At 38.9% G+C, this 72,089-nt stretch overlaps 1 protein-coding gene and 1 non-coding gene across 2 annotated transcripts; one reads left to right on the top strand and one right to left on the bottom strand.

The window, feature by feature from the left end:
- Positions 1–12,118: 12,118 nt before the first annotated feature.
- ptchd4 (patched domain containing 4) lies at positions 12,119–61,125 on the top strand. Its single transcript, XM_075459595.1, has 3 exons — positions 12,119–13,043; positions 22,875–23,370; positions 56,287–61,125. The coding sequence occupies exons 1-3, from the start codon at positions 12,444–12,446 to the stop codon at positions 57,966–57,968; spliced, it is 2,778 nt and encodes a 925-aa protein (XP_075315710.1). The 5' UTR covers positions 12,119–12,443; the 3' UTR covers positions 57,969–61,125.
- Positions 50,306–50,377, bottom strand: trnac-gca (transfer RNA cysteine (anticodon GCA)). The gene has a single exon. It is a non-coding gene; the product is annotated as a tRNA-Cys (tRNA).
- Positions 61,126–72,089: the final 10,964 nt, after the last annotated feature.

Here is a 72,089-nt window from a genome sequence, read left to right as displayed (position 1 = left end):
AGCCTGGAAGTGATGAGGACATATCGTATCGCCGCTACAAAACGCTATTTTTATACCTCTTCTACAGCTCCAAACAACATAACACTTATGTGGTAGTGAGTAGAGGGTCCCTAAAGCCAAACCAAAGTGTCCCGAGGTCTTCATGTGGTCGGATATAGAGTCCAGAATGAATTTAATCAAGCCAGTACCTTTCCGTAAATGTTGCTGCTGCACCTGCCGCTGAAGACCGTGGTGAAGTTCTTTTGATATTGGATATTCGACAGAAATGAATATAAAATAGAGTGTGCATTCAATTGGTGTACAAAAAGGTGTGTGTGGTTGGTACTACACTCACTAGGTCACAAGGCTTGGGAGGTATTGGAAAAAAAAGACACCTTATTTCCTTATTGTGAATATCTGTCGAATATCCAATATCAAACCAACTTCACCACGGTTTTCAGCGGCAGGTGCAGCAGCAACATTTCCGTTTTACAAACATATCCCATCTGTTGGAGACCCAGGAAAGTTGGCCAAAGGGAAAAACGCGAGAAATTTTCATGCCCGCTGCGCAAAGTTTTCCAATTGCGCTGATTTCCATGAAAGCGGGCTCTATCGGGCAAGCTTATAACCTTTCCTGAGGCTCTTAACGTATCAAAATACTTTTTACTGAATTGTGACAGCTTCCGTGTTCCACAGGCGTGCGCACAAATTAATCAATAGCCGAAGTCATACACTATAGTATTCCAAAATTGTCTTTTTGTCCACCAAAAACGACCCTCGGGAACCGAACTACACATAGCCATGTTTGTTATTGTTTCCTATCGAACAACTGACTCGTTTCAACATCCATATTCGCCGTGATGTCATGACGTGTCACATGACTGCTTGAAAGAGCGCACCTTTGCCCATTATTCAGCTGCGGGAGATAAGAACCCTCAGGATTTTATTGGAAGCAATTTCGAGATGGATAGTTCGTCAGATTCTGATGTTGGAATGGAAGAGTTTGACGAGTTTGAACCAGAATACACTTGTTGGCACAAGATGCAGCGAGGATGGCTCAAAACGATGATCCAGAAACGGGAGCTGCTGCTAGGTCACGCATTGGGGAGACATGGTGGTGCAGATGGGGACATTATATTGCACTGACCACAGAGGAAGACAGTACTTTGGAATACTATAGTGTATGACTTCGGCGATCGATTAATTTGTGCGCACGCCTGTGGAACACGGAAGCTGAGAAAGGTAAGTACGCTGTTTTTGAAATCGCAAAATGTATAATGTCTGTGCTAGCTAATGGTATGGTTAGCCTCTGGGTTGAATTGTATTGCTACTGACACCACGGCCAATTCGGTAAAAAGTATTTTGATACACGTTAAGAGCCTCAGGAAAGGTTAAAAGCTTGCCCGATAGAGCCCGCTTTCATGGAAATCAGCACAATTGGAAAACTTTGCGCAGCGGGCATGAAAATTTCTCGCGTTTTTCCCTTTGGCCAACTTTAATGGGTCTCCAACAGATGGGATATGTTTGTAAAATATCCGTAATTCTCCTTTAACTTCGAAAAAAGTGTGTAAACGACTTGCGTAAATGATGATTGCCACCCGTGCGTATTTAAGTGCACGTGCTGCACGAGGATTGTAGATTTGCATATTCCACACCCAAAATTATACCATACAAGGCTGTGCTTCCTTGCTCCTGTGCCAGGAAGTGTTGAGTGTTGAGTCATAAGAATGGCATCAAGGCGCAAAAAGAACAACTTTGCGGGCTCTGAGATTGAAGTTCTGCTTTCAGAGATCCAGAAAGGAAAATCTGTCATTTTTAGCAGTGTCAGCAGTGGAATTACGGGACCTGCTAAAGCGAAGAAATGTGAAGCAATTACGAGTGCTGATAATTCCGTGTCACCTGTAGTTCGTAATGTCACCGAAATAAAAAAGAAAAGGTTTGATATGAAAATGGCTTAAAAAAAAAAAGAAAACGTCTTGCCATGGCCAGGCGCTTGATGACTGCAACTAAAGCCGTGCAATCAGTTGTTGCCTCATCATGATGGCACTTTGATGGGGCGGTCCATGAGGGGGGTCTTCTGGCACCACACCTTCTGGTCTGCTTGGGCTGGTTCAGGTGGAGAGCCTCGTTCATGGCAATATTGTGAAAATCTGGTACGCCTTCTCTGGGCTATAGTGCAACTCTGAGTCTATTCCTGATCTCTGAGTTGATCTACTCTGAGATAGAAAACCCTGAGTTTTCGGTTCCAGAAACGCTGATTTGAGTGAGGTTAATCAACTCTGAGTAAGTTCACCTTGAGTTTAGCGCGTGCACCACAACTTTAAAAAGCCAGCATCAATGGAGCCCCGAGTCGACGAGTCACCTTGGTAACGGGGAAGAGGAGGGGCTACGTTTTTCACCAATCTCGAATTGGAAATCTTAATGCGCTCATACGGCGAGTTTCAATACGTTTTTAGAAATAAGTGCAACACCGTTGCAGCAGCAAAAGTGTAAGTTTAAATGTAGTCCTTTGCAATCACAATAATATTACAGGGAAACTGCTTCAATGGTAGCCCATTCATTTATTTCATTTAGGTGCAATCTCGCGGGGGAGAAGCGCACTTGACAGCAGTTTAAGATGAAATATAAAAACATTGTTCAAACAGGTGAGACCTCGGCATGGAGGTACCTCATTTTGATCATGTTTTACACTGTAAAATTAATATTAAGTGGCTATTTGACTGTGCAGTTATTTTATTTCCAACATAATGCTGTCTTCACACACATAAACTATGTCTTCTCATCTATACCATCCATCCATCCATTATCTATACACCGCTGAATCCGTCAGTCGGGTCGCGGGGGGGCTGGAGCCTATCCCAGCGGTCAATGGGCAAGAGGTGGGGTACACCCTGGACAGGCCGCCAGTCCATCACAGGGCCACATAGAGACAAACGAGACAAACAACCATACACACTCACAGTCACTCCGAAGGACAATTTAGAGTCATCATCTATATCATGTTCTGTTAAATAATTAAGCCTATTTAAACTAACACAGACTTCTACTGAGCCAACAGAAAGAAGGCAGATGCCCGTAAAACGGGTGGTGGCCACCACCTCTAACGGGAGGGCAGTGGCTGAGGGAATCCCCGGAGGGTGTCCACCCCCAAGACACGAGTGCCTTTATAAAATATAATAGGCCTATATATGTCTTTTTTTAAGCCTATTCATACAAATATTTATTTGTCTTTTATGTCTTTTTTTTCTTTTGTCCCAACACATTCTGATGGTCCCGCTCAAAAAGATAATTGTCTGTAAATGCAAAAATCTATGCGCGGTCTGATAACCATCTCCGACAATATTTATTTCTCTGCGCAATAATGCTGCACCTTCATCCACGGGATCGTTGTCAAAAGGACATGTTCGTGAAAAAAGTCGCCTCCTACTGTGCCTAATGGACTTATAGAAGTAGAAGAACTCGCTCTGCTGACTGAATGAATGAGGAAATCAAATGGCGTGTGTGGCTGAAAGAGGGCGGAGACAGAAAGAAACTCAAGGTTTCTTGAATAAAACCTGGTCCCGACCAGGTTAGGTTCAGAGAGTCTGTTACTCCGGTAACTGACGATGAGGTTAAGTTACCTCTCTTTGTGAAACAGGCTAGAGTTACCCCTCTTTCTCGGGGTTGAGTTACCTCCCTTTGTGAAACGGAAAACTCAGGGTTTCCCTCATTTCAGGGTTAACCTACTCAGAGTTTTCACTAAACCTGCTACGTGAAACGGACCTCTGGATGTGTGGTGGAATTGGGTTTGATTGGCGTGTTTCTCTCTGGAGTTGTGGCTCTAGCAAGCTGCATATTTGCAGCAGCACAATCTTTGGCAATCTAAATCGCGATGTCAGCCATTCATCTGTCTCCACAGGATATCTACACAGTCTCTTCCAAGAGCCTGACGCACTAAGGCATCCAAAAGTAGCAAGTCAGCCGCTGGTTACGCTTCCCATTGACCTTGTTATATTTAGAGTCAAATTAACCTTCAATTAGTGCATACTTTAAGTCAAACAGAATAATGCCAGCATAATTATGTCAGGTCTGGATCACTTATAAAATACGAAAAGATTGGTGAATGCGCAAATTCTCTTAAATCACTCGTACGCACGATTTAAGAACCAATCTGTGTGTACGAACGGTTGTTGCATGAGGCCCATTGATTTGATCTTAGTTTATTCATGCATTATCTTCTTTATTTAAATATGTTTTTGTTGCCACTCAGATTAGGTAATTTGTCTTGCTGTAAAAGAGAAAAGATTGTTTTACACAAGATGATGCACAGTTGGTGCAGTTTTGTATCTGTATAATTGTAGAGGTACTTCCATACTGTAAATATATAGAAAATTGTATTTATTTGTGTGTGCATATGCATGCTTCTGTTAGTGTTTCTGTGGAATAAAACAGCATTTGAACATCGCGGTGTATGGGCTGTCTTGTGAGCAGTATGTGTGAGGCTTTGTGAAGGTGCTGATGAATAGCTCTGATTAGCAGTGAGGATGACACCAGCGCCTATGGAGGACCCTGAAGGATTACAGGACATTGCCAGCATTTGGGAAACAAGCACTCAAGCACAAAATCACTTTCATAAAGTGACACACACCCAAGATAAAACAGTGCGTAAACACACACACCAAAGCATACAGAAGAATGCATCTTTTGAGTGTGTAAAAATAAACACATAAAACCTACATTTGAAGAAGGAAGACATGCATTTGTGCACTTGATTAAGCCCTTACCAACCTCCCACACACATACTTCCCTTTACCTCAAACTCTGAAGCAATTAAATGCATAAATTAGCATATGTAATCCATCTGGAATTCTGTGATACATTTGGATTAGAATACATGAGGGATGGTCCTTTGAATAAACCTGCAAAACCTGATTCTTTTTGGGCAGCAGCAGCAGCAGCTGGTTATGACTATACCATTGTCTCCAATGACTGCCATAATGATATAGGTGTGTCAGGCACCTCATGAATTGTAAATCCAAAATAAGGGTAGCTTTGATTTAGCTGTTTTTTGTATCTCAGTGGAATATCATACTTAGTATTTCTTAAGTTTTTTTTTGAAAATAGAAAGTGTGCTAACAATTTTAAATCTATTACACCACATTGTATCTGAAATTTTAACCTTTTGACATCACATGTCTGCTAGCCCATCAGCTCTGTCATTGGTAGATCACAACCACCCAAAGATATACATGGTAATCTCCGGAAATGTCAACATCTCCCTTACCGTTTGTTAACTTCTCCACCAGAGAAAAAAACATCTATTTTATGCAAATGTAAGTGATATATACAGCTACACTGCCTGTCCTCTGTTAGGAAAACCCGACAACAATCTGGTACTCCCTAACCCTACCTATTCTGCAGAACAATTTCTGCAGAATTCTTTAATAAAAAAAAACTTCTCAAAGGAGAACGGTTTTCTCAAAAAGCTGAATAAACTTTGAAGGGTGCTTTGAAACCAGAGACTAAAATGCAGTATGGAGTCAAGTGGGGATGTGATCAATTACATGTTTGATTATAAAGTATTTTTTTATAAAGATTGTGGCATTTACGTATGTTTTCTCATTCAGAATTTTGTTGAACAAAATAAGCATTTGTGTTGTCTTCATTTGTGCAGTTCATTAAAATACAATACAATAATGAAAAAAAATTACAGTGATTACTTTTGTCAGATTTTTTAAATAACTTTTGGTAGTTTACAAAGCATTTTGTTATTTTTAAATAGATTAAGTACATCAACACTTTCATTTACATTAAGTTAATTGGAAACCATGCTGGGTGATGTGAAATTTCATCATCTACCTTAAACATCATCATTCATCATCTACTTGCTTCAGCCAGCCACTCTCATTTGGACAAAATAGGCAGTATTGTAAGGACTGTGTTATTTTGTTTCTCCAGTGGTTTTTATACAAACTGAACTTTGTGTGTCTGAGAAGGTGGTCAGCAGCACAGGAGCACCACAGGGGACTGTGGACAGGCCAACTGCTTCAGAGGAGTTGATAATTGAAAGAGGAATGTTGCAAAAGCTGCTCAACATAATGGACTCTACACCCTCTACAATGCAAGGAATCAAATGGGGAGATCATTTCTGCCAACAACAATAACTTTCACTTTCATATAGAGTTTATTTAGACGGTTGTGTCATGTATGCCATGACATGCCAAGCTGTGATTTGTCATTCTTTCTTTCTTTTTGTCTTTTTAACCGGAGAGCCACTGCCCTTCTCCAAACTTATGAAGTAATCCACATGGCATGCTGCAGAGTATTAGCCTAGCAAGCCAGACCCCTACAGCAAAAAGCTGTACAGGGGTCTAGTGAAGCTGGATAGCAGTGTGGGCGGGATAAACGGTTGTCTGTTAAGTTGCCTCTGCACTCAACGCCATGCAATAGGATGGCGCAACAACCAATCAGAGCGATGAAGAAGGATTACGTAGTCAGCGCGACGGAAAGTACATGGTGGAGTGTAGTCTAATGTCAGAGAGGAAACTCCGAAAACGTCCTTTTATTTTAAGAAAAACTTAAGTGCAGTTATCTGTTCGTCTCGCAAAGAAAAATGTATATTTAAATCTTCTAGAGTCGCTGCCAAAGCCAAATCGAAAGACTGTTCGCTGGGCGCAGCCATTGTTTACCTCTTTCTGGAACTACACACTGAAACGTCGCACCTCTGTCGTCACTAGGTAGCCCGGCCTCCGACCCCACTCCTCACGATTTCATTGGCCTGATTAATTAATTAAGTCTTACACACTTCTCTGCAGCTTCCCACCTGCTGCTACCCACCCAATCGATTAACACAAAAGGAGCAAATCCTCTTGTGCAAAAAGAAATTATTAAAACAAAAACTTTAACTGAACAAAAACATCAAACTATTAAATGGGGTTTGCTGAATATCAGATCTCTCCTTTCGAAGTCTCTGTTAGTGAATGAGTTGATTTGTGATCATCATATTGATATATTTTGTCTTACAGAAACCTGGCTGCAGCAGGAGGATCATGTTAGCATTAATGAAGCAACTCCCTCTGACTGTTTAAATGTTCACGTTCCTCGAACCACAGGCAGAGGAGGAGGAGTGGCAGCTATTTTCAGATCAGGGTTACTCATCAGTCCCAGACCCAAGATTAGTTTGAGCTCTTTTGAATCTCTGATTCTCAGTTTTTCCCACGCAAAGTGGAAATCCCAGAAACCTCTTGTGTTTGTTGTTGTGTATTGTCCACCTGGCCCTTATTCTGAGTTTCTGTCTGAATTCTCAGAGTTTTTATCCCAGTTAGTGCTGAGTACAGATAAAGTCATTGTAGTGGGTGACTTTAATATTCATGTAGATGTTGAAAATGACAACCTGAATATGAACTTTAATTCTATATTGGACTCTATTGGATTTTCTCAGAGTGTACACAGACCGACTCACTGCCTTAATCACACCCTTGATCTTGTTCTGACTTATGGCATTGAGAGTGAACAGTTAACAGTGTTCCCTCATAACTCTGTCTTATCTGACCATTTTCTGATAACCTTTGAGTTTACATTACTTGACTATACAGTTTCTGAGAAGAAATTTACGTATAGAAGGTGTCTATCAGAGGATGCTGTAACCAGATTTAAAGAATTAATTCCATCATCCTTTTCTTCACTGCCATGTGCAGATATGACAGAGGACGACTACCTAAACTTTACTCCAGCAGCACTTGACTCTCTTGTTGACAGCACTATAGTTTCAATGCGTACAGCACTGGACAATGTTGCCCCTCTGAAAAGGAAGGTAATCAGTCAGAAGAGGTTGGCTCCTTGTTATAATTCACAGCTGCGTGCTTTAAAGCAGACTGCAAGAAAGCTGGAGAGGCAGTGGCGTTCCTCTAATTTAGAAGAGTCTCAGATAGTCTGGAAAGATAGTTTAATAACGTATAAGAAAGCCCTTCGTAAAGCTAGAACTGCTTATTATTCATCATTGATAGAAGAGAATAAGAACAATCCCAGGTTTCTTTTCAGCACTGTAGCCAGTCTGACTAAGAGTCCAAGCTCTGTTGAGCCAGGTATTCCTTTAACTCTCAGCAGTGATGATTTCATGAGCTTCTTTATTAATAAAATTGTTTCTATCAGAGAGAAGATTGATGGAGTCCTTCCCACTATTATCAGTGATGTATCATCAAGTACAGCAGCTTTAGAAGTATCTTTAGAACCTGATTTGTATTTAGACGGCTTCTTCCCAGTTGATCTCTCTGAACTAACAACAGCAATAGTCTCTTCTAAACCATCAACTTGTGTTTTAGACCCAATCCCAACCAGACTGTTCAAGGAGGTTTTCCCATTAATTGACACTTCCATATTGGATTTGATCAATCTGTCTTTGTTGACAGGATATGTACCTCAGACCTTTAAGGTTGCTGTAATTAAACCTTTACTTAAAAAACCTACTCTTGATTCAGAGGTGTTGGCTCATTATAGACCTATATCCAATCTCCCTTTTATGTCTAAAGTTCTTGAAAAAATAGTTGCAGCTCAGCTTTGTGATCACTTACACAGAAATAATCTGTTTGAAGAGTTTCAGTCAGGATTCAGAGTGCATCATAGCACAGAAACTGCACTGCTGAAAGTTACCAATGATCTCCTCTTAGCCTCTGATAGCGGACTTGTGTCTGTGCTTGTCCTGTTGGATCGCAGTGCTGCATTTGATACGGTCGATCACAGTATCTTATTACACAGACTTGAACATGTTATTGGGATTAAAGGAACTGCATTAGGCTGGTTTAAGTCATATTTATCTGATAGATTTCAGTTTGTTCTTGTAAATGAAGAATCTTCCTCACACACCAGAGTAAGTCATGGAGTTCCCCAGGGTTCTGTGCTTGGACCGATTCTTTTTACTTTATACATGCTTCCATTAGGTAACATTATTAGACAGCATGGCATACATTTCCATTGCTATGCTGATGATACTCAGCTGTACTTATCTATAAAACCAGATGAACCCAATAGGTTGGTCAGGCTACAAGCATGTCTTAAAGACATAAAGACCTGGATGACTCAGAACTGTCTGCTTCTAAATTCAGACAAAACTGAAGTCGTTATCTTTGGACCTGAGCGTTTCAGGGAGAAATTGTCTAGCTATATAGTTACTCTAGATGGTATTTCCTTGGCTTCTAGTTCTACAGTGAGGAACCTTGGAGTTATTTTTGACCAGAACTTATCATTTGACTCGCATATAAAACAGGTTTCTAGGACTGCCTTCTTTCACCCTCGTAATATTGTTAAAATCAGGAACATCTTGTCTCAGAGTGATGCAGAAAAACTAATTCATGCATTTGTTACTTCAAGATTGGACTACTGTAATTCTTTATTAGTGGGCTGTCCCACATATTCTCTGAAAAGCCTTCAGTTGATCCAAAATGCTGCAGCCAGAGTTTTGACGAGAACTAACAGGAGAGATCATATTTCTCCAGTTTTAGCTTCTCTTCATTGGCTCCCTGTTAAATTCAGAATAGAATTTAAGATTCTTCTCCTTACATATAAAGCTCTTAATGACCGAGCTCCATCATATCTTAAAGATCTCATTATAAGATATTTTCCTAACAGAGCACTTCGTTCCCAAACTGCTACTTGAGGTTCCCAGAGTTTCTAAAAGTAGAATGGGAGGCAGAGCCTTCAGTTATCAGGCCCCTCTATTGTGGAATAAGCTGCCAGTAAATGTCCGGGAAGCAGACACCCTTTCCACTTTTAAGACCAGGCTTAAAACTTTCCTTTTTGATAAAGCTTATAGTTAGGGATGGCTCAGGTGATCCTGAAACATCCCATAGTTAAGCTGCTATAGGCACAGACTGCTGGGGAGCCTCATCTGTCACACCTTTCCTCACTTTACTCTCTTTATGTATATGTGATATTATTGTGGTCATTAACTCGTGTTTCCCTGTTCCAACAGATATCCTTTGAATGGTGTTACAGTGCCGCCGCCGCGGCCCCCTCCCCCCCTTTCTGTCTTCTCAAACCCCAGCTGGTCGAGGCGGATGGCCACCCTTCCTGAGTCTGGTTCTGCCAGAGGTTTTTTCATGTTCAAATGGAGTCGTTTCTCTCCACAGTCGCCTCAGGCACGCTCAGGCCGGGAGATTGGACCGAAAAACAAAAAGTTTTCAGTGCAATCTGTTGGTTTTCTTAGCTAGGAAATTGTTTTTGAATTGGCTCTATATGAACGAATTGGATTATTTTATGAATTATGATTATAACTAATTAATTGAATTCCAATTGGCTTGAATTGGACTTACTATCTAAGTGCCTTGAGATGACATTTGTTGTATTTGGCGCTATATAAATAAAAATGAATTGAATTGAATTGAATTAAGTTTCGATTTTCAGCCTCGCAAAACGACCACAACTGACTAGACTAGACCCGGGAGCAAATTCAATTTGCTATCATTTGATATCAATTTGACATCATATTGGGTGGTCCTTTTTGTTTCCCCACTCATTTATTAAATCCAAACAAGCCCCATTTGTGGTACCCGTTTGGAGCAGATGCTCACACTTTCATTAACGAGGGCCACTGTTTTCCCATGTGGGTCCTACTTGGTTTACTCAAGTGGACCAAAAGAAGATATCCATTTTGCACCCATGCCTGCTCAGTACCCATGTACCCAACTACCCAGCATAACTCCTGCGGGGCCTATGTGCAGATGTTGATTGGAATGAGATAGTGATGAGTCATGCTGGATATCATCAGCTGCATAACTGAATCATTCTCAAGAGCACAGTTGATTCCACAGGACTTAGAGAGATAACTCAAAGTAATTTGTGAGAAATTGAAGTCTCTGCACTTTTGAAAGTCAGTGTCGTCTGGATGACAGTAAAATGGTTATCAATCAATCAATCAATCAATCAATCAATCAATCAATCTTTATTTATATAGCGCATTTCATACCACAGGCAACTCAATGTGCTTTACATAAAGACATACAGAAATACAGAAAAAAAATACAACACAGAAATACAGGTAAATAAAAACATCAATCAGGTAATTTTAGCTAACAGTAAGATTGGTATAACTATAACAGAGCAAAAGTAAATTTAGCTAATAGTAGGATTGGTATAACTATAACAGGTAATTTGAGTAAACTAACAGAAGCTAACAAACATGGATAAGCTTTCCTCCAAGAGGAAGCATTTAAAAATATAGCTAATAACAGAACGGTTGATATAATGAATGATAAACATGGATAAGCTTTCCTCTGAGAGGGAGCTTTAAAAAGCCGTTCAATGGTCCATAAATTAAATTAAATTAAAGAGGACTGGGGTATCACTTAACAATGTCATCCTACTGTTTAGCATTTTTCTCCCAGGGATAAATTTGTAGGTCAGTTTAATTCAATTCAATTCAATTCATTTTTATTTATATAGCGCCAAATACAACAAATGTCATCTCAAGGCACTTAGATAGTAAGTCCAATTCAAGCCAATTGGAATTCAATTAATTAATAATAATCATAATTCATAAAATAATCCAATTCGTTCATATAGAGCCAATTCAAAAACAATTTCCTAGCTAAGAAAACCAACAGATTGCACTGAAAACTTTTTGTTTTTTCGGTCCAATCTTTAAGTTATATTAGAATAAACTTTAATGTAGGCTAATTGGTACAGCATTATGCTATAATGTGGATGATACATAGCCAGAAGTGCAAATTAGTATATAAATATAGTATAAGATGGAACAATTTTGTATAAATATGATAATATTCATGACAATAGTCGTAAAATTCACGAAGTAGGCAGTATAATATATATGACTTGCCTGATCCAGGATTGCCACCCCTGCCTGGCCTGTATAAACTACTCAGCATGCAGCACGGTGACGGCACAAGTTGGGTTTTCCCCATTCATGAAGCCAACACTGACTCATTCCTGCTAGTGCTGATGGTCACTCAGCCACCTGCAGGAACATTTTACAACTCTCATGTCGCATGTTGCCTCTTGTATTCTTACCATAACCAGACACGATCAAGACCTCCAAGCTTTATCCCCCCTCCTCAACCACGCTGCACGGTAACAGTTAAGTATATAAATTAGGCGCCACCGCTGGTGTGAGAGCTGTGCGGGCATCCAGGAGTCACACATGCACATCGCAGCGGCTCGTCGCTGCTATGCAGCCGGTGAAGCGAAGGAGAACTTGCGGCTTGCTCTCCATCACTCGGAGGAGGAATGGCGTGTGATCAGACAATACGAGCTCGTCTCAATTGCCTAATGCACGATGCTTTTCTGAATGCCTGTCTGTCTGTGTGCGTCCGCCCGTCTAGCCGCGGATTGCTGCAGTGCTGGTTTTCCAGGTGTTGAGTGTGAGAGTGGGTGTGCGTGCGTGTGTGCGAACGTGTGTGCATGCTGGTGCTGTCGTAGCCTAGTGTAATTCTCTTATGAATCGTACTAAGCCGGGAAACGGAGTTTGATGTCACATGTGCTTCATCGGAGGAGACGGGGCATCTGCAAGCTGGATGTTGTGGAGGATGCTGCGGCAAGTGATACACAGAGGGCTCAAGGCTTCGTTCTACTGGCTGGGCTTATTTGTTAGCAGGCACCCGGTTTTCTTCCTCACCGTGCCCGCAGTCCTCACCATCATTTTCGGATCTACAGTGCTGAGCCGATTCAAGCCGGAGAGGGACCTGGAGGTTTTGGTCGCCCCGACCCACAGCCTCGCTAAGATCGAGCGGAGTCTGGCCAACAGCCTGTTTCCCATCGACCAGTCAAAGCACAAGCTGTACTCGGATTTGCACACCCCGGGCAGATATGGCAGGTTGATCCTGCTGGCCAAGTCCGGGGGTAACGTCCTGGAGCTGGCCGACCAGGTTCTGGAGATCCACAAGCAGGTGTTGGATTTGCACGTCAATTACAAGGGATTCAATTACACGTTCGCGCACCTCTGCGTCCTGAGCCACAGGGACAAGCGCTGCCTTTTGGATGATATAATCACCATCTTCGAAGATATCAGACAGGCTGTGCTATCCAATAGCACTTTCCATAAGGTGCCCCTGAGCTATCCAAACACAACATTAAAGGTGAGATTTTATTGCATAATGCATGTCAGCCAGGCCACTGCACATTAGTGCCGTGGTGACAGTGCACCAACAGTCAGTGTGAATAGCTGTTGCAGGTTGGCTCTCGGAGCTTGCTATAATTTCTGAATGAAAGCAATAGGCTTGTCTTCGCTCAGGCTGTGATGTGGGGCGGCAGATTCCTACAGAATCCTCTCTGTAACACAGACAGACCGCTTTTTCGGTGCTCCGCTTCCCTTGTTTGTGCAGGTGAATTGATTGGCTACATATAGCCCCAGACTACTCTGCTCTGGTTTTCCACTTAAATATGTACCCAACACACGCGCACAGGGATATCCTTTTTTTTTTTTTTTTTTTTTTTTGTAATGCAGTGTCTCCCTCTTGCCTGTTCCTGGCTGCATTGTGGCACCGCCACATTATAGCTGTTTATCATATGCAGATGTATCATCCCCAACTAAATATATCCAGATTTTGCACAAAGACATACAGCTCAACAATGAGATTCAGAGGGCCAACACATACTTTAGGTGCAGATGTGCTATGCAGAGGGAATTTGATATGTTTAATCAGCTTAGATTTTAATTGAAAAAAAATAAATAAATCCCTTGCACACATACATGATAATTTTGGCAATTGAAATTAAATCTGCTTTAACTGTTGCTATACCATATGGGAATCACAGTCCAACTGTTCTGGGTTCTGGCTGCATAACATATGCCTTTTAGTAACAGAAAAATGCATCACAGCAGTTACATAAATGTTACAAAATATGAATATATGCAGTGTTATGAACCTACTTACTGAACTCAAGTTGATTAGATTATGAGGTATTATGGTACAGTTGCTCCATTTCTGTCTGCCACATCTTTAATGTGGCCTCAGGCTGATATAAACATAAATCCAGAGTATCACATGCTGGGTCTTCTGAATGGCAGGTTGTTACTTGCACTGAGATGCCACAGCAGTATGAGCTGCACACAGTATGCACTGTGTCAGTGTGTGAGCAGACCAGTGAGGACATCCAAACATGCTTTTGCAAAACTGATCGACTCCTGATATTGGGTTAGAGTTAAGAGTATTGGTAGTATATCAAATCCTTAATTTTTAAATCAGTTTCAAGATACTGAAAATGCAACCCAAATTCCAAACAAGCTTAGATACTGTCTAAAATATAACTAAAAATAGAACGCAATGATCAAAAAAAATCTCATAGAAAACATATAAGATATTGAAACATACTGAGACATTTTACACTTTCATGAAAAATTGTCAATTCAATGTTAGCAATATGACTAAAAGAATTGAGACGGGGCAATGATTACTGCCGTGTAACAACAATTTCTAAATGTCTGTGAACCCAGGCAACCAGTTTCTGCATTTCTGGATTATTTTCACATATATTTTCTTCTTTGCATGATAGAGCTTTGACCAGAATTTGTGGAGGGCACTAAACTGTGTCTATGAACACAGTTCATAGACAATGATTTCTTAAGGTGCTCCATCATAGAATCATGCCTTCCTTAATGCTGTGTCACCATAAGGCCCAAAGATCACAGGTTGGTTGAATATTATAAAATTCCTTGCAGTTTTACTGAAGCAAAGACGTATGCTGAGGAATGATATGGAGATATTTTTGTTCATTCCGTGCTACTACTTCCGTGCCGTGCTGTTGAATTTTATCATCATAAAGTGCAGGTGCCAGTAACAGTTTATTTTAGTCACCATGCTGTACAATATAGTTAGTCTGCTGTAAAATGTAGTCTCACTTATTTGTTTTTTTCATTCATTTGGGTGTTTTTTTTAAGTTTTGATAAATAACATGAATATTACTGCTTGATGATTGTAAATAGATTAAAATCACATGACAAATAAAGCTTTTGGATGGCATGCAGTAATCTAAAATCATCCAAACCTATTTTTTGTGATTTCTTTGAAAGTTACATTTTTATTTGGAACCTGATATCACATATTAAGCAGTATCTGGTAAAGATCAATACATCCCAAATGGCAGAGATCTGCAATTGACTAAGTGCTTTGCCATCAAGAGACAATCCATAAACAAGCCATAAATATCACTGCCAATCTAAAATTAGCATTTATAACTAGTGTGGTTGATCTTTGGTTGAGTGAGCTTTCAAGATGTGATAAATTTACAATTATGAATGGTGTACTGTATATACCAACAGTATCTTTTTAGAATGGCTAATCGACACATTGGCCCACAGCTCAAAAGTATCGGTTTGACAATTCATGCTCAAAAGTTGTAAAACTGGTAAACGTTCCAGGCTCCAAAATGCCTTCTAAAAGTTTTACATGCCTATATTTTGCATTAGATGAAAAGTTGCATCATGGTCATAATTGTACATCTAATATATTTTCAAAGCTCAAAAAACATTAGACACATAGGTTTCCTTTGCAAACTGTAACATGTCTATTGCAACCATAATCTGTTCAAAAATGCTTTGAAGGACTGCACAGTGGCCTATATAATGAATAGGACTGTTGAATGATTATAAAATTCTTGTAGATAATTATTTGTCATACAAATAGTATGATTAGTGATTTATCTTTTTCAATTCACTTTTATGCCCAATGATAGAATATGCCCACTAATAATCATATAATTTATCTAACCCTTACAAAGAACAATAGAAATTTATTGAAAATGAATATGGAGGTACATTTAAAGATATATCTCTGTTTGCCTTTTAGGATTTCTTAAAAAAAAAAGTACAACACATATGCCATGTCCACAGCAGAAGATGGGCCAACAAGATGATGTCATTTAAATGGTGTAAATTCTATCTATCAATCTGTCAGCTCTATTAAGTTGTAGACAACTATGTGTGAAATTTTGTCAGTTTTTGACAATTATGCAACCATGATCACAATTATCATGTAAAATGGCTGTTTATTAAAAACAAAGAAATGACGAATGATTTCCTGTGTGACAGTGTCATATTTTATGGACCCATTAAGGATGTGCATCTATTTCATATGAGATGATTTAGTAAGTATGCATATACATTGAGTAAGATATGATTCAGGGGTGAATTTTTTTTTTTATGAACAATTTGGTTCGATTTAATTCTATTTTATTCAGTTCAGTCTGAAACAATTCTTGAATTTTTTAGGCTTTCTATTCTCAATAAAAACAATCAATTTCTATAAATGTTGCATTGGTTATCAACCTTCAAACAGATACTATATTAGATAAATAACCAGAGGTTACAACTATTTATGGCCACTGTTTTTAGCCACAATCAAAAATATCATTGCAATGCTTTTATGTTGGAAATTTGCCATTTTGAACCACAAAGATTTGGACAGTGTATACTGGATCTAAGAGCCATCCGTCCACCCAGACCCTCTCTTTATGTTGATCTTGTGGAGCTACAACAACATCACATTATTTTCTCAATTTCTTGCGTCAATATTACTACGGCTACATAGATGACACTATTGCATAAAAGGTACAACAATGCTGAATGAGGCAATTTGTAGGAATAACATATGCTGCAACGAAAGTGCTGCATAACAAGTCTAAAAGCAGCATTACTGTTTTTCAAAAAGAAAACATTGTGTCACCTACAGTAACCACGTTGGTTTCTTTGCTTTTCACAAATATTGCTGATATGTAAAATATGTTTAAAAAAGTAAAAATTAGTAGTTATTCTCCCAGAGAACTCCAGGACTTGCTCCACTTGTTGCATATGTGACTATCATAATGCACTCTACCATTTGCACTGCTCACACTTTATCATGGACACACTTTGTTTTTGTTTTTGTTTTTGCATTATCCGCACATTCATCACAAGCATCCCACTCCTCTTCTGGTACATTTTTTGTTCATTCCTTGTTTTGTGTATGAACTGTGAGTTGTGATGTTAGTATGCTGTGTTGTCTGTGGTTGTGTGTTGTGTTGCACTTGTGTTGTTTTTTGTATTCTGATTCGTAATCAGTGTATTCCGTATAAGCTACTGGATCCTTAAATTTCCCCTCGGGATTAATAAAGTATCCATCTATCTATCTATCTATCTATCTATCTATCTATCTATCTATCTATCTATCTATCTATCTATCTATCTATCTATCTATCTATCTATCTAGGAGATCAGGCTTATCTGCTATCCTTTTTGCTATACACATTAATTGTCTTTTACGGCCTCTGTCTTTTGTTTATTGCCATATTGCTCTCTCATTAAGATTCTGGGCTCCTCAAAATACAAATCAATGCATTCTCCTGCACCTGTATAGTGCATATCTTGTCACCTTGAGACACTGCAGCGAATACTCCAATACAGTTCAAATCGATGTGATTTTGTAGATTTCATAGGGATGTGTTCCATAGCTTACATTGTATCAATCAGTCTCTATTAATTAATTCTTCTGCAAGCTCTTTGATTTGTTTTGTCATCTGGACTAATTTTTCCATATCTAGAAACATTTGCCAGAAGAGTTTGAAGTTTAATTTGAATTTTGATACTTAGTCAGAGGATTATAAGAAGTAGTTTAATAGAAAATTCTTCACACAGAGTACTGCGATTTGGAAAGTTTGACAGGGCATTGCACGTGTGATGATAGAAGTTGTTAAGTTTATGGTGAGTGTTGAGTGCTACTTTCTTCTTTGACATAAAATAATCCCTTTCAAAGAAGTCCCCATCTGCTCACCTGAACCATTTCAGTTTCAATCCTAAGACTTTTTAAGTCTGTTTATCCCAACTCTATTCAATATTACTCTTCAACAATGATACGTGTAATTCTTTGGGTCAAACTGCTGAATACCCATTGTTTTCAGAATTCCAGTTTCCAGTAGCTTGTGTTAAAGGGATAGTTAGCCTCTTTTGACATGAAGCTGTATGACATCCCATATTAGCAATATCATTTATGTACATTGACTTACCCCCTGCTGCGTCCTGTGAGCCGAGTTCCAGCCTCGTTTTGGCGTTGACGAAGGTAGTCCGGCTAGTTGGCTGGGGCTTAGAAAATAAAGCGTTTTGCTTCTCAAAACAATATTCGTATCACTACGGGCTGTGTAAACCTTGCAGACCAAAGTCCTGACCGAGCAGTCCCCTGCTTCTGAGCAGTAAACACCGTAACAGGTGCGGCTATCGGCAGGTGGCTGAACAAATTGATATGAAGGGAGGCAAAAATAGCGCCAAGCGATTGTGAGGTCTGACTTTTTCTGGATGGACGATTTTGTGATGCGAATGTATTACTCTTTTGAACGCATATTGTTTTGAGAAGCAAAGCGCTTTATTTTCGGGACCCTAGCCAACTAGCCGGACTACCTTCGTCAACACCAAAACGAGGCTGGAACTCGGCTCACAGGACGCAGCGGGGGGTAAGTCAATGTTCATAAATGATATTGCTGATATGGGATGTCATACAGCTTCATGTCAAAAGAGGCAAACTATCCCTTTAATTTGATCAACTAATAGATCTGACAGATCTGATTACATAGTAATGAAAATAATATATTTTTTCAATCAGTGTCCCCTTATTTTATTTTCTAATTTCTGGGAAATGTACAATTAGTGTCAATGTCTTTTAGATTTGTCAGCCTGGTCTTTATGTATGCAAATGTTGACTTGTATCTGTAAATAGACTGCTAGAAGATTAATTACCTACATGTTGTAGTTGTAATGTTTGCTGGTATGCTATACATATTATTTTACCTTTAGATCAGTAACTTCTGTCCAACATGAACCACAGTATTTCCCACGTGAATGTTGTTGGCACCTCCTTCCTGTCAAATCACTGCACTGTCCGTGTTCCCAAAACCCAATTTTCTCTGCCTCTCTGTCTGAGCTGTCTTGGCTAATTCATCTGACGTCTAAGGCCTCATCCTGCTCTTTGATGTCACAACTGGGATTTATTTCTGTGCTCGTTATAAAGGTGTAGACTCTGTATGAAAAAAATCAAACTTTTTGCTAAACTGAAGTGTAGCTCTGCACCAAGGTGAATACTGCTTAAGATATATACTGTAGTTGTACTCTGTGTACTGTATTTTCAGTTGTGTGATCTTTGATTATATTATGTCATTAAAATGACAGAATAGTCTTTGCAATTTTAAACAAACTTGTATACACACATACACATTTAAATATATATATATATATATACAGTATATATATATATATATGTATAGATTTTGGTTCAGCTGTTGTTGTTTTATTTGTGATTTATAAATAAATTGACTTGACTGGATGCCCTTGGAAAATGCAGCTCTTTATAAAAGAAAAAAAAAATTCTGCACATAACTCCTTGGACTTTGCCATACCTAAAACACCAATCAGCCATAACATTATGACCACCTGCCGAATATGGAGATTGCTGTCCTCATCCTGCCTAAAGAAGTTAGAGGTCTTGTCAAGTTAAAAGATATTTCAGAATCCCTGAAATAACTATTTAAATGCTTATAAGTATATTCTACACCTTGTGGGTGTAGTATGTATTATTTTCAGCCTGTGTTGATTTGAGAAAAAAAAATGCAACAGATGTTAAAACTTGCGCACGTTAATTTTTTCTATAAATTGTTAAATCATTATATCACATTGTCCTTGGACCACAATTATGTGAAAACCTCAGTCTCCAGGCACACAATATCTCTACCTCTTACCTTTGAAAATGAACCATGCTTTTGGAGAAAATGGGTATGTGTTCTGCTGTATCTTAAAATGTCTTAAAATGTCGTAATGCTCTGATTGACAGAATGATCGACAATTGTGCAATTATAATCAAGTCTAATCGTAACGTTGTGGGTTTAACTGCAATTTCAGTGTTTGCTTTTAAAATTGAGGAATACGTTGTATATCTTGTAGTCAAAGGAAAAAAGCTAGACATTTACATGTTAAATGGTTTGTGGGACTCTTTAAGCAAAGAATGTTCATATACAGAAAATATTTTTCTTAATTGCTTTTGTGTGGTGCCCCATTCTCCCAATTACCATCATATTTTCTCTATCTCTCGTAAACAATGAAAACTACATTTAGTTTTTTTTTATGAACAAGTACAGAAGATAAAGCAGAACTAAAGAGCTTTTTTTGCAGATAGAGACATTTTTGTTCTGATTTTGTCTCAATTTTTTAATCAAACCTATAAAAGCTTGTGTTTTAGTGCATAGTCAGAGCACTTTCTGGCTCAGTGTGGTGTGCAAATGTTTATACATGATCTTGTTAGAACTGTTGAGATTCATTTGAAATGCTTAAGGGCTTTTAGAAAATCAGCTCTCGAGTAATTTGAGCTTTGTGCTATTACATATTTGAAAGTTGAGCTAAAAAGCTTTCTGAGTAAACACTCATAAATACTCTTGTACTGTGATGGAATGAAAAATTTGTAGCACTAAGTAAAATTACTTTAGAGAGTAATGACATTATGTGGCAATAACATGCAGATCTGGTCATTTACATTTATTTATCTAGGACACTCAGTTACAAAGTCTCTTCCTCTGGCAGGACATGGCTGGTGATTTATGAATGGGCTTGGTCATGTTTCATCAGATTTTTCATGCAATAAATTGTTTTCAGAAACTAAGGCAAACAATCAGAGTGATTTAACCTACACAAGTGAGATTTACATCAAGCTTGACAGTACATTTGGACTTGATTGTTAAAGGAGAACTGCGGTATTTTCAACATTAAGCCTCATTTATGAGTTGTCTGCAATGTTTTAGAACCTCTCTCACCGCTTTTTTGATGTTTACTGCTGTCTCCGGTATTTGCCTAATTTTGATTCGTCTCAACCTGCTTCAGAATGGCAAGTACGGTGCATGTCCAAAAAGGTCCGTAAAAGCACCATAAACGTCCACTTTCAAAATCATCAACTCACCGGAGTGGTTACTGGTGTGCCCTGGTAATCCATATCAAATTTCGTTGCGAAAAGTTGCTTCTGTCATGTTTTATTTGGCAGCTCGTTCATGCTCGCACTATTTTCTTAGCGGTGGCGGAGTAATATCAACGAACATCCGGTACAAAATGTCAAATAAAACACAAGTGACAGGTTGTAGGAAACTTGCTTACAATCAATTAAATCTAAACTACTTTTAAAAACAATGGATATATGGTTGAAATATGTACCTACATTAAAACATAAAAGTAAAATATATATTGTAGATTTAGACAGAAATGCTTACCTATGGGGTAGTCAGTGGCATAGTGGGTTAAGCAGCCATCACATGTACAGAGGCAACAGTCCTCGCTGCAGCTGGCCCCGGTTCGAGTCCCACACCGAGCAGCCCTTTGCTGCATGTCTTTCCCCTCTCTCTGCCCCTTGCTTCCTGTCTCTCTCCAGCTGTCCTGTCATTAAAGGCATAAAAAGCCCCCCCCCCCCAAAAAAAAATGCTTACCTAAAGATTCAGAAAAAAAGCCATGGTTTTTTTTTGGAAAATGACAATCAGCTTACACTGATTGATGGCATTTGATAGACACCTAAAAGTGCTGAAAAAAGAGATATCGAGAACAGGATAGATAAGATAGCTATGCAATAAGAAAAGTTGGTGGCTTAGAGTGATGAAAAAATAGTTCACTCAGGTAATTAAAAGCAATAAATAGTTCAATAAATGTCTAGAAATATTGCAGAATAAATGTTAATTAGAAATGTGACATTGGCAGAAAAATTGCTGAGATTAGACGTAATGAGACAAGGCACTTTGATATTACAGCATTATTGTATGATTAGTTATATTCTTTTCAGAACACTGTGCATCACCAACGCACACAATATCAAAACAGGAATGACAAACTGGCAAATACAAGGTGCTGCACAACACCATTCACAGCCCAAAATACATTCAAACAAGCCGTGTGGGGTTTTTTTTTGTTAATGTAACTGCAACTGTAATGCATAATAATTATTGTTTTCATGTGTGATGCCCCGTTGTATTTTTCAAAAGATGTAATGACCTTGGTGCTGCATGGTGGTTAGCACCATCGCCTCACAGCATGAGGGTTCCTGGTTTGAATCCTGGTGACTCTAAATTGACCCTAGAAGTTAGAGTGAGGTCCTGGGTCTACCCTGACTCTTGCCCAAAGACAGACCAGTGACAGCTGGCTTTCCTCACTTAGTTGCACCTGTCAGTTTATTTTATTCAGTGCTAATAGGATCATTTCTGCAGCAAGTATGCTTTGGATATGTTTGCCTTGCCTGACATGTGCTCTTCACATCTTTTCTGACAGAGGCTAACTGATACACATACAGTTAAATGATGGATAAATAGCATTTCTTTCAAATATCCTCGTGGCTGAATTATCATAAAAAAAAATTATTTTCTTTTTTTCAGTTTGAAAAAATCTAAAACCTTATATAATTGTAAATATTTTATACATTTATATAAAATAATTGTATCATCTGATTCCTCAGATGGACTGAACTGCTGAACATAATGTTCATCTGTAATACTACCTTGGCAAGATTTTCTGCTTAAACATGAAAGACTGTACCAACAATAAATTTAAATGATTTCATTCTAATTTCTTCCAAACGAATCAGTGCTATTTATTTTTATTGTCCCAACTGCCTTACTAAACTCTAATCTGTTGCATGCATTGTATGTGACTAAAATACAAATGACCATAGACAAGCATATCAACAGATGTATCACCAGCTCTGTCTACAGCTGTAAGGTGCATTAATTGGTAAATTGTACTTTCAAACAGTTAAGAGAAAAATTAGAAAACTACAGCTGCACTACGTCCTGCTGCTCCCCGTTCATTGGTTTCAAAAGGAGAAATGTCAAGGGCAAAACACAAGTTTACTCTTGGGGTATTTGCACTTTTCATAGAAAAAAAAAATTGTCATTAGAGCTAATGCCAGATTTCTCTTAATTGTATGCAGGATGGCCGTGTGTCCTTCATTGGGCACCAACTGGGCGGCGTGTCCTTCTCGCCCAACAGTCGCGACCAGCAAGTCAAGTTTGCCCGTGCTGTCCAGATCACCTACTACCTCCGGAACCACGGACCTGTGGTGCAGGATGCCATTGCAGAGCGCTGGGAGAACGAGTTCTGCGCCCTGGTCAACAGGCTGTCCACAGCGGAGGCGCCACATGCGCCTGATCAGCTTCACATTCAGTCCCTCACTTCCTTCAGCTTGTGGCGGGACTTCCACCGAACTGGAGTGCTAGCCAAAGGGGAAGTGCTTGTAAGCCTGGTTTTGGTGCTCCTGGCTGCCACCATCTCCAGCTCCATGCGGGACTGCCTGAGGGGCAAGCCGTTCCTTGGCCTTTTGGGTGTGCTGACCATTTCTATCGCCAATGTGACAGCTGCAGGGATCTTCTTCATATCTGATGGGAAGTTCAATTCAACACTACTGGGAATCCCATTCTTTGCCATGGGTAAGTGGGACTGTGAGTTTAGTTTAAAGGGACACTGTGTAATATATTAAGTCATTTATTAGCTCAAATCAACATATTCATTCATAAATTAGTCCTCATTGGTGTAAAATTATCTCTGTCAAAAATCTCACTTATCGTCCTGAGCGAAGAATCACTTGTTTGTATCTACATAGAGCGGGCAAGCTCTATGGAGGCTGCCATGTCCTTCCGGTCTATGAAAAACGACGAAGTGCCGAGAGGGACATAAAGCACTTCGAATCGCGTTGTCCCCAACGCCAGACCTGCAAGCGGAAATGACGTCATTTTGACGTCACGTTTGCAAGTAGGTATAAACAGAGCCAGTCTACGCCATTAGACAAATTCTCTGGTATAAACCAGCCTGAACGGACTGCACTTTTGTTCGCAATGGAAGACCATAGTTATGCCACGTCACAGGAGAAGGGATCCTCGTCGCCAAAAAAGCGAAAAAGAGAATCTTGACACATACCGCCTGCCGTAGTTCAACAAGTTGCAATGCACATTTGAAAACGCGAGGCGCTAGAGAGCAAATTCATTCGACTTTGCAAAATAAAATTGCACCACTAGATGGGGGAAGAAATCACACGGTGTCCCTTTAAGGTTGCGTGTGGAATGGTGAGGTATCGGGCTTATCTTGGTTTGACACTCGCAGCAGCTTGATTTGGAAGGGAAGGCCTATGAGAAAAATTGTGATTGTTATATCAGCAGTTTATAGTGTTGCAAAATGACCACATGCGTGTGCATGTTGCATTTATGCAGCACATTCTTTTGTCATGCAATTGCAAAATCTTGCAATTCACTTTTTTCATTTAAAACTTATTCAGTTGCTCATATTTTTCACAATTTCAGTGAGATTCAGGCAATATTATCATTTGTGATCTGGATTTAACTACATATTGTATCCACAAACAAAATAAATATGCTAAAAAAAAATCCCCAGATCAACAAAATTCATAATTCCATTGTAGCACAACCGCAGCGGTAGCATGACTGAAATCAGGTAAGCAATGTAATATTTCCTGTTAAATGATAGCTTGGTTTTTTTGTACATTGTCTTTCTGAACATTTAAACTGTAGCATTTAATTTCCTGACATAAACAAATAACTAACCAGCTAACCTTTTTTTAACTGTCACTTTCTGGCAGCTGGTTAATAGTAAGCTGTGGATGTGGAGACTTGTTGAAAAACATGGTAATAATTAAAACAATTGTAAACATTATATTTGTTTACTTCTAAAAAAAACATAAAAAGGAACGAACGTTTTGCATTAACATTATAAAAAAAACTTGTTTGGAATGAATGAAATTCATAATATTTTAAGTGTAACCATCAAAAGAAAATACAATTTATCATATCGATTACAAAAAAATTACTTGTAAAGCATCAGGAAAAAGAAAAAAAAAAACAACAACGGACAGTCAGGCCACAACTGACTGGAACAAAAAGAACTGTTTGCTCCTGAACACCACCAAGACCAAAGAGCTGGTGGTGGACTTCAGGAGATCTAAAACTACATACCAGTCAGTCTGCATTGATGGAGGGGAGATAGAGACTGTTCAGACCTGCAAATACCCGGGGGTGGTGCTGGATAATAAACTGGAGTGGTCTGCCAACATAGAAGCAGTGTACAGGAGGGGCCAGAGCCGTCTCGTCTTCCTGAGACGGCTCAGGTCCTTCAATGTCTGCAGTGATATGATGTGCGTGTTCGATTCCCACTCTCACCACTCAAAAAAAAAGATTGGTGGAACTGATAGCTGGAGGGGTGTCAGTCCACCTCCTTGTCACGGCTGAGGTGCCCTTGAGCAAGGCACCGTACCCCCATGCTCCCCGGGCACTTCATGGCTGCCCACCGCTCCAGGTTGGCATCTGTCACTGAGTGTGTGACCCTGTGCATGTGTGTGTCCACTGGATGGGTTAAAAGCGGAGGACAAATTTTGTGTGTATGCATGTATGCATGACCAATAAATCGGATCTTAATCTTAATCTTAATCCTGGCAGGACAGAGGAGCAGCTGCAGTGAGAGCCTCATCTCTCTGCGCTGCAGGACTGAGAGGTTCAGGAGGTCCTTTGTCCCCACAGCCATAAGGCTTTTTAACAGTGACTGCTGTTAACAGAGTTCTTCTCAAATTGATTGATTGATTTTATTTACTTATTTATTTAGTCATTTCTTATTAGTAGTAGTTAGTAGTAGTATTTTATTAGAATTGGTATTGTTATTGTTGTTGTTAATATACAATCATTGTAAATATTAATAATTTTTTCTGAGCGACTTGACTAACTTGAATTTCCCCCATTGGGGGATGAATAAAGTGTTTTATATTCTCTTTCTATTCTATTCTAAGAATATATTAGTACCGTGATCCTGTATTTTCCCTTTTCTCATTCTGCACACTGCTGTCTTTGACTTTCCCTCCATGTCTTCTCTTGTTCTTTTCTCATCATCTCTGTACGTCTTCACCTTAACCATTGTCCATTTACTCTACAGTATATCTAGCATTTCCTCCCTGTGCGTTTCTAAGGTCACAGGATCCCTGGGGCTTTGGCACAGCTCTGCTGCAGGCAGGCTGACATAAGTGATGTTTAAATAAGACTCATGAACAGAAGGCTGGATCAGCTCCTTGTGACCTAGAGGCACAGGAAAAGGGAAGGAGGGAGAAGGGAGAGGTGGGATCAGGTGGTGAGGGAAACTAAAAAAGGAATGTCAAGGAGAAAAGAACAAAGAGAAAAATGCATGTGATGAAGAGGCTGATATTGGGCAGAAAGAAGTGCTGATGTAGGGGAAAGAGGAGAGGGAAAAATGAAGAAAAACACAAAGAGGGTGGAAGTGGAGAAGGCTGAGTGAGGTTGAGAAGACTTGATTAAGTCTGTAATTTCATACCACAGGACTTCAAAGGCAGCATATATGCATACACCCTCCTTTTAGGAGGTCCTGCCTGAGACAATCTTATCACTACAGGGCAGAGAATGAAGACTGAAATGGAAACTGATACCCAAGCTGTTATGACAATAAATGTCCATGTGCTGAGACATATAATTTTATATTCTAAATATGATTTCAAATTGGATTTTTATTTCAAGGTAATTATTTTTGTAAGCTAGAAAACTATACTCATTTTGAATTTGATCCCAGCAAGTATCTAAAAAAATTTCGCTTCGAAGAAGAAATGAGTAGTTAACTCTATCACCAACTAACAACAAAGGTGAATGGAAATTGTTCTCTATTTCCAGAAGATCACAGTATTTTGCCAAAAGCAAAGACAGATTGTGGATCCAGGCCAGTAAAAGGGCAGACTGTGGATCTGTGAGTTCCAAAGACCGCTAAAGTCTCTACAGTGCTCACTTTCTGCCTCAAAATGCAAACGTCTGATCCCAGGTCCTAAGACTTCATGTCTTGTAACCAGGGGCGTCTGTAGCTTGAGCAAACATTCGGGGCTGTAGCCCAGACATGAAAATAATTTTTAACGGGGGTCAGGGGGTTTTTCCCCCGGGATTTTTTTAAAAAAAAGGGGGTGTTAAAATGAAAATTTAACACAGTTCATGACCAGCTGCTTAACATGTTGAATTCCGAGCTGTGAATGTTGGCATTCATGTTTTGATAAAATGCTGAGATCCATATATCCAAATGCTGACATTGTGTCTTTGTTAGCCCGGTGCGTTCACACCAAACGCGATGCGAATATTCGCACCGCCTTCATCGCGCGATTGTTGCCGCAGGTGTAAATTAAATTCCATGCCTCAAACGCCTCTTTCGCGAGTAAAAAACGAGTGAATAGCTCAAGGGGCTATCCATGGCTGATCGCGTCCTTGTACCTGCTGTGGCAGTCCGAGATTCGTCTGAAACGCACACGCCGTCGTGTCTGGGTCAGTGACATCATCCGGTGGTGCATTCAGCTCGGATAATTTCATCGCCTTCTCCAGGAGTTGCGTCTGGATGACGGCCGCCTCCAGCGGCACCCCAGGCCCACCAGGACCCAGCCCGACGACCCGCTTGGGAGGACCGGCGCCTGCAGCCGGCGTCCCGCCGAGAGATCACGGCACCGATCCTCCCGAGCAGGCCAACAAACTGGGTCCCCGCGAGCCCGAAACACCGCTGGAAGCGGGCGCCACGGGAGGATCGGTGCCGTGATCTCTCGGCGGGACGCCGGCTGCAGGCGCTCCGCAGCTGGGCCGAGAGATCGCGGCGCCGGTCCTCCCGAGCGGGTCGTCGGGCTGGGTCCTGGTGGGCCTGGGGTGCCGCTGGAGGCGGCCGTCATCCAGACGGAACTCCTGGAGAAGGCGGTGATTTAATTTTTTTATTTTATTTTGTCAGGGACCATGTGCAAAGTACATTAATTACAAAGTAAAGAGATGACCTGCACCAGATTGTAGCTTAGAAGCAAATTTCCATGTGCAGTCCCATCTGCATGTCACAGACAGCGCCTGTCCATCTGTCTCCACGTCACTGTCGTCCAGAATCTCAACGCTGATAGGCTGTCTGGCGCGAATATTTCGCCAAAGTTGGATTTTTTTAACTCGCGCGGCGGCCACCGCATCACCGCTCCTCACCGCGCCTCAGAATCCTGCGGTCTGAGCTGGTAACAAAGTTGCATGATGACAGCAGCGCCGCGGTAGTCTATCACCGCTCAAAGTGTGGTCCCGTGACGGAGCTCTCCTTCTTTTTCTTCTTCTTCGTTCTTCTTCTTCTTATTATACATATTTTTCTTTATGTCAGTCCAGAGAGATTCGGGGCTGAAGCCCCGAATGACCAGGTCTCTCGACGCGCATGCTTGTAACTATACAGGAAACAAAATGTAATGGATACAGGATTTATATGCACATAGCCCATTGTATAAACAATGTTTTCGAGTGACAGTGACATATCAAGCTATGCAACTACCCACTTGGAAACAGACATTGATTTGCATTAATGCTAAGAAGTATTTTATTTATTAATGGTTAGCTTCAGTATAACAACGTTTCAAAAATAATCAATTCAGAGACCTATTATACACGCATTTAGTTGTATTCGATGTTAAAGAATATTATATGGCTCTCGCGGAAGTTTATTTTAAAATATGTGGCTTTCATGGCTCTCTCGGCCAAAAAGGTTCCCGACCCCTTCCTTAGGCGTCGTCACTACAAAGGGAACAGACACATGAATTGTCATTCATTGTCATTCTCAGAATGCAATCAGAGGAGTTTAACAAACTCTGCTATATTTCACTCTATTTTGCCACAAAAAACTGCAAAACTCTACTCTGAAAATGGCTGGTGTCCTGGAACACTTTTTCATATTCTGAAAATTTACTAACAAGAGTTGTTTCCTACAGGCTAATAAATAATATCCAGTATCAGACGAAATACGTTTCTCTATACATAGTCAATCTGGGACATGTGCAGAGCATATATGAAGGCTAAGAATCCGAGCACTGAAATTGGCAACCGCAGTTGTCACAGTGAATCTCCTTTAAAATGGTACAATAGAATTTATTGAAGTTGGAACAATGATTAAATCAATGGTACTTTCATTAATAAACACTATTGTTTACTTAGCTAATCCTATGTACAAAATAAACAAGCAATGGGAGAAAGACCATTAGTCAGTGTGTGTGTGTGTGTGTGTGTGTGTGTGTGTGTGTGTGTGTGTTGACGTGTGTATTGGAGTGAGAGGGAGGGACCCTGAGACAAAATGGCAGCCATGATCACGTGACGGTCAGAGCACAAGATGGCAGCTGTGAACGTGTGCTCTGTAAGTGATGTGATCTGGTGCCTTTGTCTGTGTATGTAGTTTGCAATGATGATACACCATGACAGAAAGACCATAAGGGGTGGGATGTTCAAATCTCTGTCTGGCTGTTCAGTTCTGGTTGACAAAGACTTGAAATGTTAGGCTATGGCTGTGTTCGAAACAGCATACTTCTCCTACTACTCCTACTAACTTGAACTTTTTTAAGTTCCCGGATGTATACTAGATGCATACTAGATTCGCCGAAATGTTGGGTATTCATCATGAGGTTACTTGTCATACTCAAACTACCCAAGATGCAACGTAACGTGACGTCGCCGATCGTCATTTCCTGTCAAAACGGCAGTTTCAAGCTAGCTACAACGAGGGTAGGTTCACTTCCTGTTTTCAAAACAAAAGCACCAATTGTATCGTAATGGCTTTCCCTATGATCAAAGGCAACGGGTATTTTATTTTGTGAAAATAACCGGAAGTGCGTTGCTCACTGCAGCTAGCTTTAGTAACGCTGAATTCGTGGTAACAAAATTGTAAATAGCCGGTATTTTGTCAGATTTTCAACACATTGGGGATCTAAACGACTACTTTCTCGCCTGAAAATATTTCAAATGTTGCTAAAGTTATATATTTACAGAGTTTATAGCCCAAGCCGAAATAAGCTTCAGGCCGGCTGATTTCGGCTCGGGCAGGAGCGAAGTGCACTGTGTGTAAACGCTCTGCATACTGTCTGATAGATGAGTATGCCGTTTGCAAGTATGTAGTATGTAGTAGGCGGTTTCGAACACAGCCTATGACTTATGTTAAGGTACCAGGTTAAACAAAAGGAGAGTTATGGTTTGTATGCAAGATCACAACAAACATCAACTTCACTCAAATTAACCTTACTTTCTAAACATAACCATCACAAATTCTTAGAAAAGACAATTAAATATGATGCACTTTCAGAAAAAAAGGATGTCCTAAGCGTCCTAGGTGGAGCAAGGGGCTGTGGCTACCTGGAGAGGAAGCCAAGGACTTTCACAGTAAAGTCCAGTTTAAACCATAGATGAAAGACTTCAGTTTGTGACATCCCCAACACTCTTTGTGTAACTCCAAAGTTACTGCAGTACACAGAAAAAAAAGGAGGAATTCCCAAGATAGATGAAAGAACTATGAAAAAGTTCATGTTTCAAAATTTCCTCAAAATAATTTTATTTTTTTTGTAATGTCATCACAGAAGTAAGAGTTTAAAACTAGGGGACAGAAAGTACCGGTCGAACCAGTTTGTTTGACAGAGTTGAGCTTTTAAACAGAGATTTCAAGGCAGTGAATTTTATCAACACCTAAAAAGATGGAAGGAAATTGTTCAAAATTCCAAGTAAATAACAGCCCTTTGCCAAGAGCAGAAGAAGATTGTGGACCCCGGTCAGTAAAAAAAACAAATAGGGTTCCCATAAGTCCCAAATGCAGCAAAGTCACTGCAGTGCTTTCTTCATGTCTGAAAATGCTAAACTCATCCCATGTCATAGGACTTAACTCAGGGAACATAAATATGTGCATGTAAGAATTAGCTTCCACATACATTTTTTATGTTCAAATTACTCAATTCTCAATGATGCATTACTGCAATATTTTTTTTTAAAGTTTCTTTTAGTTACTTCATTATTGAGTCATCAAGAATTTACAAACAATAGAAATGTAATTCAGGAAATTTATCTCAATTCTGTAAATGCCAAATGTGCTTTTGCGTCCTGGATGTATGTGCATCCAGTAATGTTCGTAGGAAAGAAACCTGTACACTGGCCAGCTAGGATATAAACAGAAAGATAGACTTAGATCACAACAAGATAACACATTCACTAAATGTTACTATCATTTGGTCATGCGGCTCGACAAAACTTGCCTAAGGAGAGCATTGAGCCAAGCAGCTCTTTTCTCCTTTATCCTATCCCTGTCTTTCTCTTTCCCTTTCGATTTCTCATGTATGCACTCAAAAGCCTTCTGCAAAGTTATATGACTTTAACATCAAGACATTTCATAAAATTCTTAAACAGCTGATGTAATGTGTTAGCCTGCAGCTACGTGTATCTTGTGGCTATATGCTAACAAATGTCTTTGCTATAGTAGAAGTACAGAGCCACTTCTAAGCCTCATTCTACTAAGTCCCATTATTCATTTGGTTTGGTGATATACACCATAGACCTAATTATCTTATCTTAATGTGGTCTCGTGGCTTCATAGTTGGTTCTGGTTGCCTTCATCTCATCTGTGGAGATTGTGTTAATGCTTTGGATCATAACTGTCCTGTTAAAAGCCTATTATGTGTAGAAATTCAATGTTACCATAGAAATCATCTTGGTAATAATGATATCTCTGTAGAAAAAATTATCATATCATCCTCATCCCCTTGTTCTTTGTTTGTGCCACCATTTCTCAACACTAGTTACCAAAATCAGAATGTTTTCACTCTTCTTGGTGCATTAGCGGTTGAAATATTCTAACGCAACTCAAATCACAAACACTTAAATTTTTTTCAGTAAAATTCATGCCTGAGGCTAATTTAGGCCTAAAAGTCTCTCCCGGATGATTAAGAGACATTTGCAGAATGTATTATTACAAACACTTTTCAATAAATTAAGGTGGGTAATCATACACCATAAACTATAAGTAATGAATTATCTGCAAACTGGTCCTTTTAAGTGCTGATGTTTCTCAAATAGGTGCTCAGGAATTCTTATTTACACTGTATTGTTATCACGTTTTAGGATGTAATAAAATCTGGTTTATACCTTTCCACCAACAAACTTAAAGGAACATTATGTCCCTTTTTCACAGGCTGATACAATTTCCAGCGATCTTATTGAAATTTCTGTGATATGTTTTAGTAAAAAATAACAGGGATTACAGCAACTCTTTTGTCTTAAAGTTATTTTTACTTATATTCAAGGGTGAAATTTTCAGGACGACCTTCTCAACCCTCCCCCTCTCTTACTCATGGTCTGTCTCTTTTTCTGTAATACTTAATATCTTGGAGAATGTATTATGGAATGAGAGAGCATAAAGTAAGTACAGTATATACTGTCCTCCTCCTCAAAAGGTACCCATGTGGTGTTTTGTGTGCATCTTAAAGAACATCTTTAAAGATATGTGAACTCTAATGGTCAGGAGAGCAACTGCATGTGGAGCTGATGTCAGCTGTGTCATGGTTTCCCTTTATCTGTTTCATCATAGCCTCCCCTCACATCAGAGTAAAACTAATCTATTATTCTCTAACTAATGCCTTGCGTGCCCTTTGAATCATATATGGGAGGCAGCTCTGCACAGAGCAGGTAACACCATGTGTCTTTGGACCTTTGTTTAATATGGAGCAGCCGCTCGTTCTCACTGTCCCTAGTGCCTATCTGCCAACCGTGCCTGCTTATCTGAGCTGAGCTTGTTATTTCCTTCTCTCTATGGTGTGATGGCTGTTAGAAGTGTAAAGACAGTCAGGGAGAGGAGGAAAGGAAGCAGACAGGCACCTACAGTCGTGTGCAGGAAGTAAGTTCATCCCACATAAACTGTTGACTTGTTTAAATTTCTAGTAGAAGCAAAAATGTGATCATTTTTGAAAGTCTGCTTTTTAATGAAGATATTTTTTTCCAACACTCAGTCAGTGTTTACAGCAGACAAAAACTGTTTTCTGATTTGAGACAAAAATAAATCTAAATCTACTTCATGCACCAACACAGATTAAGATATTTTAAGCTTCACTCGTCATGTGGTTCATCTATTCATACACTTTATGCTTGCCTATTTGTAAAATATAGTATATTTACTTGGTGATCATGTTTCCAAAAGACTACATTTGTTGTAATGCACTATTACACCGGTGTACTCAGCAGTTGTGTAGAACAGTATAGTCTAGTTAAAGTGAGTTCCAGCCAAGGCGTTCTTGGTTGAAACAAGTTCTCTGTGTGTATGTGTGTCTGTGTGCGTTGCCTCATCAATCAGCACCTGTGATGTTGCTGTCAGCACTGCTGGTGTTTGGAGTTTCTGGACTTGTGTTTCTACACATGAATATTTCCTTTTCCTGTGAGGGCTACATAGATAGTGACACTCAACATTTGCAGCCAGTCACACGCCATGGTTGTCTCTGCTGATGGTGAAAGCCTTGTGAGAATTCTTACATGTGTCTGTGAGTTGTATTGGATGAGTGATGATTGATCTGTGGATCTTATGGCCACTTGTGGCCCAGGGATGATGGTCTCATGACACCCTCAAGGTCATTATTGAAGCTCACGTAGGATAGTCGTTAACCAGGTCTTTAGAGCAATGAGTAGTGCTATTTGATGATATGCCCTAAATGGAAAAATACACTATTTCTTGCAGAGCAGGCCATTTGGAGGCAATACAATATACTCCTTCAGATTTTTACACCATCATTAAATGTTGCCATGGGAAACAAGAAGACATCCTGGACAACATATTTGTTTCTGCATGAGGCTCTTGTAATATTTTTTTCAGCTTTTCTTCCCTTTACATAAAACCAGCTTTCAATATTCCGTTTTGTGAAATTTGCACTTTATTCTACCTCGACTGTAAGAAGCATTTATACCTACAAACATGTTTCTTCATGGTAAAACAGATTGCTGTGACAACAAGGTAAAGTCACAGTTAGCTACAGACAAAAAACGATAATAATGGAGTTTCTATCTACGTTACCATGGTGATGTGGATCAACGGTAAACTCAGGGCTTCATGTACGGTACTCTGAAGAGAGAACATTAAAGTTGTTTTTCCTAAAAAATGTAATGTATATCTCCACTGTCCTACTTCATAACATTATAATATTGGTTTTAGTACATAAAAAATTACATCATGGGGCAGTTACCAACAATGCTTACAGTTAAGTTGTATTTTCCTCATCTCATGTGACTAATAGAGGCTTGGAAATTACATAATTTCTTCTGTGCTTGTGAAGAGGTACCATGAACAAACACAATGCATTTTAATTTATCATTTTGTTGTCCTGCAGGTGTTTTAGCAATACATGGATTTTGTTTAATCTTAGTCCATCTGTATGTTTAATGTTTTAGTTTGTTTTCATTTCACTGAAGGGTTGTAGAGTTTCACTGCTTTTTTGATAATGGCTGAAAGATTTAGGATTTACTGTCCATGAATCTTAACTAATCCACATATTTATTTTATAACTCTGAAGTCTCAAAATTTAACAGGCAATTGGAAATAGTGCAAATGAGAGTTAAGCTGATGGAATTAAAAGGTAGACAAACTGGTTGTGCTTGTTGTGGGATTTAGAGATTCCATGGAGTTCAACGGTTCAGGACAGAAACCAGACGGCAGTTGCTCAAAAGCTGGATGGAGAGCACAGGACGAGTCCTGTAGTATCCGACTGGCCAGAGTGTGAGCCTATCCAATGATTTTGGAACACACATTTACAATGTTGTGTAGGCGGTTCCTGTCCTGCAGGGGGATGGTGTGGAACCAACAGAAAGAGAATGACATAACACTTTCAATGACAGAGTAGTAGATGTTTAGTAAAATGTTCTTGCTGACACTGAAGGACTTCCGTTTACTGAGAAGGTACATCCTCTGGTGGCATTTCAAAGATGGTCCCTAGGTACTTATACTCTTCTACAGTCTCAATCGGTGTCCCGTGGCTTTTCGTGGTGAACAAAGTAGCCAGCTCCTTCTGTCTGCCGGAGAATCTCACCACCATCTCCTTCGTTTTGCCAACGTTGAGCTCCAGCTTGGAGGTGTCGCACCACGCATGAACTGCTGCAGAGCTGGTCCATGGTACTGTGTGCTGCCAGATAGGAGGGACAGAAGAACGGTCAGTGGGGTTACATGGCACTGAAAGGATTGGATAATTGGCTAAATTATAATAAGATTGAGTTATTAAGTTCATGTAGACACCTTAATCTGACAAGAAATTGGATCGGATCAGATTACTCGCAATCGGATTAAGACCTTGAGATAACGTAAGGTAACTTAAATTGATTTATCAATCCATTTTCCGTGTTATTTGTGTTCCGTCAAATTAAACCTGCTTGTAGACGGGTGAAACACGTGGTGAATTAGACTTTGCGTGGCCGTGAACCGGAAGTCGGAAGAGACGATATTACTGTTGTGAAGAAACCAGAAAAAAACAAACAACGTGATGGAGAATCCGCTGTTGTACATCGCGTTTGTGCAATAAGCATGCTCATCACAAACGAAATGTAGAGGGACGTACCTTCATCTTGCTCTTCATTCGCCATTTTCTCGAATGCCTGAGTTTGGTGTTGAAGGGGTCAATCGCAAGTGGCTCTATTAGCAATAGTTGAAATGGGTACAGCGCCACCTATCGTATCAGAGTATAACACGCTTTGTGCCTCTGATCCGACTCATTCACCGCCATATAGCCAAGGATAATTACCCTTGCTCAAATAAGGAGCAACTCATTCTTATTGTAATTTAGCCAATAATCCGATCCTTTCAGTGCCATGTAACCCCACTGAGTGTTGTCAGCAAACTTCACTAAGGGGCAGTTGGTCTGTGTGGTGCTGCAGTCATCAATGTAGAGGATGAAGTACAGTGGAGAGAGCACACGGCCCCATGTGGAGCCTGGAGAGGTGATGGGGATCTTCGATGAAATGTTGTTGGCCTCCTGATGTTCTGTTGGTTAGTCCATAATCCAGAGGATGAGCTGTCTTTAAGTCGGAAGTTAGACAGAAGTCTTTCTGCAGTGTGATACAAGGTCGATATGAAAAGTTGGCAAACAGGAGTCTGGCTTAGTTGTTTCTGGATAGTGTCGATGATGAAAGCTTCAGTATCGTCGACACCTTTGCCTGGCCGGTAGGCAAACTGGAGGGGGTCAAGGTGTGAGTGGGTCTGGGTGAGAATGTGCTGTTGGACCAGGGCCATGCAGAGACCTTTGGAGGGGCAGGTGTTCAAAGTCAAAAGGGGGCACATGGAGCACAAATTTGAAACACTCCTTTTGTTTTTGTTTTAACGTCCTCTCCTTACGAGGCATCTCTGCAGAATGAAATATGATTGATAAACTATAATCTAATACACATAAAACACACACACACACACACACACACACACACACACACACACACACACACACACACACACACACACACACACACACACACACAGACATTTCATACTTTTTTCAAGACATATACTGAATAGCTACAAATTTGATCCATGGTGCTGATTCATAATCTGCCCTTTATTATTCAAAGTGCTGATAATAAAGTAAAAAATAATGAAATGATATAGAAATCATGAATTTAAATGTATTTGTGCTTGACTATCCACTTTGCGCAAGACAGCAAGGTTATAAAAGTCATATATCATGCGTTTATATATATATATTTAATTTGTGTGTATACAAATGTCATAAACAAGTTCTGATTTGTTTAAATGAGAGGTTGAGAAAATCACAATTCAAATTCTTGTAATTATTATTGTCCTTGACGTTGTATTTCTACTAATATAGTCCAAAATTATTCAATTCAATTCTTATTATTTTATTTATATAGCGCCAAATACAACAAACGTCATCTGAAGGCGCTTACATAGTATAGTCCAATTCAAGCCAATTGGAATTCAATTCATTGTAATTATAATTAATTTAAAAATAATCCAAGTCATTTATATAGAGCCAATTCAAAAACAATTTCCTAGCTAAGGAAACCAACAGATTGCACCGAAACTTGTCTTCAGTCCAATCTCTTGTCCTGAGCGTGCCTGAGGCGACTGTGGAAAGGAACGACTCCCTTTTAACAGGAAGAAACCTCTGGCAGAACCAGAACCAGGAAGGGTGGCCATCCGCCTCCACCAGCTGGGGTTTGAGAAGACAGAAAAGAGGGGGAAAAAACACTGTAACACCATTCAAAGGATATCTGTTGGAACAGGGAAACACGAGTTAATGACCACAATAATGTCACATGTACATAATTACAATTACAATACATAATGTATTGAAGGGTTAGTGCCGAGTTTCTGAGTTTTTCCAACGACAAAGAGCCGTGGGCAGCCTCTTCGCCATGCTTACATTGTTTTGAAGGGGGAGGGAATCAGTCTGTGGAGGGCGCTTGTTGTGCCACCCAGATTTTCTTTCCTCCGTGCAGTTTTCTCCAGACATATGTTTCTCTTCCACACGAAAACAGCATTTCAGTCAAATTATGTCAAATTCTGCGATATTCCCCATTAAAAAATAGCTCACTACAGGGACAACCATGCATCCAGTCAGAAGATAGCAGAGGAAGCCCCCAGACACAAGACATAGCCCCCTCCCATGAACCAGGGGTGACAGCCCACCGGCCCCGCCAGGCCCCGGCTACCCAGACAAGAGTTGAGCGCAGGACCCAAAAATCTACTTTGTGAAAAGCTGAAGAAGTTTGTTCTTGTCAGCCTAGTATTCTGTTTCCTGTAACTGAGATGCAGAGTGGAGTAAATAGGACACATAAAGACTCTATGGTCTAATAAATGAATAAATATTCTAATATGTATACAGTCTAATATGTATACAGTCTTTTCCAAACCATCCCTATGGAATAATAGTTGTAGAAGTAAATGCACTTTTTTACCTTTTGCAATTTAGTTTTGACTGTAAACACGATAACATACACATGAATTGATAAGAAGACGCTACTTCATCCTTAGACTTTGCATTTTAACTTTTCGTTAATGTGTGACTATTGACCTGAAAGACGCACTTTTACTGTTAGGTCAATAAGCAGCTGTGTGGGTGGCATAGGAGGGGAGGTGATGGTCGAGATTTATATTTCAAAAGAAAATTCAGCAGGAAGTGGGCTCTCAAAACAGCTCTAAATTTAGCATGAAAGAGAAGCGAGGTCTTGCATTTTTAATGTATCTACAGAAAAAGTGGCTCGATGTTTTTTCCCTGTGCATCATACTTCGCATGACTGTATATTTTCATCTTCTCAGTTATGCGTGTCAGAAATTGCTTGTGAAGCTATTTCACAAAGTTAGGCAAGGCAAGGCAAGGCAAGGCATCTTTATTTATATAGCGCATTTCATACCACAGGCAACTCAATGTGCTTTACATAAAGACAAGGCGTTTAAAAGAACAGCATAAAGCAGCAATTTAAAGAGAAAAAAAAATAGAATAAAAATTAAAAACACAGTTAAAAGCAATCAAAGAAGAGGGGAAAAAGAAAGATATAAACTCAATCATACGCACACCGAAAGAGAAATGTTTTTAACCTGGATTTAAAGTGCTTACAGTTGTGGCTGATTTCAGTTCTGCTGGTAGTTTGTTCCAGTCGTGTGCAGCATAACAGCTAAAAGCTGCTTCACCGTGTCTAGTTTGAACTCTGGGCTCCATTATCTGACCTGAGTCAGCAGATCTCAGAGCTCTACTGGGTTTATACTCTGCTAGCATGTCATTCATGTACTCTGGACCTAAACCATTCCGTGATTTGTAGACGAGTAGCAGAACTTTATAATCTATTCTGTATCTGACCGGGAGCCAATGTAAAGACTTGAGAACTGGGGTGATGTGATCTGATCTCTTTGTTCTGGTTAAAACTCGGGCTGCAGCGTTCTGAATGAGCTGCAGCTGTTTGAGACTCTTTTGGGGGAGTCCAGTCAGAAGACCGTTACAGTAGTCAAGTCTGCTGGAGATGAAAGCATGAATCAGCTTCTCCTGATCTGTTTGGGACATGAAACCCTTAATTCTGGATATGTTCTTAAGTTGATAAAAGGCTGATTTGGTGACTGATTTGATATGATTGTTGAAGGTCAGGTCTGAGTCTATAAGCACACCGAGGTTCCGGACTTGGTCTTTAGTTTCTAGAGACAGTGACTCAAGATGTTTACTGACAGCAAACCTCTTCTCTTTGTTGCCAAACACAATGACCTCAGTTTTTTCTTGATTTAACTGAAGGAAATTTAGGTTCATCCACTTTTTGACTTGCTCTAAGCAGTCGCACAATGACTCTACTTTAATAAGAGCCGTTTCTGTACTGTGGTGAGGTCGGAAGCCTGACTGAAATTTGTCAAGGAGTCCACTGGAGTTCAAGAAGTTACTGTGTTGATTAAAAACCACTTTGTCAACAATCTTGGCTATAAAAGGAAGATTTGAGATGGGTCTGTAGTTGGTTAAAATGGAAGCATCCAATGTTGTCTTTTTTAGGAGTGGCTTGATGGCAGCTACTTTTAAGGGTTTAGGAAACGTGCCTGATTGAAGTGAGCAGTTTATTATTTGCTGCAAATCTGTTTGAACAGAGCTTACAATAGTTTTAAAGAAGTCAGATGGCATTGTGTCAAGACAGAATGTCGATGGTTTAAGATGCTGGACTGTTTCTTCTATGGTTTTTTGGTCAACTGTATTGAATTCTGACATCATAGTTGATTGATTCCTAGGTGGTTTTAAGGATTGCGTCATTTTATTATTTGGCTCATTTATGTTGATATTTAGCCTTATAGATTTGATTTTTTTCATTGAAAAAACAAGCAAATTCATTGCATTTTTCTGTGGAACAGAGTTCTGAAACTATTTGTTTTGGGGGGGTTGTCAGCTTATTAACCATAGCAAACAGAGCACGAGTGTTGTTGATGTTCTTATTAATCATTTCAGATAAGTGTTGCTGTCTAGCCCGGAGTAACCCATGGTTAAAATTACAAAGACTTTGTTTGTAGAGGTCATGGTGAATTTGAAGTTTAGTTTTTCGCCATTTACGCTCTGCTTTCCTACATTCTGTTTTCAAGGCCTTTACCATAATAGTGTTCCTCCACAGTGTTCGCTTTCTGCTCAAGATCATCTTATTTTTAACAGGTGCAACAGTATCCATGACATTTGAGATTTTCAAGTTAAAGTTATCTAAGAATTCATCAACTGTCTCTGCACTCGCAGTTGATGACATAGCTATAACTTCCATAAACTTAGCACTGGTATTCTCATTTATGTAACTTTTTCTAACAGACACACGGGTTAACTGACTGTTTGGAGTTAACTGTAAGTCAGAGAACACACAGAAATGATCAGAGAGCGCCAAGTCCTTGATATCAACAGAAGAAATGTCAACACCTTTAGAGATAACCAGATCCAGTGTGTGGCCTCAAGTATGTGTGGGTCCATTCACATGTTGAAGGAGGCCAAAAGTGTCAAGTAGAGAGCAGAGTTCTTTGGCATTAGTGTCCATGTTATTGTCCATGTGAATGTTAAAATCCCCAGTTATGATAAAAAAGTTATAGTCAGTGCAGATAACTGACAGCAGTTCAGCAAACTCATCAAAGAAAGTTCCTGGGTATCTTGGTGGTCTATAAATGATTAGGAAGATAACCTTTGGATCCCCCTTTACTAAAAAACAGAGATATTCAAAAGAGCTAAAATCACCAAGTAGAATTTCTTTGCACTGAAAGACTGATTTAAAAATGGCGGCAACTCCCCCGCCCTTCTTAACACTTTGACACTTATTGATAAAACTGAAATTTGTTGGTGCGGCCTTATTGAGAATGGTATCACAGCTACATTCAGTCAGCCATGTTTCTCACTAAGAAATAAAAAGTCTAGATTATAGGTCATGATCATGTCATTTACTAAGAGGGACTTGTTGGCTAGTGATCTGATATTGAGTAGGGCTAATCTCGTGCAGACAACAGGTGATACTGGTGTGTTTCGGGGTTGACACACTATATTCAATAGATTGGTAGATTTAACTGAACCTTTTTTATTTCTCACCAGTTTGACCACTTTTCTGTTACCTGTCATCACAGGGATTGAAAAGGCTGTCTGAACTCCATAGGGCCCTGACATATCAGTCAGATTCACAGATATGATGATTCAGAGGAGGTGGGGGGGGTTGGTGACTTTTGTTTGAGGGTCGTTTTCAACGTGATGGACGTGGTGGAATGGGAGGGGCTGGATGAGGTGGGATGTTAGGGGGGAAGAATATGAGATTTTGGCGTGGTGTCAATTGTATTCCAATATTGAGAAAGCTCTTCATCCTGTCTGGGAAATCCAGAAGTGAGGAGTCCAGACTGAGTGGAGAGTGCTGGGGGCTGGGTGAGGTCCGGGGGGGGCGAAGGCTGGGGGTTTCCCACTGGGGCTGGGGGAGACTCCGCCTGTTGGACTGCCGGGGCTGGTGAAGACTCCTCATCTTGGGGTGAGGCTGATGACGTTGCAGGTTCTTTCTGGATCTGCTGTCCTCCATGGTCAGTCCTTGTCTCAGCGCCCTCACCAGAGCATTGTCTTATCTGTCCTTTTGGATCATTTTGTCCTGTCTCGTCCTTGATAGGGGCTGCTGGTGTGTGACGCAGAGAGTAAAAAATGTTGGAGCTTAGCAACTGAACTCCTGACTTGTTAAGGTGAAATCCAACTGCCTTAAAGAGGTGCCTGCATCCCCAAAAGATGTTGAAATTGTCAATAAAGTTCATTGAATGAGCAGCACACATGTCTTTGAGCCATCTGTTTAGCATCATCAGTCTGCTGAATCTCTCATCTCCTTTCCAAACTGTTGGTAGAAGTCCACTGAAAAACACCTCTGTACTTGTGCATCGAACTTTGTTTACCAATTCAATTCAATTCAATTCATTTTTATTTATATAGCGCCAAATACAACAAATGTCATCTCAAGGCACTTAGATAGTAAGTCCAATTCAAGCCAATTGGAATTCAATTAATTAATAATAATCATAATTCATAAAATAATCCAATTCGTTCATATAGAGCCAATTCAAAAACAATTTCCTAGCTAAGAAAACCAACAGATTGCACTGAAAACTTTTTGTTTTTCGGTCCAATCTCCCGGCCTGAGCGGCGTGCCTGAGGCGACTGTGGAGAGAAACGACTCCCTTTTAACAGGAAGAAACCTCTGGCAGAACCAGACTCAGGAAGGGTGGCCATCCGCCTCGACCAGCTGGGGTTTGAGAAGACAGAAAAAGGGGGGGGGGGGGGAGGGGGCAGGGGGCCACCGCGACGGCGGCACTGTAACACCATTCAAAGGATATCTGTTGGAACAGGGAAACACGAGTTAATGACCACAATAATATCACATATACATAAAGAGAGTAAAGTGAGGAAAGGTGTGTCAGATGAGGCCCCCCAGCAGTCTAGGCCTATAGCAGCTTAACTATGGGATGTTTCAGGATCACCTGAGCCATCCCTAACTATAAGCTTTATCAAAAAGGAAAGTTTTAAGCCTGGTCTTAAAAGTGGAAAGGGTGTCTGCTTCCCGGACATTTACTGGCAGCTTATTCCACAATTGAGGGGCCTGATAACTGAAGGCTCTGCCTCCCATTCTACTTTTAGAAACTCTGGGAACCTCAAGTAAACCTGCAGTTTGGGAACAAAGTGCTCTGTTAGGAAAATATCTTACAATGAGATCTTTAAGATATGATGGAGCTCGGTCATTAAGAGCTTTATATGTGAGGAGAAGAATCTTAAATTCTATTCTGAATTTAACAGGGAGCCAATGAAGAGAAGCTAAAACTGGAGAAATATGATCTCTCCTGTTAGTTCTCGTCAAAACTCTGGCTGCAGCATTTTGGATCAACTGGAGGCTTTTCAGAGAATATGTAGGACAGCCCAATAATAAAGAATTACAGTAGTCCAATCTTGAAGTAACAAATGCATGAATTAGTTTTTCTGCATCACTCTGAGACAAGATGTTCCTGATTTTAACAATATTACGAAGGTGAAAGAAGGCAGTCCTAGAAACCTGTTTTATATGCGAGTCAAATGATAAGTTCTGGTCAAAAATAACTCCAAGGTTCCTCACTGTAGAACTAGAAGCCAAGGAAATCCCATCTAGAGTAACTATATAGCTAGACAATTTCTCCCTGAAACGCTCAGGTCCAAAGATAACGACTTCAGTTTTGTCTGAATTTAGCAGCAGACAGTTCTGAGTCATCCAGGTCTTTATGTCTTTAAGACATGCTTGTAGTCTGACCAACCTATTGGGTTCATCTGGTTTTATAGATAAGTACAGCTGAGTATCATCAGCATAGCAATGGAAATTTATGCCATGCTGTCTAATAATGTTACCTAATGGAAGCATGTATAAAGTAAAAAGAATCGGTCCAAGCACAGAACCCTGGGGAACTCCATGACTTACTCTGGTGTGTGAGGAAGATTCTTCATTTACAAGAACAAACTGAAATCTATCAGATAAATATGATTTAAACCAGCCTAATGCAGTTCCTTTAATCCCAATAACATGTTCAAGTCTGTGTAATAAGATACTGTGATCGACCGTATCAAATGCAGCACTGAGATCCAACAGGACAAGCACAGACACAAGTCCGCTATCAGAGGCTAAGAGGAGATCATTGGTAACTTTCAGCAGTGCTGTTTCTGTGCTATGATGCACTCTGAATCCTGACTGAAACTCTTCAAACAAATTATTTCTGTGTAAATGATCACAAAGCTGAGCTGCAACTATTTTTTCAAGAACTTTAGACATAAAAGGGAGATTGGATATAGGTCTATAATGAGCCAACACTTCTGAATCAAGAGTAGGTTTTTTAAGTAAAGGTTTAATTACAGCAACCTTAAAAGTCTGAGGTACATATCCTGTCAACAAAGACAGATTGATCAAATCCAATATGGAAGTGTCAATTAATGGGAAAACCTCCTTGAACAGTCTGGTTGGGATTGGGTCTAAAACACAAGTTGATGGTTTAGAAGAGACTATTGCTGTCGTTAGATCAGAGAGATCAACTGGGCAGAAGCCGTCTAAATACAAATCAGGTTCTAAAGATACTTCTAAAGCTGCTGTACTTGATGATACATCACTAATAATAGTGGGAAGGACTCCATCAATCTTCTCTCTGATAGAAACAATTTTATTAATAAAGAAGCTCATGAAATCATCACTGCTGAGAGTTAAAGGAATAACTGGCTCAGCAGAGCTCGGACTCTTAGTCAGACTGGCTACAGTGCTGAAAAGAAACCTGGGATTATTCTTATTCTCTTCTATCAATGATGAATAATAAGCAGTTCTAGCTTTACGAAGGGCTTTCTTATACATTGTTAAACTATCTTTCCAGACTAACTGAGACTCTTCTAAATTAGAGGAACGCCACTGTCTCTCCAGCTTTCTTGCAGTCTGCTTTAAAGCACGCAGCTGTAAATTATACCAAGGAGCCAGCCTCTTCTGACTGATTACCTTCCTTTTCAGAGGGGCAACATTGTCCAGTGCTGTACGCATTGAAACTATAGTGCTGTCAACAAGAGAGTCAAATGCTGCTGGAGTAAAGTTTATGTAGTCGTCCTCTGTCATATCTGCACATGGCAGTGAAGAAAAGGATGATGGAATTAATTCTTTAAATCTGGTTACAGCATCCTCTGATAGACACCTTCTATATGTAAATTTCTTCTCAGAAACTGTATAGTCAAGTAATGTAAACTCAAAGGTTATCAGAAAATGGTCAGATAAGACAGGGTTATGAGGGAACACTGTTAACTGTTCACTCTCAATGCCATAAGTCAGAACAAGATCAAGGGTGTGGTTAAGGCAGTGAGTCGGTCCGTGAACACTCTGAGAAAATCCAATAGAGTCTAATATAGAATTAAAGTTCATATTCAGGCAGTCATTTTCAACATCTACATGAATATTAAAGTCACCCACTACAATGACTTTATCTGTACTCAGCACTAACTGGGATAAAAACTCTGAGAATTCAGACAGAAACTCAGAATAAGGGCCAGGTGGACGATACACAACAACAAACACAAGAGGTTTCTGTGATTTCCACTTTGCGTGGGAAAAACTGAGAATCAGATATTCAAAAGAGCTCAAACTAATCTTGGGTCTGGGACTGATGAGTAACCCTGATCTGAAAATAGCTGCCACTCCTCCTCCTCTGCCTGTGGTTCGAGGAACGTGAACATTTAAACAGTCAGAGGGAGTTGCTTCATTAATGCTAACATGATCCTCCTGCTGCAGCCAGGTTTCTGTAAGACAAAATATATCAATATGATGATCACAAATCAACTCATTCACTAACAGAGACTTCGAAAGGAGAGATCTGATATTCAGCAAACCACATTTAATAGTTTGATGTTTTTGTTCAGTTAAAGTTTTTGTTTTAATAATTTCTTTTTGCACAAGAGGATTTGCTCCTTTTGTGTTAATTGATTGGGTGGGTAGCAGTAGGTGGGAAGCTGCAGAGAAGTGTGTAAGACTACAACTCTGCATCCTGGTCTGAACCCTGGGTTGTCATGTTTTAGGGTGGCAAATAAATTCATCCATATTTCTAGAAATGAGAGCTGCTCCTTCCAAAGTGGGATGGATGCCGTCTCTCCTCATCAGACCAGGTTTTCTCCAGAAAGATTGCCAATTATCTATGTAGCCCACGTTGTTTGCTGGACACCATCTAGACAACCAGCGATTGTAGGACGACATGCGGCTAAACATGTCATCACTGGTCAGATTTGGCAGGGGTCCAGAGAAAACTACGGAGTCCGACATTGTTTTGGCAAAATCACACACCGATGCAACATTAATTTTAGTGACCTCCGATTGGCGTAACCGGGTGTCATTAACGCCGACGTGAATAATTATTTTACCATATTTACGTTTATCCTTAGCCAGCAGTTTTAAATAGGATTCTATGTCGCCCGCTCTGGCCCCTGGAATGCATTTGACTATGGCCGCTGGTGCCTCTAATGCCACGTTTCTGACTATAGAGCTGCCAATTACCAGGGTTTTGTCCTCAGCGGGTGTGTCGCTGAGTGGGGAAAATCTGTTAGAAGCGTGGACAGGTCGATGGTGAACAACGGGCTTGACTTTAGAGCTATGCCTCTTCCTGACAGTCACCCAGCCACGATGTAATCCCGGCTGCTCGGGTTCTGCCTGGGGGCGGCTAATGGAGCTAGCTACGCTAGGTGGCTCCACACTGGCAAAAGGGGCCTGGCTCGCTATCGGTTGATTTTCAACAGTGCAGAGCCGAGCTTCCAATTCAGATAACCTCGCCTCCAAAACTACAAAAAGACTACATTTGTTACATGTACCATTATCGCTAAAGGAGGCAGAGGAGTAACTAAACATCTGACACACGGAGCAGGTGAAAGCAGGAGAAGGAGGAAGAGAACCGGTAGCCATGCTACGCTAGAGAACCAGACACACCGTTAAAAAGTGAGAATAAAGATCTGTAGGAGTGTGTTAGAACAGAACGGTAAGCTATAGAGTTTAACTATGCAAAATTGTGTAAGTTATAGATCGAAATAAAGTGATTATCAGTACTCCAAGCGGAGCAAGAAATTCCACAGTGCACGAGCAAGGTAACAGGAAGTGATGCAACACGTCTTACCGCAAAGCGTCACAGCGTCAGCAGCAGACATACCAGGTCCATAAAGTCTTGTTTTAATACCTCCTATTGTTGCTTCACAACATCAAGGGCTCCTGTGTGTATAATGAGAGATTTCAGTTTCGGATGCTCAGCAACAATGTCCAGGATCTTCTTTGAGATATCAGACACCATGTCGTTACTAAAACAGAGTATTTTGGTCTTTTTCTTGCTGCAAAAAAACGTTTTATCTCATTCACAGCTCTGTCACCCTCAGAGTTTGAGGCCCAGTGGTTAGCTCTTTCTGTGGCCTTGTAGCATATAATTTAGCCTCATACCTTTCTCCGGTCTTGGGAGATGAGTGTTCTTTTGGAGAGTCAGGATTTTGAGAAAGTGGAGCAAATCTGTTCTCTAGCAGAATTCCTGTGTCTTGTGGCAATTTGCTCCTGGTTTTGGTGGTGGTCTCGGTCCATCGTTGCTTTTTCTTTGGTATCGGGGTAGAGACATTCCTGTGGGATAGTGCAGGCCACTCGGAGTCATTGTGGGTCTCCAGGTGTTGGCTTCTGCCTGATAACCGTCTTCCCACATCTGAGGGAGGCGATTTGTAGTGTTTTGGCTTAGCACCAAGGGAGTTCCAGGGATGACTGGTTGAATATTTTCCATTTACACCAGGCTCCTGCCGTGTCTCGGTGGTGCCAGTTAGCTTCCTGTTAGCCTGCTCCCTTTCAGTGTTTTGGGCTACTGGCAGAGTAGTTTCATTCCCATATTGTCCATTTATCTCCACGTTCACTTCAAGCCAATTAATTTTTGTTTCCAGTATTGCTATCTTCTGGAGTAGCTTGTGGTAATCGTCAGTGGAAAAGGGAGGCATCTTGCTGCTAATTAGCTTCAGTTAGCTGACTTCCTCCAAAAGCAGGAAGCTGCAACGGAATTTCCACACGACAGTTTCCAGATGACTTGAAGACTTGTGGAAAGAAGTAAAATTATTTAAAAGCAAATAAAGCAATAAGCAACAGGAGGAAGCAGAGACACGTCTGCACTCTTCAGAAGCAGGAAGCAGCTGTTAGAGTGACAATGTATTTTTTTCCCATATGCTATTTAAAGGATTACAATGATAGATGTTGGTTTTTGTGACATTTATGACAAATTTTAGCTGGGAAGGATTTAGAACCTTTAAAGGTATTTAATGAGATCACTGGCTAATCTTACAAACCAGTTTCCCTAGTGGTCCATGTACAGTCTCCAATTTGAGAAAAAAAAGTTTCAAATATTTACTATTGTGTTACTTTACCCTTCCTTTTATTTACACTTCATAGTTTTGAAACCAAGAACACAAACTTTTGCATTTTGTAACAATAATTTGTGTCTATTGTTGCCAAATACAAAATTTTGGTTACTCAGTAGTTGTTTTCTGATTCTCCCTCTCATTATGTGCTAAATATTTTCAGTAAGAAACAGATCCGGACTGCATTCAAGCACATGAGTCTATGAAGTCACATTGTTGAATGTTGTGCAAAATTAGGTGTGGCATTGTTCTGAAAATGAACCGAATGAAATAAACATGGACCCCCTGAAGAAAGATGCACCCTTGATTATAGCATATATTGCTAACAAATTTCAACATATGCTTTAAAACAGAGGTCTTCAACAGGGGGTCCGCGGAGGTACTGCAGGGGGGTCGCGAAATCTTTGATCGTTGATTAGACGATTTTTAACATTAAAAAAAAAATAATAATAATTTTTTTTATTTATTTATTTATTTTTAAACAGTTTTTTCTCACAAATTGTGTGCAAACGTGTGCCATCCACAGATGGTTTGAGGATTCATTGTCCCATCTACATGCATGTTTAAAGTTAAAATCTGTGGATTATTTGAATAGCTCAGTGTTGTATGCAAGATGTTTGTTTATAAATGGCAGTGGCACGGCCACCCTGTACCTTGCACGTGTTTAAAATAAAAACATGAATATATTAACCTGTGTATTATTTGAATAGCTTAGTATTGAATGTACAATAACAGAGTAGCTATATTTCTACACGGCATTAGGCCCCGTTAAATATAAAACACAATTGTATGCCATATAAATAGTAGGGGGGTCCCTGCTCCAACTCTCCATCAGTTTGGGGGTCCCTGGCCTGAAAAACGTTGAAGACCCCTGCTTTAAAATCATAAGCGATGTTTTCATAGAGAAACATTTTACATTTCTTCAATCTGATTGAAATAATTCTGTTCATAGAATCAAACACAAGTGTTTAAATGGGCACAAAATAAAGAGAGCTAAAATATGTTGTGTTTTTACATGCTAGAGAGCATTTAATTAGAATTAAAACACAGATTTATTTATCTGTTTCATTTATTTTGCTGGAAATGGGGTTTGTAGTTTTGTAGTTTTACTGTTTTCTTAACTAGTTTCAAAGTAAGTGGAATAACATTCACATTTTTCCTTAGTCTAAGCACACAAAAGTCTTATTCTCCTTCTTTACTCTATACGCCAAATTCCTCTGCAGCAAAAAACTCCAGCAAAATGATATGCAGCAAATACATGCATGTATTACAATATTAAAGATAAGCATATGCAACGGAATATTTCAATTTCAAAGTTACCATTTACTATACCTTCCATGACCTTGAAAACTATTATTTGCTGTGAAATAAACAATAAACAAGTCACTCGATTAAAATAAATGTTACATTTACTATCCATGATTTCTGTACAGCCATTTCTGATACAGGCAGCCGTTTAGCAGTCAGTCTGATCTTCACATTAAGTTAAATGTTAAAGTTGTACCACCAATATTGTTAAATTCCTCCCTGTAACTATGAACAATTAATAAGTAATTTTGGGTTTTTTTAATTTAATTTTGACATTGTTTACTGTCGGTGAATTCCTACAGATAGTGTTATCTTTTCCTTCTCTGACCTGCTTTGATTTCTTGTCCTCATTTCTTCTGTTGTTTTTTTTCTCCTGTCATGAATTTCCAGGGCTGTTTGAGTCTTCTTTATGCATTAAATTGTCCTTCTTTTGGGTTGAATTTGCTGGGACTGTCATATTTGTTCAAAATTGTTCATGCTTGTTCAAATGTATTTTTTTCACATAACTATATGTATTTTCAGACAAACATAAGCAGTAATGAAGACATTCCTTCACCTTGAAATATTGACAAATTAATATAATGTTGCAGCATAGCATCAACAGTGCACCTTGAGTGTAGGCAGGGATGCAGCTTTATTATATTGTTACATCAATAAAACCATGCCACTGCAGGGATGAGAATAAAGATATACAGTATAGCTGATGTGTATAAACTAAGGCAGGGCAATGATTAAAATTTTTAATCTGATTAATCACATGATTTCCCTGATTAATCACGAATAATCGCATTTGTACGCAAAATCCAAAAATGAATTCAAAAGTAGTGTATAGCTTTTAGCATTTAGTTTTATTTTAAATATACTGCCATATGAATGAAAGTGCCATAACATTTGTTGTGCAAACACACTTTTAACATGAGCATCTTTATGTAGTTTTTATGTAGAAGCCTCGCTCCACTGTCTGTTTCCTTGAATGACTTGCTGCTATCAGTTGTGTGTTTTGCCTTTAAGTGATATTTTAGACTGGAACTACTACGGTGAGAAGACAATTCAACTTGGCAGTGTTTACAGATGACTTTGGTTCTGTCGACTCCGCCGTCTAGAAGAACTTTAAAATGAAAAATGGCCAAGTAAAACCTTTCTCCATGTTTGGTGGATCCGCCAATTACTTTCTTTTCCGGTTCCGCAGCAGACAGCAACAGACTTTTACAAAATAAAAGCCTGTGAGCAACAGACTTTTACAATAATAAAATAAATAATAAAACCTGTGCTAAAGCGCGATAAAATATTTCAGCCCATCTGACACAAGATTGTAAAGGAGATTTTAATTTTCGCTGTATATCACATATTAAACCTACAGTCCCTGGAAAAGCAGGGGGCACCCAGATTGGAACTGAGGACCTCTTGATCTGCAGTCAAATGCTCTTCCCCTGAGCTATACCCCCCTGTATGCAGTGTCTGTCAAGTACTTTTTAGTAAAAGTTCCAATTCCATATGGCAGATGCATTGACCATTGGTTTCCAATGTCAACACAAAATATTTCTTTCATAGAATGTGTTCAATTGTTGGGGGGTATAGCTCAATGGTAGAGTATTTGACTGCAGATCAAGAGGTCCTCAGTTTAAGTCTTGGTGCTGTTATTATGTTAATGAATTTAATTTAATTATGTTATGTTAATTATGACAATATCAGGTTAGTTATCTTCTCAATACTTAAAGAAATTGAGAAAACTTTCTGAGTACTGAGGAAAAGACAAATGTAGTGTTCAAAGCAAACATATTAAACAGGCTTAACTGTGGGTTTAGGTTGGTAGTACTAAAGTTGAAAAGTTATCAACTAAGTCATTGTATATCAGGGCAGACTGGACAGGATATTACACCATGGACTAGCATGCAAATTCACATCACATCCATTCAAATATTGCAAAGCAACCTTTATCTGTGGACATAGCAGTATTAGTTGTCCCATTTGGCTGGGAATTCTCTTTTCTGATAATGTGAATTTCAAGAATGAGTAATATGCATTGATTAATTAAATACGTTAGTACTAAATATTGCAAAAATTCAGTAACAGCATACTTTGCATTAAAGTAGTCTTAAAATTGCAAATAAATCATCTTTATATTCATATCTCAGGGCAGTTCGAGTTGAAACTCTTCCCACACTCCTACTTAAATCCTGGGACAAAATCTTTGTACAGGACATTTGGGAATTAAACATCCTTTACAAATGCATCTGAACAACTAAAAAAAAAAAAAATCAGAGGTAGTCCCAATTGAACAAGTTTTTTCACCACTAGAGGGGGCAGAAGGCCCTTGGATGAATGCCAATGCTGAACAGGACAAGGGGAATTTTTATTTTATTTTTTTAAATTGGCTGATATGGATCGTTTCCGATATGGAAATATATACTGTATACACTACCTGGCCAAAAAAAACCTCGCCACCTACAAAAAAAAAGGTCAAACACTTTCGTTGGACCGCCTTTAGCATTGATTACGTCACTCATTCGGTGTGGCATTGCTTCGATAAGCTTCTGCAATGTCACAAGATTTATTTCCGTCCAGTGTTGTATTAATTTTTCAACAAGATCTTGTATTGACGATGGGAGAGTCGGACCACTGCGCAAAGCCTTCTCCAGCACATCCCAAAGATTCTCAATGGGGTTAAGATCTGGACTCTCTGGTGGCCAGTCCATGTGTGAAAATTGTGTCTCATGCTCCCTGAACCACTCTTTCACAATTTGAGCCCGATGTCCAGTGTCATCTGGGAATATGCCTGTGCCATCAGGGAAGAAAAAATCCATTGATTGAATAATCTGGTCATTCAGTATATTCAGGTAGTCGGCTAACTTTCTCTATTCTTTGGGCACATATTGTTGCTGAACATCAACCTGAACAACTGCAGCAACCCCAATCATAGCACTGCCCCCACAGGCTTGTACAGTAAGCACCAGGTATGATGGGTGCAGCACTTCTTACCCATATGCGCCCACGTCCTTGGAACAGAGTAAATCTGGACTCATCAGACCACACGACCTTCTTCCATTGCTCCAGAGTCCAATATTTATGCTCCCTAGCAAATTGAAGCCTTTTTTTCCCAATTAGCCTCACTGATTAGTGGTTTTATTAGGACTATACAGCTGTTCAGTCCCAATCCCATGAGTCCCATGCTCTTCTCTCTCCTGCTTTTTTTTCACTTACTCATTGATTACAGTTCCTGCAGTGTACACAGTAAGCTGCTTTTTTGTTTAATTTTATTGCAGCCACTGACAGAAGGTCTGAACCCTGGATTGGTCTGCACAAGCTGGGCATCAATTATTAAAGAGTCTATCAGACATATACACCTTTCCAGGGATATAATTTAAGTTCATGTCCTAGTACTCAAAGCAATATGAATTTTACAATATGAATTTATTACAAGTTCCCCAGTTCAGAATTCACTTTTAGGAGCAAGGAAATCATACTTCATATATATTGTAAGGCAGTTATGGACCTATGGGCATTATCTTGTGTTCTGTGTGGGTTTTCTAGTTTGCCTAGTGTTAATGGGATAGTTCGCCTCTTTTGACATGAAGCTGTATGACATCCCATATTAGCAATATCATTTATGAACTATCCCTTTAAGTCAGTGAATCTGGCTTGACTATCCAAATAACGCCTGCCATCGCGAGACTTGGGTTCAGTTTTATGTTGTTGTATGGTACTCGTGGCTCACTGCATGGGCACTGCTGAACGTCGTCTGTGCCAGAGCTTGAGGCCAAAACAATGCAGTGTTTATACAGACCAACTTCAGCTGTGATGTAACTCACCTGTTAACGGATACAAGTAAAGTCTGCAAAAGAAGGTCCCGTGTCGTGTGCTTCAATACTCCCACGCACTTCCATTCCGGTAAAGCACGACAATATGTATATGAATTCAAGAGCCTGTCAAAACAGCGGTGCACTGGTTGCCCATTTAAAAATAAATTAGTAAATGAAATGATCATTTATTTTCTATAACAGATAGCTTTAAGTTTCTCTTTTTTTCAATCTTTTACAAAACTGATATTGATATTCCAATTTGATCTCACTGTGAACATTCATTTGCTAATGAATCAATCAGTTTTGCTGGTTTCATTGTTACCCATTTTTAGAAAAAAAGCCTTATTTCTTCCCTCTTTTTTATTTGGGGTTTTGAGGCATTTTGGGCTTTTGTACTCTCCTCACTTAGGTAACAATCATCTGATGTTTGATTAGAACCAGTTTGAATGGTGCAAATTGTTTTAATGACAAACTTTAAGCCCGCTGGAGCATCTGCGTGGAGTGTGCTTTGCAGCTATACTTGTTAGGGCAACGGCATTCGAGTTAGTGACTCAAACAAACTGAACAAACTGATATGGAAGGCTGGATAATCTGCAAGCATGTTGCTGTTTTTTTTTTATCTCTGTTTGCACTTTTTCATTTCCCCTCGCTCTCCCTCTCTAATTGGGAATTCTTCACACTGTGGAGCAACAAGGCTTTCAAAGACAAAGGTAGTTTCACAGAAACACAAGACAGGTGTGAAGTGTTAGTCTGTGATAAAATGAGTTATCTTGCTAGGCAGCAGACTTGATCAAAACACCAGCAAGACAACATATCAATGGCTTTAAATCGGGTCCTTTTGAAGGGTTTTACCAATATGTTTTGCCTTTGTACTATATATGCTTTTGACTGGTATTTATTTCTAACAGGCAGCTATTGTTGTCAGATCATTTTGGTTTAGAGTGAAATGGGAAATGGTATTGAGATACAGTACCAAGAGATAAGGCCATACACCTTTTTCTGATGTTGCTTTTATGTTTTGTTTGTAACCTTTCACTGTTTGTTTCTGTGCTGCAGGGGACATACAAATTACTCTCCGTTTATTTTCCTGGTGTGGAAGAGAATTTGATATTTGTGGGTTTGTGACATTTTGAAGAGTACGCAAAATCAGTCAAACGACCACAAAGATGGTAGCAGTAAAACAAAAATAATCATAAGCTTCAGCCCTTTTGAGATATTTGATATGATTGATGAAAAGAGGTTTCTGAGAGTTCATACAGTAACGCGAGAATAACGCGGAAAACGACAAACAGGATGGACCAATTCCAATCCAGACTCAGCGAAGAAGTGCGGTACAGGCACCTGTACGACGCCTGTTTGAACACATCAACTCCCAGAACTCGTTGACGGAGATTGGCAGAACTTTGGGGCATTTGCTGTTGTTTCATTCACTGGAAGTGGTTTTTAGTATTATGAAAAGCGCTAAATAAAACCGATCTATAAATATTATTATTGCATCCTGAAAGTAATAAGATAATTCCCAAGTGTGTCCACTGAAGCACACTATTTCATAACAAATGGAAAAGTTTTTTATTTTTCTTCTTTTTAAATACAGACATTCAAAATATACATTTGAGAGCTGCAATCATAATACCATGAAACCGTGATATTTTTGGTTATCATACCGTCAGAATATCGTACCGGCCCATGCCTGGTTTCATTACATGTGTTCACGACCAGGAATTAAAAACAGTTTTTTATCTTCAGGGATATTTTCAAATAATAACACAACAACACTTCTCCAAAACACTTGTCACTTTCTGGTTGGGTTCAGCCAATAACAAGACTTGGTTAGGGTAAGGGCTACACCTTAACCGCATAGCTTTTTTTTACTGTGGGGCTGTTACCTTCATTAATGAATTTTCACACTTTACATGTGATTTCTCTCACGGCCACTAGAGTTCAATTATCCTATCAAATGCCATAGGTGAGACTGGGTTGAGAATAGTCTCCTTTTGTAACTTCAAAGATAAAGACTATAAGTCATAGAAATATCTTTCTTAGAAATCTTTCTCAGTGGTGGTAGTACAGATATTAACCAGGGATACTTCACCAGATGGGCTCACTATTATTATCCACCTCCACCTGCCGGCAATCAATCACTGTAATGAATCCCAGAGCCTTTCCAATCATGTCTACAAAATGACATGCTACTTTACATCCTATTTGGTAATCAGTGACGGGAAACGCCTGCGGATGTCTCTGGTGTAATGCTGCACAAACCAGGGGTGTGAATTCTCTCCCTACGCTTTCTCTAAACCAACTGGCACTTACTAATCGACTTGCAGCACAGCTTAATAAAACTAAAAGCAGGAAAGAACCATCTAGCTAACTCATTACATAGGCTTATTCCTTATAGTTAATTAACTTATTTCCTCTGTGTCAAACAAGAGGAAATTTATAGTGCTGTCAACTCACTTCCCTGTCCACCTGCTCGATTTGTAGGGAACATTTTAAAGCTGATGTTGGCATTTATGGGGAAGGAACCTCAAATGGATGCTGTCTTCACAAATTCATAAAGTAACACATTTACTTGCAATCATGTGGCTCGTGCATTTTGCAAAAACTGTCTCAGTGAGGGTGAGCAGGTGTTTCAATGTGGGTGGTTTTGCACTATGCTAAGGTTTCATGTCTATATTTTGGACTAGCGAAAACCCCACAGATTTGACTCACATTAAAGGACCTGATGCTGACAAATTTGGATTCTCTTTTTTTGTTGCATATTCTTGTGAGTAAAACTTTACGTCAAACATAAAGAGAAGAAGAAAGACGGCTGCTATGAACGGATTCACTTGTGATGTTCAGAAAAAAACTAGTTTGACCCAAAAGTCATCATTTGACATTTTTTTGATGTAATGTACATTTTTGGGTGTAATGAACATGGCAGCCCCAAGGAGCTTTAAATGGGACTTTGTTGACACTCTCACAATTTGTAAATTGTGATACCCCCTGGTTGATCGCATACTTCAAAAAAGGGTTTTGTTTTGCAATTAATTTCAAATCAAAATATAGATTGTATGAAATATCAACACTTATCGTTCAATAACTAAGAATATTGTAATATTGCCCCTAAGTAATACACCCCCACCCCCCCAAAAGAAGATATATCAAATAAAATAGCTTTTGTGGAGAAAAGACAAAAATTAAAAACATATATTTTACCCCTCTCCCCACTCATAATAAAACATGACAAATAATTCATTAAATGTTGGGATGAAAAATATTATATTAAAGGGGTTGTTTACATAGCTGTTTCATGCAGTAATATAACTCAACAAGCTGTTGTTTTTTGTTGTGATGATGATATCAGGAGAGTTTTAATGGCCCCTGAGCTTTGAAAATTAACCATCTGGCCGACTGCATTTTCATACAGAAAATAGTTGAGAAAAAACAATTGTCAGAGGCAACAAATAATGAGAGTATTTCTTAATGATTCAACATATTGTAACGTGCAAATATAACAATTATCTTGACCTTACTGTTTTTCATGTACTTCTCTCTCTCTTGTCCTCTAGGCCATGGAACCAAAGGGGTATTTGAGCTGCTGGCAGGCTGGAGGAGAACAAGAGAAAACTTGCCCTTCAAGGAGCGTGTTGCAGATGCTTTTGCTGATGTGATGGTGTGCTACACCATGACCAGCTCACTCTATATTATTACCTTTGGCATGGGAGCTAGCCCTTTTACCAACATCGAGTCAGTGAAAATCTTCTGCCAGAGCATGTGTGTGGCCATTCTGGTCAACTACTTCTATGTTTTCTCCTTCTATGGCTCCTGCTTGGTGTTTGCCGGACAACTTGAGCAGAACCGCTACCACAGTGTGTTCTGTTGCAAGATTCCCTCAGTGGAGTATCTGGACCGCCAGCCCACGTGGTTTAAAACGATGATGAGTGACGGCCATGACCTGTCCACACACCATGACAGTGTACCATACCAGAACCACTTCATCCAGCACTTCCTGCGAGAGCACTACACAGAATGGATTACCAACACCTATGTCAAACCCTTTGTGGTCATTCTGTATCTCATCTATGCCTCTTTCTCGTTCATGGGATGTTTACAAATAAGCGATGGATCAAATATAGTGAACCTGTTGGCTAGTAACTCTCCAAGTGTTTCATACGCACTGACCCAGCAGAAATACTTCAGTAATTATAGTCCCGTGATTGGGTTTTATATTTATGAGCCTATTGAGTACTGGAACTCCACTGTGCAGGAGCACTTGAAGACTCTGAGTCATGGCTTTAACAAAATCTCCTGGATGGACAACTTTTTCCACTACCTGCGTGTAGTGAATGTGAGCGCATCAACCAAGAGTGACTTCATCAGCATTCTAAAGGGTTCATTCCTGCGCAGCCCTGAGTACCAGCACTTCACAGAGGACATCATATTCTCCAAGAACCGTGAGACTGATGAATATGATATTATTGCCTCAAGGATGTACTTGGTAGCACGGACAACAGAGAAGAAACGAGAAGAAGTGGTGGAGCTTTTGGAAAAGCTTCGCCCCTTGATGCTGATTAACAGTATAAAATTCATTGCCTTCAATCCCACATTTGTTTTCATGGACCGTTATAGTTCCTCTGTCGTCTCACCCATCCTGACCTCAGGCTTTAGTGTACTTACGATCCTCATCCTCACTTTCTTCCTAGTCATCAACCCCTTGGGAAACTTCTGGCTTATTCTAACAGTTACATCCGTGGAGCTAGGTGTCTTAGGATTGATGACTCTTTGGAACGTCGGCATGGACAGTATTTCAATCCTGTGCCTTATTTATACTCTCAACTTTGCTATGGATCACTGTGCACCACACTTGTACACTTTTGTGTTAGCCACCGAGCACACTAGGACACAGTGCATCAAACTGGCACTAGAGGAGCACGGGGCAGCCATCCTACAGAACGCATCCTGCTTTGTGATAGGGATAATGCCCCTGGTGTTTGTGCCTTCTAATTTGACCTACACACTGTTCAAGTGCTCCCTCCTCACTGCAGGTTGCACTGTGCTGCACTGCTTCGTCATCCTGCCAGTCTTCCTGACCTTCTTCCCTCCCTCCAAAAAGAGACATAAGAAGAAGAAACGGGCCAAACGAAAAGAGCGGGAGAGGGAGCGAGAGCGGGAAAGGGAGAGAGAGAGAGAACGGGAGGAGATAGAGTGCATTGAAGTCAGGGAGAATCCTGATCATGTGACAAATGTCTGAGCAATTATTAATGTTAATAGTCAGTACCCATCAGTCACTGGTGGATTGGAGAAAATCTCTGATGCAGAGGCACCTCATGAGGTGCAGAGGACACTGAGATGTCCCATAAGGAGTGTTCACTCCTCAACAACAGCAGCTTAGCTGGCCAGAGTCGAGTGCAACCCCACTGGTCAGCCATTCGGTCCTTCAGTCTGGACAGTGTATCTCATTTGCACCAACTGTAACATGCTTATGGTTTTAAAGCGCTTTCAAAACTATTTGGTATATTTTGTTGCCAAACTATATACCTGCTAAAATTCTAAACACATGATAGGTTAGTCCCTTTGAGTGTTAACAATTCTGTGTTCATCTACTGCAGTACTCTTCTCAAAATAAGCGAGTGAGGGTAACAGCAGTCAGTTAAAGCTATAAGTAAACAGATTAAAAATGCAAACCATCACACACCTCAATATCAGAAAAAGAACACAAAAGCAGATTTTGTGGAAAGAAAACTAGTGGGCCACAAGCATATCACATACAATTCTGTAACATTAAAAATAGCTGAACAGCTGAACCTGGCAGATGGCATACACTGTGTCCATTATGAAGAATTATCTTGCACATTGCCTTATGTGGATAGGACTGTGAAGGTTTATCTAAGCGGAAGGCAAATATTCTTCATTTTTTCAGAGGTCATAGAATGAGGCAATGGCAGAAAGAACTGCAGTGAGCTGCAGCGTATGAAGTTGAGGTGGTAAGTGACTGTCGTGCAGCAGTATCTAAAAGGCGATAAGCCTGATTCTTTGACTATGACTAAACTATATCCTATACTGTACTGCTTCGCAGCAGGGAAGTAAAACCAAAAGTAAAGAGTGTTTCTGTGGCTTGAAATATTGAACTTCCTAACGGATTGAGATGATGATGATGATGGGAACATTCAGTGTGTGCATGACTGCCTCTGTGATCCCCTTATGAAAGTTCACTGTCATTAAATTGAAAGGTTTGAATGTGATTAATTTTCTTGTAGTGGTGCCAAATAGTGTAAAGAAATTTTGGTTTGATAGATTTCTATTGAAACTTAAAGTCTTAGTGAGTTTATACAGTCAAATAAATCGACCATGAATCACAAGACTTTTGTGCAAATTTGAGTGCAGTTTAATGTTGTTCAGGTTTGTTCAATAGATTATGATGCAAGGTTAAAGTAGATAGTGAGGCTTTCATGGTAAATTATGGTTTCAATGATTTGTATGAAAAATTGATGAGAAGGTTCAAATTAAATCCTTAGCTTCCTCTCTTTCCCCTGAGAAAATACAAATGACAAAAATTGTCCTATTCCATATCATGTGTTCACATAGTTTGTCTTTTTGGGGCTTGTACTTTTTTCCAGAAGCTATCAGCTCTCATGATTTATTCTGTGTTTTCTTAACCTTTAAAGCTGAACTCATTTATTCTTGTATATTGGCAAAGTGTAAAGTTAAAAGGGTCAGTCACACTGGTGATATTTTGAGCCTATTCTATATTTTTGGTGTAGGTATGCTACCATACAGAAGAAACAATCGGCAGACAGAGAAAACTAGCTTAGTGTTTCTATGATAAATAGCAAGATAATCCCTTTTAGGGCTGTCAGAGACCAAAACAAAGAGATAAAAACTGACTGTTGGAATTAAATCGATTAGGTGATCAGAGACATAATGACATTCTAATACCAATATTGCTCCGTATATGCTAGATGCATATAAAGGCACAACACAAGGTGATATTTTTTTATGTTTTAAGCATGTTCTGTTGCCCCAAAAGTGAAATGGAAAAATAAAAATAATAAATGTTGTATTAATGAACCTTGTTTTCCTTAAGGCTGAAATTAAAGAGGTAATGTTAACAACTTTATAAACTGGAAAGACAGATCTTTGAGGCTCTTAAAATTACAACATTAAGCATATGGAGAAATATACAGTACCAATGTTTTTGTTAGAGTGTGTTAGAGTTTAACTTATTGAGAAAGACCAATTAAAGAAACTCTCTATGAGCGATCCCACCAAAATACAGAAGTGTGGAACAGAGACTATTCTCGATGTAATGTCGATATTTCTGTTTTTTGTTGGTGGCATTGGGAAAGTAGTGAGTGAGAGTGTGCAGGCCATCATTGCCACCTGGAGGCCCGGAGCTGCTGTCAATAATACAGTAAATTAGTATTCTTTGCTGGAATTCTTTAAATGGTATTGAATCAAAAAATAACTTGCCTTTTACATTGACTTGTTCTTTTTTAAATATTCAATCTTAGAAGTCCAAAATGGCTGCAAGCTCCACAGAGGGTAAACATAATAGTCTTTGTCTGCCTTGATCAGATAAGAAATCTCTGTCCCTGAACAAACACTCAAGGTCAGCAGCCCCGACAGATACCAATCTCATATTGACCTCCAGCAGACTGCTGGCATGTGATAGAGGCCTCACATGTGAGCTAATATAGCTGATTACAGGCCAGTCGATACCTTCATAGGGGACTGGCTGGGTCTTGGATGGATGTCATTGAGGGGACACTGCTGTCTTGTTTCTTTGTGCTGCCACCAAGAGAGCAAACAGCTCTCACACAGCTCTTATACTAATTGGGCAAGTGGAGTGGTGATTAGAATATTCATACTGGTACAAATGTCAGTTTTAAATTTGTGATGATATTTGACAAAGGAGTGTCTACTTAAAAGTCCAATTCAAGTGTACAGTAAGTGAACAAATTATAAACAAAAATAAAAAAGAATCTTCTAAAAACACAACTTGTGTTTATGGAGTTAGAAAGTAGATTTATGTATAATGTAAGTTTCATCTTTCAGACAGACAGACAGATTTGAAGAGATTAGGATTTGTTGTAGCTACTACCTGCAGGAGCTGCAGTTAATGTCACTTAATGTAAAAGCTGTATAGTGAGAAGGCATGACATGTTTGACTAATGACTAATGGTAATGAAATGCAAATTCTTGAATGATTTATTCCCCAAAAAATGGACCTTTTGCATGGCTCTGTATTGTATGTAAGCATGTATTTTTTTTCTGTATGAAGTCTATGTATTTCTTTTTTAATTCCATTTCTCTGCTAAGCTGTAGTAACTTATGTTGGTTGTTTCAATGCACATTCTGTTACACCATTTGCTACAAAAGAACACAATGAGTCATATTTGTTCCAAAAGAAAGGCCAGAGGATATTTCATGTGTAAAATAACTGTAAATTTCTTTTTTCTATATTTTCTAAAAAATATATATATCTTTATATATATATATAGATATATATAGATATATATATCTATATATATATATAAAATAGAAAGATTTTTAATGACAACGTTTTCTTATAAAAGCATAAAAAGGGAAAAAAGTTTAACACAGTAGGCCAGTAATAAACAGTGGAATGTTACAGTATACTAGATCCTATTCCTTGCACACTGCAATGTCAATGTTTGTGGATGATTCACATTTTTACATGGAACACTGTATCCACCATTTTTTTTTTTTGTATTTATTGTGTGTCTTGGCTCCTTCATGATTACTACTTGGTCCATACATTTAAGGAAATCATACAGCACTCGACAGCTCAGTCAAAATTTTCTACAAAAATGTAAGCTAGAAATGTATGGAATATAGATGTATTATGGTGTGAGTGCGTTTCATTATGTAACAGATCAAGCAAAGACATTAATATCTGTCTTGAAACTCTTGGACCATCCTCCCTAAATATAACTGATGTTCTTTTATTTCATGAAATATTCCATTCATAACTCCAGAGCTATTGCTGTATCCTAGCCACATTCACCACTTTTCATATTACTACCATATTGCATAATTCCTTCTCTAAAAGCCATCTGGTGTGCTTAATGTTTAATTGAATGGTATAAGAAATTAATAGAAATTAACTATCTTTGACGACAGTCTTACCAAAGGTTATTAAAATAGCATGAAATATCTAATATTAAAATTGCTTTTTTTTCTTTTGAGAAACTCACAGGCATAACATTAATTTTTACCTTATGGTCAAGAAAACCATTAAAAAAAGGGAACATGTCACTGTGTTAATTTGTGACTCAATACTTCTTGAGTCTCACAAGATACTCTTGAGGCCGGAGCTCACTCTGAATTAAGCATTTATGTGTATTAATGTTGGCACAAATGCAGTTAATTTTTGAAGGTAATATTAGTTATTCCTCCACTTTATCATCACAGTCAGTAAACCATAAAGTGTCTTAAAACGTTTTCTAATATTACACAACTATTTAATTGAATCCATTCAAAAAGTTTATTCTTTAAAGTGCTTTATTGCCCATTTTGTCATCTACACGACTTGTAAACATTACGGCTAAAACAATGACAAATGACAGATGTGATCTGAGGGGGATCTTAGGCAACTTTAGAATCTTGTCATCATCAATTAACAAGCAAAACCCAAGTGCAACACATTATAATACACAATATACAGAAATAGAATAAATATGACAAATTGTTGGTGTTATCTAAAAAAATCCTTGTTTAGGCAGGCGGTTAAGTGCACTGTAAGTCTCATGGAGTCATGTGATCATGCACCAGCATATTTTTAGTTTGTACAACCAGAGACAGCACAATATATCCACAAAACAGAGCAATAAAATTATGCAATCAGAAAAATACTGGAATGATCTACATGGCAAATCTGTTTCAGCTACAGCCTCAGAGGACAGATTTATGTTTTATTGCATATCATCTGTCTTGTATGTCAAGTAACAAAGCTAAAAAAACAGGCTTTTGTTCCTCTAAATCATCAATATATGCTAAAATATCTACAAGGTTTACATACAGTAGAATAATGTCTTGGTGTATCTGTGAGTGCACTTCATTGATTATGACTACAATGAACATTTGTGAGGATTCTGATCAGTGTTTGAACCTTACACTGTGTCTATTAAGGGTATACCACTCTGTTTAAGAAATCATACACATTAGTTACAGTTTTCATCGACAAACCTACCAATATTTACATCTCACATGAAGGATCTAAAACTGACAGCAATAACTCGCTGAAAAAAAGTTGAGAATGATTGATTATTTAATTTAAATATATTTATTAATTTAATTAAATGTATTATATTTTTACAAAATTTTACAATTATCTTTTTTTTTCTTGTCAAGTCAGCTGGGAGCTTTTCTGAGGCTGAGGTCTGCAGTCCAGTTAAGATAAATAAACTAGCCTGACTATTCCAGAGCAATGATAAACCCGCCACTATATGCTCTAGGAGTGGCTTTAATTGGCAAGTTTTAGCAGGTGTACCCGTGTCGAAAATAACAAACCTGTTTAAACACTTTACCTATGGTTTGAAATAATATCCAAAGTTCCATACTCAACACAAAATGTGTACAACCGTTTGAAATATTTTTCAATGGAATAAACATGTAACTGTTTGGAGGTACTTCATAGTGTGTATTGTCATTGCAATACTATATCGGAACCTTGTTGCCAGCTGGAGGAACAATAGAGTGGTAACGCATCAACAGTGCAATTACATACACATGTGACAAAAACTGTCTACTAATTAAAATTTTTTATCATGCTGGAAAAGTCTAAACTTATTCTTCCTTTATGAAGAGGTGATACTACAACAGAGTATCATATTAGTGAGATTATAGCATCTTAATGTGGAATTTTCCTGGGAGCGGAATAATGAAATCTTGGCTCAGTTATCGAGTTCCAAGACATTTTTTATATTTTTATTGCATTATTCCCTCAAGCTTTTTGTTATATCTGAAACAACCCTAAAAGAATTTGACTTTTCAACCACTACCTGAGGCAAAATAAATCTGTACCTGTAGCTCATCATGCAATAGAATTATAGAATAATGTAAAATGATAAGCCATCAGGGGCTATTTGCAATGACAAGCAAGACAGGTTATCGTGTTAAGAACCCCTAAGTTTTTCTATTTCCTTCATTATTCTGGTTATAAACCATTGAGGAGCCCTAATTGTTCTTTTAAGGCAGTTAGGTACTGTAACAACAAGGTAACATTTTATGGTTCAAGACTGATGACAAATTAGAATCCAACTTGCCCCTTGTTAATTTACACAATACAGGGAAAGACTGTTGGTTTAATTCTAGCCACGTTATATAAGTATGTCTTGAAGTTAGTACCTTACAAGTTTCTGTATGCATTTATTGAGGGGAAGACATTTCATTTTTATGAAATGTCTTTTGAACAAGAATTTGAGAGTTTGTTGTGGCTGCAAACTAATATGTAATGGAATGTTCAATGATGAGGTACAAGCAGTCAATGAACTAACTCTGAAAGGGAAGTTTTCCAGGATCTATACAAGTAAAGTATGCTAAGGTTAGTCACCATATACATTGCCCTCTTCTCCAAAACATACCCATAGATTATATTTCCATGCAGGCAGTTACAAACTATAATTACATTAAGTTAGTGGTCATAAATTGCAAGTGAAAAAGAGCCAGTTTCTGTTTTCTAATCCTAACCAATATATCATTACCTAAAGCCAACTAAAAAGTGGCCAAATTTTGTCATACCGTGTTATATTGACAAAATTGAGAAAATAGAAAAATTAGAAGTTTTGTTGTAAAAACAGAATGTTTTTTTTAAATTAACTGTGTTCCTTCTCTGATGCTACTGTGAGTAAGAGCGTGTTGTGTTATGTTATTGACTGAACATGACTCAGAAAGGAAAAATCAGTTGTCATATGTTGGTACTGATCTTGTGTCACATGGGTTGTAAACCTCAGATGTACTGCAGCTAGTAAATGTGTTGTTTGATTTTTTGTATATGGCTTTAATTTATAAAAGGGAATATATGTTTTTTTTTTAGTCAAAATCTTGCTTTATATATTGTGAGCTAGTTAAGTGAGTGAAAGCTACTCAAGTAAACTGATTTCTAGTTGGCTTTTCTGGTCATGGTATTATTAAGGACACCTTTGGAATCAAACATATTCTTACAACTATCTCAGAATGTGGGAGGAAGTAAGGAGAATTGTTTCTTGAACTGAGTGGTATTTGTCTGTTAAATGTTACAAGCGCCTTTTAACTTTAGTAGTCTTTGCCCTTTGTACAGTCAGGGGCATTGCCTTATATGTATTTTCCAATATTTCTTTGCAGATGTTGACATCCTTTTTGATGGGGTATTTTCTTTTTTACAATTGTGACAATAAGATACAGTCAATTTTAAGAACCAGGTGCAGTAAAGACACTGTGATGAGATGACAATGCTGTCAGGGTTTTTAGGCAGTGTGTGCATTGTGTGTATAGTTGAGTGTATCAAGTTTGATGTTTGAATTTTAGACTTTGAAGTGATGGTCATTAATGCCTTTCTCATCCAGCAACATTTGTTTTATAAATCCACCTAATCTAATTCAGGATGTTGGGGGGGACTGGAGCCTATCGTTGCTGCCATCAGATGAGAGACCATCCAGTAACAACCAGTTTTAATTATATGAAATTGCACTATTATGAAACTGACAGAAATACATGCATGTTTGTGTCCAAAAATGATGGCAATATGGATTGTTATCCTCTTCTTAATACCTCAAGTCATTGTTAAATATCTTATGATTTATGTAAATGATCTTGCCATCCAGGGGTTTGACCTCTGCACGGCTTGCTACTTTCCACACATGTAGACACATGTTTGTTACTCTTCAAAGAAGAAGAAGAAATTATAAGATTGCTTTTGTGGTCACCTATAAGAGTGCTGGCAGTTTTAAGACTGTTTTGAAAATGTGTTCTTCCTACAAGGCAGCTCGAAAAATGTTTTCCTCTTTTGACTGCAGTGGCAGTGAGGGATAAGAAAATGTTTTATGGAGGAAGCATTGGAGAAAAAAAGATGTGGGCTAACCAGGAGGTAAGCTCTCATTTGAATTTTGAAAAGATTAGAGCAGAAGGGATGGGGGAAATTTTACTGGTTAGTGCAGATGATGTTTGAATTGAGAGAGACTGCAGCACTGTCTCTTTTGAATCTTGTGGTGGTGTCTCAGTTTACATACTGTATATCAAAACATTATTGACTGTTGTTACAGTTGCTGATTTGCTTTAGATGGAACTTATTCTATTATGTAAAGTTAATCATTTTATCAGGTTTGTGTCCCTTTCTGGAAAGCATAATTCCTTCATAGTTGCAAACATGAAAAGATTTTGGAAGGCTTCTCAAATTTGCCAAATTGTACCCCCCCCCCCAAAAAAAAAGACAGAAATCATTTTATTAAATACATTTTAAGTAGCAGAGAATGCACCTGAGGCAGAGATGTTTACTCATTGTTCTGCCACAGACCTGGCTGGGTTGCCATTTTTTTATATAACTAATCATTGGCATCATGAACTACATAATATATTATTATTACCAACAGAGATATTCATAATCTTAAAACACGATTAAGACACGGAGCTCCAAGCTAGGTAGAAATGCTAGAACCACTTTAAGTCCTGTTATCTTGCCATGCCTGTGATTTAACAGATGACAGCATCTGGTGGTGGAAATGCTACTTTGGGCTGAAAAAACTATCTTAATCAATATACTAAGTGACTAATGTTGTGTGCAATAATTTAAGTTCCCTAGAAGGTGAAGCCCATTTTATGCTGACTGCTCCAGCAGGAATCCTCAAGTTCAACTTCATTTCATGACACCAGTAATTCTCAGACTTATCCTCTTCCTCTAACACTAGGCTTACATCTTTGGTTTTGGGTAAACTGTACCAACAGTATTTTAATGGATCACCATGACATTTTAATACACGTAAGATAGATTTATAGTCTCTCAGAACTACATGTAGGAAATTTAGATGCCTGTAGCATATCTTTGTAATTCAGAAACATATTCAATTAGCCTTTAAATGCTTTTAATTTAGAGTTTTGAACAGAAGCTCATGTATGTATTTACTTTTAAAAGATGTATCTTGTATGCATCAAGAAGTGGAAGTTTTGCTGTCGACAGCAACATCATTGTAGCTTCTTATAATCCTCCCAAATGGTTTACATCCTGAGCTGAAGACTGGCAGCAGGACTAGCTGCTGTCATGTTGTGCTCCACTGCAGCATTATTGCGCCAAGCTGCCTTGGCCAGGGATATTTTTGGCTCCCACCTTGTCTTAATCCTGTCGTGAATTCCCAATGGATTATTCATGCTTCCTCTCTTCTACCCTCCACTCCTTCCTCCCCACTCACCTCCTCTCTTTCACACCTTTTCTCTTCTGCTTCTTTTTACACCTTCTCCTCCTCTCCTCCTGCATGCTTTCCTAGCACCAATGTCAGTCTTCCCCTGTATATGTTTCTAAGCTCATTAGTATATGCTCCCATGCAGTGAAGAGTCACTTATTTGATTTATCTCTGAATAAAATTACACAATATATTTGCAGTTTTCCTTGTATATTCCAACTATCAATACTCTTAACACCACTATCAACCCTAAAATGCATCCCTCTGCATTCTTTTCTTCATCGCTTTTCTTTACATCCAACTGAAAATGTCTGAAATCTCCTCTGAGGGCTGTGCAAAGTACTTTCGGTGGAATATTTTTAGTTATTATCTAACCAGCTTAAAAGAGATTTTCACGATATTCAGCAAATGATACAGTTGAGAATTATATGGATGTACATAGAAGATTATTGTCATGTACACACGAATGTTAACACGAAATTACTCCTCCGCATTTGACCCATCCAGGTTGGCACCTGTTGAACACACATGCACATGCACACGGTCGCACATGTTTTAATGTTTTACAAGAGGCTATGAGTCAATTGAATTTATTGTACCCTCATGAAATCTTTATTGTTTTGTTTTTTACAGCATGTGTCATAACACTGCAGGGTTAGTAACACATTTTTGAAAGATGGTAGAAATACATTTATTTCTCTGTTTTATGTTGAAGTAACTCAAGTTTTAAGTTTGTATCTTTTCAAATTTAGATTACATTACAGTGGTCCACAAAATTAAAGTTGTCTTAAGTTGTCTACGCCACTAAAATCCACTAAAATAGGACATAGAAGAAGAAATTGCATTGTTTATTCAGGAAGGACAACAACTATACAAATAATTCTTACTTTCACATTTCACAAATTTGCCAGCTAAACAAGTACAAAACTATTGTTGTTGTCAGTTGCTTTGCTAATCTTTAATTTTTTAAATTAGAGGGCCTGAGGGCTATAGCCATGAGGAGATTTTTCGCCTTTAATTTATCATCTTTTGGACAGAACAAACAATTTTCATTACATCTTCGCAACATGGTAAGAACCAATAAGAAAAAAAAAGAGAAAATAACTTGCTGTGCATGTAGTTGAAAATGTAAAAAAAAGATGTTCAAATTATATGACACATAGCAGATTAAGACTGTTTAGATTAATCCAAAACCTTTCATGTTGACAAAATCTTAAAATCCAGATGAACCACAAAAACAAGTATGAATAGCACCAGTTTTCTGGTGCATTTGATCATCTGATAGAGGTGTAACAAATGTTCAGAAATAAACACACACATTACCCAGGGATGACTGCAGTATAAACTTCGAATTAGCTTGTGTATATTTTTGTCATGTATGACTTGAATTTAAAATTCCTCTCAGATATCACTAATCTTCCAGGGAGCAGCAACCAAACAAAAGCTCTTCCTTAAATGCTTACATTTAGGTGATATATAACCAGTAGAAAAGATAGCTAAATAATCTCAACCTAAACCATTTAGCTCTTAAAAGAATAGAAAAATATTTCAAAAAATGTTATTTTCTGAGACTGAAATTATTTAGTTAGAAAATGTACATGTACAGACTTAGTCTGAGCTTAGAAGGATTTTGGTTTGAGCCTAGGCTTATAGTGCAGACATGTCTCCTGAAGATGAGGAGCCACCACTGATCAGGCTGTCCAAAACTAGAGCCACAGTGAGACAACATCACAAAGGATTGAGTCCATTTCAATTAACTAGACCTTTACTGTAAATCATGCTTTTGAATTCTCTGATTATTTTAAATGTAAACTTATTTTCTATTGCCTGCAATGTTGAACCTATAAATAGTATGCATATGATAAACCTTTTTTACTTGAGAGAAAAAAAAGATTTTCATTAAAGGAGCTTTTGTTTATGAAACACCCAAGTGACTTTTGTCATTCTTGTTGCCCATTTCATTGTCAAGCTCAAAAGACAGTGGAGAGGATAGAACATGTGGGCAGAGCCTTCTTTCTATATAATGTTCTAGTTCAATGATTTTATTTCATTTATTTTTTTACAACAATGACTTGTAGAAATTGAAAGAACCCTGCTGTGATATAAACCAAGCCAAGAATTTTTGGCAGCTACGCCTAAAAACAACTGAAAACGAAAGTACTGTGTTTCCTAAAATACAAACCAAGCCCTTAATTTGCTTCAGCCACTTAATGTAAGATGCCTGTATCAGAGGCAGACCTCTAATATCTTACTCTCATTCTATCAGTGTGACTCATATTTTCTACAGTAACTTATTTTAATGCCTCAAAATGAAATCTGGAATAGTGCAAATAAGCACTTGTGCCGTATTTTTACATAATCATGTGTTCACATGTTATGCAACCAAAAGTCCATTTATTTTTTAATAATGAATTTGAACGGCCAATAGTGACATTCAGCTTTACAATTCTCCCTCCCAAATGTTCTGAACTTGAAGAAAGCACAAACCTTTAAGAGTGGGATATAGTGGGAAATTTGATGTGTACGTGAACGTTGACAAGAATGTATCCCTAATTAATGTTCTTTTAACCTTTATCACATTATTGGACTCACTGGGCTCACCAGACAATGTAACAATTGTGCAACAACCTAAACCAAGATATCTATTCTAACTGTGCTAAAGTGGCAACAATGACAGATACTGAGAAAGCTGCTGTATTGCTTTGTGTTGCTGACGTATATTCATTAGATTTTTTGAGAGGCATACATTTTAATTAGATATTGAAGCAGTCAGAATTGCAGTCGTTAAAAACTTTCACTTTAACCAATCTGCATTAAGCATCCTGAAGCAGTTTTTCTGGGCAATTTAGAGGTTCAGAGGTAGAGGAAAGCTGAGGGTGCAGTCAAAGTTTAAGATTATAGGTGCTGATGTCATCACAATTACGCAATATAACTTTTTTTTTCTTTACTGTAGTCAACAAGAAGCTAAAGTACAACCAGTATCCATTACCTAATTAATCAGATGATCACAAAAAAAAGAAAGCTGGACATCTTAAAATAGAAAAACAGCCAAACAAAAGCTAGCATCGTCAGCAGCTCCTAACTTCAACAAATTACAGCCATAAATATATCCTTTAGCAAATTAACTAACTGCTGTAGTGATGCTGCTCCTTCACAAATGGAAGGAAACTGTGGTTTTACTGGGCAGCTACTGTATGAACTGATTAAAGTAGGAAGTTGGACCTTGTTGAAATGGGTCATGTGTATACTCAGCAGAGCTTTGCAGCATTAATTAAAGTTAAAGGCATACACAGAAAGAATGAAAAAAAGATTTTAAAAAAAGTAAAGATAAAACATAGTATGCAAGAGAAGACTAAAAGTGTGTGTGTGGGGGGGGGAGGGGGATCCAAGGAAAGTATCATTTATGCATGGCCAGATTACATCTGTTATACATGTACTGTTTTATTAATAATTTACTCATCTGAAGAATGTTAGCATCAAAATGGAAAAGAGGCAAAGATCAAGTAACAAGTTAAAGACATTTCAATTCAATTCAATTCAATTCAGTTTTATTTATATCTCACCAAATCACAACAAAGTTCATCTCGAAGCACTTCATATTTACAATCCAATTCAAGTTAATTCGAAATTAAATTCCAAATCAGTCCAATTCATACATACAGAGCCAATTCAAAGAAAGTAGCCAAGCCAAGGAAACCAACAGATTGCACCAAAACTTCACTTCAATCCAATCCACCATCTTGAGCGTGCACAAAGTGACTGTGGGAAGAAAAAAAAACTTTTAACAGGAAGAACCAAGCTCAGGGAGGGTGGCCATCGAGCAGCTGGGGTTTGAGAGGTCAGAACAACAAACACCATAACACCAGGCCAGGGATACCTGCTGAGAAAGACAAACAGAGATCAATGACATCACTAATGTTACATGTACACAGAGAGAAAAAGAGCAGAGTGAGGATAGATGTATCATGGGAAGTTCCCCAGCAATCTAGGCCTATAGCAGCATGTCTATGGGATGTTTCAGGGTCACCTGAGCAACCCACAACTATAAGCTTAGTCAAAAAGGAAAGTTTAAAGCCTGATCTTAAAGTTAGAGAGGGTGTCTGTTTCCTGGACGTACACTGGTAGCTGGTTCCACAAGAGAGGGGCCCGATAACTTAGGGCTCTGCCTCCCATTCTGCTTTTAGAAACTCTCGGAACCACAAGTAGACCTGCAGTCTAAGAGCTCTGTTTGGAAAATATTGCACAATGAGGTCTTTAAGATATGATGGAGCTTGGTCACTTGGAGCTATATATGTGAAGGAAAGAATTTCAAAATACTTCTTAATTTCACAGGGAGCCAATGAAGAGATGCTTGTTCTGATCAGAACTCTGGCTGCAACATTTTGGATCAGCAGAAGCCTTTTCAGAGAATATGTGGGACAGCCCAATAACAAATAATTACAGGAGTCCAATCTTGAAGTAACAAATGCATGGACCAGTTTTTCTGCATCACTCTGAGACAAGTTGTTCCTGATTTTGGCAATATTACGAAGGTGAAAGAAGGCAGTCCTCGAAACCTGTTTTATACAGTAGATATTGTCAATTAACAGCACTTCAGATTCAGAGTCTGAATCAATGCTTCACAGCTTTCAAGTGACAGGTTCATTGTATTATCAGCCCTTCAAAGTAAATTGAGTAAATCGGGCCTTCATGGTTGAATTACTGCAAATAAGCCATTGAATGAACTAGCAGAAATCTGTTATTTGGTTGATAAATTCAAAGTTGACATTTTTGGTTTCAAATGTTGTGTCTTTCTGAGGCACTGGCAAGGGAAATAGATTGTACCTCTATGTGTGGCTCCCACTGTGAAGCATGGAGGAGGTGGTGTGATGGTGTAGGGATACTTTGCTCTAGACACTGTTGGCAATTTATTCATGATTGAATATGAACGCATATGAACTTAAGTGACATCCCATTCTTAATCCATATCGTTTAATATG

Source organism: Odontesthes bonariensis, chromosome 24, assembly GCF_027942865.1.
Source record: "Odontesthes bonariensis isolate fOdoBon6 chromosome 24, fOdoBon6.hap1, whole genome shotgun sequence".
In the NCBI taxonomy this organism is placed as follows: domain Eukaryota; kingdom Metazoa; phylum Chordata; class Actinopteri; order Atheriniformes; family Atherinopsidae; genus Odontesthes; species Odontesthes bonariensis.
Note: the sequence above shows the minus strand (reverse complement) of the source record. Positions and strands in the feature narration are given on the sequence as shown.

Coding starts and splice junctions, on each gene's coding strand:
- ptchd4 (XM_075459595.1), top strand. CDS start 12,444: ATGTGCTTCATCGGAGGAGACGGGGCATCTGCAAGCTGGATGTTGTGG. Junction 13,044..22,874: donor ATCCAAACACAACATTAAAG/GTGAGATTTTAT, acceptor AATTGTATGCAG/GATGGCCGTGTGTCCTTCAT. Junction 23,371..56,286: donor AATCCCATTCTTTGCCATGG/GTAAGTGGGACT, acceptor CTTGTCCTCTAG/GCCATGGAACCAAAGGGGTA.